The sequence below is a fragment of the Amblyomma maculatum genome, chromosome 3 (assembly GCF_055883805.1).
Source record: "Amblyomma maculatum isolate TAMU_Amacu chromosome 3, ASM5588380v1, whole genome shotgun sequence".
Lineage (NCBI taxonomy): Eukaryota > Metazoa > Arthropoda > Arachnida > Ixodida > Ixodidae > Amblyomma > Amblyomma maculatum.
The window spans coordinates 38,496,263-38,568,351 of NC_139346.1; the positions used below are offsets into that span (position 1 = coordinate 38,496,263).

The following is a 72,089-nucleotide window of genomic DNA, read 5'->3' on the forward strand; positions in this document are numbered from 1 at the left end:
ACAATAGATTATGGCACCGACATAAAAAAAAAAAGAAAACGGGGCAGAACAAAAGTGCCTCCGCAAAGCAGCAGCGGAAGAGGACACCGAGCACACTACTTCGTTAGCAGACGACGCGCGCTCGGGGATCAGTCATGAAATATCCAGACAGCCTTTTTTCACGTGTCCGACTTTTTTTTAAATGCGTGATAAGTTTTCCCGAGCTACGGGCACACACATACGGCGAAAGCGAGACAAGCAACTCAAATCATCACCGCTCTACAGCGCGAGAATGCGCAGCTAGGCAGCGCTGGCGCGTCATGTTTTCCAACCAAAACCAAATCGCCCACAGAGGGCGCTAGTTGCGCCTTTGTCGCGCATGCGCAGGAGCTTTTCCGCAAATGGTCCATTTCGACCACCTGGGGTTCTTTAACGTGCGCTGACATTGTACAGCCCTCGAACACCTCTTCGTTTCGCCTCCATCGAAACGCAGCCGCCGAGGTCGGGTTCGAGCCCGGGTACTCCGGCACAGTAGTCGGGTGTCTTATCACTGCACCACCCCGGCGGGGCAACCTCCACTGCCTCGTGCGGACTGAGGATAAAATAGAGAAGAAAAAGAAGAAGGGGAGAGAGACGCGCGTCGCAATAGCCGTCGTTCACCACCGAAAGAGTAGCGGGTGCAATGACGGCTTACAACAGATAAGAACATGATGACAGGTTGGCTCCTGCCGCAAGTGGCGTTGACCTGCCAGTCCGTAGGGCCAGGGACAGCTATCCTAGCCCACCCGCAGTCGCTAAAAGGGGTTGCGTCCTAAGGCGTCACTAACCAGCGCCTCCTTTATTTACCTATGCCTGTCAGTTCCGGCGCAACACAATGGGACCGCCGCGGACGCCTCGTTTCATGCGCCGTTCACTGCGCGGCGCTCAGAACGCTGCTGGAAGAGACGCGCCGCGCACGATTAGCGCTCCTTATGTTGATAGTTGAGTACGATGCGCAACATTTTATATAGTTTGCCAAATAATCTAACGAAGAACTGCTAAAGTGCTCATATCGAGTATATTTCAAGTGATATAGCAATATTATTGCGTGCCATAGCCGCCGCGTCAGTAGCAAGCAGTTTCGTTTGCTCATTCAGGTGTTCTGTTGCCGACTCACTGGGAGAGGCCGAAACGTAAGGCCACGGCCTCCTCTGTTGTAAGGCGCAATAATTGCCATTAACGGTACTCCTCCTCGATTTTGTGATTTGCCACGCTTTTGTAAAAGCTGAGCATGCTGTCCACCTAGGGCGAATATTTCACGACTATTCTAAATAAAAGTTTCTCTCCCAGGGCCTAAATTTTCTGACAAGTCAACCACATGGGGCAATTAACAATCACTATTTATTGCCATCTCAACATGTCAAGAATGTAACAATTCACATGATTTGCTACAATTTTAGCAGCTTCCGTGACAACGGCTTCTTTGCATAACATCTTGGCAACTGAATTCTTGTCAGTAATATTGAAAGCATGATTAGTCAGCAGCGGCTTGATGAATTTGCGGAACAAAATTTCAAGAAACATCATCCTGTGGCCTGGTTCTTCATTCGTGCACATCAAGATGGGGACATCCATAAGCACGTCAACAGCATGTTGCACAATTGTTTCCAGAGGTTTGGATATAGACTTCCTGTAGAACAACATAATGTCTACAAACCGCTTGAGACCTATTAACACAGAAACCAACTCTTTGGTTGGATACTTCAGTCCGCCACGGTCTTGGTAAGCAATCAGCCCATCAACAGGGGCGTTGCCCTTTGTTTTTTCCACGAGCTGAATGCAGCTCTCTCAGCTTAGCCTTTCTGACAGGACTCTGGCCAGATATCCGCCAATCAGGGCAATACTAGTCACTTCGGGGCTGGGGAGCCATGGTGTAGTACAAACGTCCCGCAATCTGTTTTTTGCTGCTGATGGGAAAAAAATCCTTGCTTGTAGAGCTGCCTTTCTGAGTGTCTGCACTGGAAAGTGCTGCATCAGTACAGAACGAGTTCGAGCTGTTGTCGTTGCTTCGAACTGATGCAGATACAACGCCAGTCTTCAACATCTTCTCAAGTCCACAGAGTACACTCTTCACATCCATGGCATCATTACAACCTGCTGCCCTTCGAAGAAATCCGAAGAGTGTTTCAATAGGATCACTCGAGAACTTCCGAGTCAAAACAAAGATGAACTTCTTTTCCTTTAGAAGAAAACGAATGCACTCTACATTCGAGTTTGTTGTCAGGACCAGTGCCCGGTACGTCTCATTGGTAAAAATTGTCAGGTCGGCTGTTTTTTCTCAGCGTTTCAACGTAGTAAAGGAAATCGGCTTCTAGCCACTGCAACCTCACGTCGTCAACATCACTGAAATGCCGGCTGTCAGGGTCGTTCCTGTGGAGGTGCTGCTGTGTGTTGCTGACATCCATCAGTGCAAACCATTTGTGCATCATACAAATAAATTCCACAGTTGGGCCCACTGACCTGAGCTCCAAATCACAGGTGTGGCCAGCTTGGTCTTTCAGATACTGCAGCGCAGCTGTAACTGGCGGAGAGATTTGCACTGCGTGTCTCACACTCATCTTCTCAATATTTGTTGGATAGAGATGTTTCCGTGTTAAGTATCTTATTGGCTTCGATCCTCGCTGCATCCTGTACAATTCTTTCAAAGGTGCTGCCGAAATTTCCTTTTCACCACCTATGTCCTTTGCAAAAAATTGTGATCTGACATTCTTAATAATATGGGATTGATCAAAGGCAAGGTAAAGGCGTCTTGAAGGATCCACTGGATGTGGAGCAGAGATATTTTGGCTGTTCCCTTGCTTAGAACGTCCATGGCGGCGACGTTTGTTTTATGGTTGTCGGTGACAAGACGAACTATTACAAAACCGAGTTCCTCTGTCTTCCTGATGACGTGAACAATGGTCTGCGCCAACTCTGGTCCCGTGCAAGCTTTAGTAAAAAAGTACCCAATAGGTATCTTGAAGCGTGTTGACAGGCCACAGAGCAAGAAACAAAGCAATGAATTTGCTAACTGGTCACTGTTATCTGGTATCAGATGCTCCAGATCAACGCTCATATTGTCATCGCCAACAAAAGCATCTCGTTGTTTATTATATTCAAGCTTTTGCTTGATGTGCATTTCATCAACCACCAAACTGCACACTTTTGCTTGTGGTGTTGTTAGGCTCTGAAGCTCTGTCTTGAGCCGGCAGCGAACCAGAGGGCTGAAGCCAATTTCTCCAGTAGCCGACCCAATATACTTTTGCAAGGTGTTTCTGCAAGGCAGACGCAGAAGATGTTCAGACCGCACATACTCATAAGCTTTAGTATAGAGATTCCTCAGAATCACGCAGTATCTCACGGTAGTCTCAGACCATGTTGGCCTCTTCCTACCGTAGATGGAAACCTGATCCACAATGAATACAGCCTCTTATTTTGGTGCGCATCGGCGACATCAACAAAGGCACTCACATTACAGTCCTCCTTCAGCTTGCGGAGTTCTTCTTTGTACCTATCAACCGTCTGTTGCAACCTGACGATCTGTAACCGAAGGGCTCTGTCTTTGGCTCTCTGTTTTCGGCGATCTACGAAGCTGCTTGAACTTGTGGCCCTGTCTGTCTGCGTTGAAAATGTTCGTTTTGCAAATGCCGCTGTTTTGTCAGTTAACGCTTCGATGCGCACTGCCGTCGCTACCGCGCATACTGTGTCACTCAAAGTTGTAGTGGTTGTAGCTGCGTTCGAACATGTTGGGCTGTTGATTGGCGACGGTACAAAGGCTGGTCGCGGAACAGCAACTGATGCGGCGCCAGGGCAGCTAGGATCTTCATTATCGTCGATGGGCCGTGTGTCATTGAAGCTGGCAGCAGTTGCTCCTTTCCGTACTTTGCAAGCTTTCCCATGGCCGCATTCAAGCTGTAGAGCGCGCTTTCGACTACTTGCATTACTGCGTACCTTGGCAAGTGCAGGCTTCATGTGCGAGGGATAGCACGGGAACACGCTGGGCACGGCTCTCTTGTTCAGTTGCCAAATTTTAGTATTCTCCCTGAAATCGGAGGCAAGGAAATGCTTACTGCACACGACGGAGTAATTCGACGTGGTTTTGGGCTCCCAGTTCTTTCGCGAGATCACCTTTAACCACCGTTGACGCAGCTCAAGGTCCGCAGGAATCTCGTGGAAAGATACACCCGCGTCTTTCTTTCTTGCGCTTGAAGTGCACATTGGCACGCAACAGTACCTCATGATGGACGCTTTCCGTACACAAAATAGAAGCAAATAAAACTTCACGGCATCCTCCTGCGCACGTTGACACCTGCGAATAAAAAATTACCGACGATTACGTTACTTCCTAATGCGAAATTTGAGCGCAGCAAATAAGCTGTTTCACCTTTTCGATAGATTGAGGCAAAGAAATCGAGAACACATGTATGCGCTTTCACAGAATTTTTTTCTCTGGCAGCTCGTTTAGCAGCAGCAGCAGCAGCAGCAGCAGCAGCAGCAGACGGAGGACTTCCACCGGTCGTCTCGCTCATGGCTCAGAAAGAACTGGCAGATAATTTCGCAGTGGCGAACGGCAGCGGCAATTTCGGCTCGGGCGGTGCACATATACAGATCCGCCGCCACCGATCTGGCTCTCTGATCGCCACCGCACAGGGGTTGCATTGGAGGAGGAGCGAAGAAAGGAATTAAGTTCGAGCCGGCGCTTTGACAACCGGAGACTCGCAGGAAGAGGGGGGAGGGGGGCGGCGTGTACACCCAGCGGCAAACGATGGGGGCAGAAGCGCGCGCAGCAAGCGGACAACGCGATAAAAGGGAGGAGGGAAGAGATAGCAGCGACTGACTGATGCTGCTGACGCCGATAGTGAGTCAACCCCAGCTGCGGAGTTGGTTTCAGGGACAACGCCGCCGATGCCGACGCAAACAATATGATACCCTCGCTTCCGCAGCGCCAAGAACCAGGTCTAGTCGTGGGAAGGTGGTCACGTATTCGTCGACGTGCCGGGGCCTACGTGAAATAACCGGCGCGTCGGCAACTGAAGAGCACCCTATCCGCCACACAGGAACAGGGGGAGGGGGGACCCTCCCCTCCTCTTTCTGCATGGCGGCGACGGTGTTCTATGCAGTCACGTTATCTAGCGGCGTCAGCGGCATCCAGCGGTATCAGTCGGTCACTGCTAGCGCTGGGGGGATAAAAGGGGGCTGAGCTGGTTACGAGGCTGACGCCGACGCGAAACCCAGGAACGGACGCCAAAGAGCTGCGCTCTAAAAACTGCTTTGTTTACCTCGCGCGAACGCGTCTCGCATGCCAATTCACACCCGGGCCGGACGGGACGCTAGTGTCCGCCGGCAGCGCCACGAGTGGCAAGCGCTTGCAAATAGGAAAGAGGGGTAGGAAAGGGTGTGATTTGGCGCGAGGGGCTCTTTTGACAGGCATAGTTAAATAAAGGGAACCTGCACGTGGCACCAGATTTATCGTAATATTTATCAATCTTGCGGCGCAGCCTTTTTTCTGCCGCGTTCGCATTTGCGTCAAACCGTTTCGCTTGCCATATCGCATGCATATGCTAGTCAAGTTGGTGGTTAGATTGCGATGCAAATTCGAAGTGACGACAAATGTACTTATTAATACTTCTTTTCATCTCGTGAACTTTGCCTTCTTACACGCAGGTGCCCCTAAATGTCGTTGCTAAGATTTTAAACGATTTGACGTCTGAAGGCGGCTCAGGCTATGAGCAAAGCTGTAATGGAAGGCTCCGAAAAATCGGTCGCCTAGCGTTCTTTACAAAGCACTGGAATGGAGGAGGCCAATAGCTTGCTAATTGGTTCACTTGCTTAAAAAGGTGGAAGCAGCGAAGACAGAGGCAGATCAGGAAAGGCGAGGCGGGCAAAAAACATTGAGGGCTTACACGTGATCTGTTTCGAAGAAAAAAGAGAACAGAAATTCCTCCTCGGAAAAAAGAAAAAGAAGGCATTCAAGATAGAAAAATTCTGAGGACGAGAGCTAAACTAATGCGAAATTTGAGCGCTGACATTTCAGCACTTTTGCGATATACAGGCGCGACGAAACTGAGAGATGTTTGTATGAATGAATGTTCTGTTACAAAGCACTTCCTGTTTTTGTCGAGTCAAAGAATTTCTCCAAAGAGAAAGAACAGCCACGACCGAACCAGAACAAATGACGCACAGCTCGTTCCTCATGACTTGATTGACACTACTCGCACGGAGCACCCTATTCGCGTCACAGGTTTCATGAAGGCAGACCAAATATAAATGAAGTACAACCATTTAATAGGAACCGAAATAAAGCACGATTATAGTACAAACATGGATTTCACCTGGCTTCCGAGCCAGCGAGCCGGTTATGTCGCGTGCAGCGCGCAGCACGCATGTGCTTTTGAGACTGCTAGCGTGCGTGCCTTTGAAGACATACCTCCTTCAGCACTTTTTATTTATTCCAGCGGATGAAGAGGCTCCGGCCCTCCGTTACTTGGGGTGGATGGCGGGTGCCCCGCCTCAGAGGCAGGCCGGCAGACGTTGGCAGGCGGCGTCCCAAGCCAGCTGGACGGCGGCTAGCTGGAGCCCATGGTCCGAGCAGCGCAGCATGGTCTCCCAGAGTTGCGGCGTCAGATTTAGACCCCTCCCGAGAGAAAAGGGGCAGTCCCAGGGGATGTGTTCGAGGGTCCCTCTCGAGTCACAGTCTGCACAGAATTCTGATCTTTTTCCTGGGAGCATATGGCTCACCAGGAGCGGGTGTGGGAATGTCCCAGTCTGAAGGCGACGCCAGGCGACGGCCTGCCTGGAATTTAACTTATTCTTTTACTGGAATAGAGAAGGCGCTGCGAGCTGCCAAGAAGTGTGGACGTGCGTCGCGTCGGCTCTGGGAAATTTCATGTTTTCAACCGGCCACGTTATCTGCAGCGTCTGAAAGTTATCTGGCCAACATTCGTGAAATCATCTGGTACCCGTGGATATCATCCCTAACCAGGGGGGCCAATGTTAGGCACTTTGCGGGGCTTTTCTTTTCCATCACATGCTACGGCCGAGCTAGGCCTTTTAGGCCTAGCCAACAGTAAGGCCGGATGTAAGCCAACTCATAGACGCAAATGGTTACTGCAAGGGGCTACGACTCGGAATCCATGCAAGTCGTGGAAATCCAGTCTGCGTAGCAAAAACAGGCCGTTTTTGACGATTTCACCGAATACAACATCAAGAAGAAGTTGGAGAAAAAGATAGAAGCCACGAACCGAGAGTTGCTGGCCATGTCGGCGGGAACGGAACGCTGGCAGCTGTCTCGCCGAGCCCGTGCAGCAGCAACCGGCGTCGCCACCTTGCCAGCAATGGAAGCCAGTGGTAGTTTCAAAGTTTTGGGAGAGAGGACTCCGTGATTATACTCAAGCCTAGAGAGACGCTCAACTTAGACAGCGCCTCCTTTACTTAGAAGACTACAAAGGAAGCAACAAAATCGGAGAAGCCGTCTATGCAGCAACAGGGATCCCTCAAGCTGCGAAGGAGCTATCCATCTGGCCTGCCTGGGATCAAAACATCGTAATAATAGGCGTCCAGAACCCTCTTTACATAAGGCAAGTTCTCGCTATTGAAAGCTTGACCATTGACAGCAAGAAATGTATACTGTTTAAATTCATCTCAAACCATCCGAAGACTGTTACCGTGGGGTTATCCAGGTGGACCCCAGTGTTGCAGACAAAGATATTTCCGAAGCCATTCACTCGCCTGAGGTCAACGTTGTCGGCCTGCGTAAACTAGGCAAGTCCTACGCAGCAGTGCTTACGTTCGAGGGGCGCACAGTGCCCTTCCACGTGTTCTACTGGGGCGCAGCCATTCCGGTGCGTCTCTACCGGAAAACTACCCCGGCCTGCGCCCAATGCGGCGTCGTCGGACACAGGAGAGACGTTTGCACGAAATCAGAAACAAACCGCTGTCATGCCTGCGGCAAGACAACCTCAGTGCCTAATCTGCGGAGAGTCCCACCTCACGGGCTCCAAGGAGTGTGCCAGAAAATGCAGATATCCTAACCGCAACGCTACTGGCGGTGCTGCTAGAGAAGGGCGTAAGTTCAACCGAGACAACAGCGGAAACCAACTCAGAAATACTCCCCCGCCTGCCGGAGGGAAAGGAGGAGAAGGCAAGCGTCCAGCAACCATGAACAGAAACAGCCAGGGACGCCGGCTGCCGTAGCCAATGCCACCGCCAATGACAAGGTGAGCTGGGCTAGAGTCGCTATTTCCCCCCTGCCTTGTTGGCTGATCAAATACTTAGGGCCGAAAATGGGAGATTAAAACAGAAATTAGAAAAGTTAAATGAAACGCTGAACGCCATGAGTAACCAGTGTAGCAAACCCATTGCGACTATCGTCCCTTCTTCGGAAGAGGAGATGGAAAAGGAATGTTCGAACCTTTACACCTCACCAGCGCAAAATAAGGTGAACGACAACAACCTTGGTTTTCTAACTGAACAGGAGGTTAGAGAAATCGTTAGAGAGCAAAATAAGGAACTAGAAGCGAGACTGGAGCAGACATATGAAGAGAGGTTGGCTCAAATTGAGAAAAGCTTAGAACAGAAGGTCGAAGCGGAGATAATTCAGATCGAACAAAATCTGGAACAAACGATCGAGCGCAAATTGGAAGAGAAATTTGGGGAAATTAAATTAAATATAGAACAAAACATTCAGGAGGCAGTCGCCAAGAGCATTCAAGCCTCGGTTGAACCTATTCTCTACAAGCTCCAGTCGAACGAAACCAAAATCGACAGGCGGTTGCAGGAAATGGCGGAAGGTCCTGGCGCAAAAATGTTTAAAATATCCGGGAAAAAGAGGAGCAAACGCATAATAGAGGAGGAACCTCAAGAAGGGGACGGCCACAAAGCACCGTCCACCGAGTACTCATTCAACATGGTTAAACGCGACAAAAAAAAATTATATATCATGCAATGGAATTGCAGGGGATTTAAGAGAAAAATGAAACGTTACAACCATACATAAAATCGTTAGACATAACTCCAGAAATATTTCCTTTGCAAGATGTAGGTACAGAAGCCAAACTCAAGTCATACAGTACCCACCAAACGAATCCGTCCACCTGCATTTTCGTGCACAAAGAGTGCACCGCCGTGACAATAAATTTGGCGTTAAGAGAAGAAATTCATCATACATTTATTCAAGTCCTACCGAACAAATGGTCCAGCAAAAGTACGTTTATTCTAAACATTTATCGCAGGCCGCAACAACGCCAAGCCACTTTTGAAGAAATCTTCCTCAAGGCGATGTGTATAGCCAGCGGATCGCCTTTAGTGGTGGTTGGGGACTTTAACGCGCACTGCTACCTATGGAGATACCATAAGGAGGACGCAAAAGTCAAGAAACTAGCCGCAGCCATAGCCAACGCGGCACTAACCACCCTCACTGGCCCGCTATACCCTACTAGAATAGGAAATAACGTATCCCGAGACACGTGCCTGGACCATTCGCTAGTCCGGAATGCTAAAAATTACGAATGACACAATACTGAAAAAATTCTCAGGGACGATCCCTGCATCCTAAAACTCGAATTCGACTCAAACTAAATTCACAAAAAAAGGGGATCAGCTTGCGTCGTCGATTGGACAAAGTTCAGGGGAGTGGCAACCCCGGCACTCGGTGCCGATGCATGAAAATATGAGGATTGGGCCAAATCGCAAATTCAAATTAAGAGCTGTTTCACGCGCAAACTCAAGACCACCGAAGACACCCCGGCAGTAGACAACCATCTCCTACACTTGTGGGAAGCCAGGAGATCTCTTACTAAGAGATGGAAAAAACAGAAACCAAACCTGGTAAACTGGTCCAAGTTCCTGGGACTCTGGCATGGTAGATGGCAAAGTGGTCCTGATAATTTTGCAAACGTGTCCTGGGTGACGACTCCGCCAAAATACCTTAGTGTGCTACTAGAATGCTATCGTGATAGCGAGACATATTGGAGAACATGCACAGATGACATACGGGAAAGGGTAGATAAGTGGAAAGGAACTGGTTAATCAATTTTTTGCCAGAGCCACAGTGTGCAACCCCTTCTTCATTTCTAGGCTGTGGTATGTGATGCAAGTTTTACACTGTGCAAGATTGAGTGTGCAGAAGCTGCATAGGATATTCGCGGTTTTTATGCTGGCTTCAAAATGGGAAAGACGCATCCACACGAATTTATTCAGTCGTGTCAAGGATGGCGGCGTGGGCTTAGGGAATCTGTTTTTGCGGGAGATTGTCAGCAGATTTCTGTTCCTGCGTGATGCTCAGGATCCATTTTTGTTCACTCTCTGCCAAACTAGGCTTGGACGTGCACTGCCAGATTTTGTTGTGCCAACCGAATGGTACACGGGAGGTAGTTTGGTTACTTTAGAGAAGTTGTTCAAAGTGTGCGATTTCTTTCTGCAAGATTTTGAAAAGAATATTTATTGACTGTGAAAAAGAAAAGTTGTACAAAGATGTACAAAGATTTGTACGACGTTGTTCTTCCGGAGCCCATCTATAGGGCCATATACAGAAGAGGTCCTGGCAGGAATGTACTGAAGGGGGTTGAAAGTGCCGGCAGCGGCTGAAACTTTCTTTTTTAAGTTGCACGCTGGAACTTTGCCAGTAAACGTGTTTTTGCAAGAAAAAGGGTTATTTCTTCCGTGGGGTGCATATTGCTTAATTTGTAAACAGCCAGAAACGATAGATCATGTGTTTCTTCACTGTTGGGAAGGAGTTTATTTTTGAGACGTACTTCAAAGAACCATGAAGAAAGATTTATCTATTAATCCTTACGGAATACTGTGCTTACCCACGCAAAATGAGGAGAGGGTTTCATATGATTCAATCATGCTAATAGGCCTCCACAGTATATGGCGTTCACGCATGGCAGGATATCACTGGGATCCTGATGCGCGTCCTGCACGAATTTGTTTCCTCGAGGCTCTTCATTGGTTTATCGATACTGTGAAGTTTGACGATGATAATCCTGAGTGATTGCCAAAGGTAGAACATTTGATGGATCTAAAGGAATTTTAGAACGACGAAGCCAGCCCCTGGCAGGCTTATTATATCAATGTCCTTTGTGTGTTTGTGTTGTCTTGCAAAAGTCAGGCAATGAAGAAAAAAAAAGCGGGCGTGGCGGAGGGGTTAGCGTGCTTGTCTCGCACCCCGGAGGCCCACGTTTGATTCTTCAGGTCGGCGATATTTCACGCTCGTTTTTATTTATTAATGCTTCTGGGATTTTTCGCTCACGGCAAACGCCGGACGAAGCGGGAGGGCGGCCGCCGACGACGACACCGACTTTTCTGCGACCCGGGGCCCTTAACGGTTTCGCGTTAAAAATACGCGTTCGGGAAACCAGGTTACTGGAAAACTTTGCAACAAGGAACACGTGAACGTTAACCCATTCCTGCACTGCATCAATTTTGTCAAAACGAGTTGTGAGACTTATCTCCGTAGGTAGTGCGATCACTTTAGCACTGCATTGAAGGCTGACAAGGCGCTCATTTGACACTTTTAGTCAAGCGTGTGCACAGCGTCAATTTTGAGGCCATGTCAGCCGCGTGCATCTCTAGCTCAGTTTATATATTCTCGTAACTCTTCATCCGAGCATGCATACATTATGTGTAAGTGAAATAGCCTAACTGCATCTGGTTTAACTGGTCGAAAAGGAACTGGAAAGCAAACTTTAATGCATGCCTCGTACATAACGCTACTGCCCTTCATAATTTGCTTGGGTGCTCGCATGATTTTCTTCTTTACTTTGATTTCTTTTTTGAATTTGGATACAAAAACCAAGTTGCACAGAAAGATCTATATTACTTACTTGTAGCTTGAAGTCCGGTAACGTCGAGAGCTGAAACCTGTAAGCAGGGTCAGCATTGTTTCAAGTTTCCTCTCCAGAGCAGATACTATTGAAATCGTAATAACTGCATCAGCGTTCAAGCATTGCTTTACCTGGATACCCAGGCAGCACTGGAGGGGGCGACTTCGAAATCTCAGAGCAAGAATCACGCATATCAGAGCCCACAACAGAGCCTTCAGATAAGCCCACAACAGAGCTCTTGGTAGAGCCTTCGCAGAACCTGCAGCAAAGCCTACAGCAGAGTGCAACCCTGGTCCACAGCAGCGATGCGGTTGTGCCACTATGATGCGTAAGCTCATGTACAGGAACATCTTTAAGCAAAAGTAAAATATTCTGGAGTGGTTCCCCACTTCCCCTAGAATTCTTTTTTGACATTTGCAATGCATGTAGATGTATCTCAAGGTTAAACTTGGCATGCATCAACGTTTAGAAAGGCAGACATTAGTGCTACAGCAGATATCATTTGCATGGCAATTGTTTATAAAAACAAAATGATAAAATAACAGGAAAGAGAATAAGAATAACCTTCAAGCTGTGCTTTATAACTTTCTTTGGATTGGACAAAAGCCAACCTCTTTGAAACAGCTTGTGCAATGCGTACTTGTTACCCTGTGTAGAGCAGGGGGTGACCTCGGTTTTACAGGCACGAGTTGAGGTGTATATTTAATGGAGAACTGGTAGTGCTGCCATAAAATTGGATCGCCGAATGGAGTAGGTGCATGAGACCTCTTTCTAAATAGAGAGTACAGGATAGGGTAAAGAGTTTCCGCTATGTGTAGTGCCAAGCATGACTGCTTTTTCATTAAATATAGCACTTCATAAAATATGTGTTTTGGAATGATAACTGTGATACTGATTTCCAGTAAAATTATTGGTCTAGTTATGCCTTGCAAGTTTGCCTCGTCACTGTTCAATAAGTTAATATTTATCTGCTTACCTTTATTCGCAGTACCTTGGACACCTGGAGAGACCAAGCTGCTCCTACACTACTATGCTAGATACACACATTTAGCTGGTCCTATGAAAAAAATTTAGGACAAAGAAGGCAATGTATGACCAAATTGCTGTCGATTTTTATGAAATCCTGGAAATATTTCGCACTGGGATGTAGTATGAAACACGTTTCAAGACCATTGCAAAGCGTATAGAGGAACATTGAAAAAAAAACAAGACGTCAAGACAGTCACAGTGCAAACTTTTATATGAAGGAGAATTTGACACATTTGCAGCAATGAATGACAACATTTACCCAGAAGTTCTTCGATTAGTGAACAAGGTTACATATAAAATGCCGGCTTCTTCCACAGCAATTGAAGTGTAAAATCGTGAAGCGCTATCATCTGGAACCTCCAGCTTCACCCTGGAATCAAGCAGCCGTAGCATGCCATCTCCCGAGCCTCCTGACATCACTGGACCTCGACACAGCCAAGCCTCGAAAAGAAAAGGCGAGCGGCAGAGCACTGACAGAATGAAGCACATGCACTTATGTTTTGAAGAGATGCGTGAACTCAACCGTGAACGAGAAGCCAGAAGGGAAGAGCGTGAAAAGAAGCGAAACAACCGGCCCAAGCAACTCTTACAGGTACATGCCGAGTACATGAATGTGCTTAAGCTTCTGGCAGGAGGTGAAAGAGCTTGAGTCGTATTTTGTTTTGTTATTTTTTGAAAGCGCACAGGATGTGCGGCAGTGTTTCTAAAATTGTATTTTCTAACCTCCTTCCCGGCTCTTCACAGCTTCATCCAAGCTGCAAAGAAGACAGTTTGCTTATGTGCAGTTCAAACTCCTGCTTTTTAACCATTCAGTAGGAACTACCTTAGTAGCCAGCCTCGCTAAGAACAAAGTTAGCGGAATTGATGGCATTCCAGCTGAGTTGCTTCAAAACCTCAACCATGACGCTGTTAACATTCTGCATACATTATGTCAGGAGATTTGGACAACCCTGCAGTGGCCACAGGATTGGAGGAGGTCAGTTTACATCCCCATTCCACAGAAAGGCGGTGCCAAAGATTGTTCCAACTACCGCACGATCGCGCTTATTTCGCATGCTAGCAAGGTGATGTTGAAAATCCTCCAAGGCAGGCTGCAGCAGTATGTGGATCGGGAGCTTCCCGAAGTGCAAGCTGGGTTTCGCAAGGGCAGAGGAACTAGAGACCAAATTGCCAACCTTCGCTGGATCATGGAAAAAGCAAGATAGTTCCACAAACCCATCTACTTCTGCTTTATTGATTATGCGAAAGCGTTTGACTGCGCAGATCACAGCAGATTGTGGCAAGCTCTCCAAGAGATGGGAGTTCCAATTCACCTCATCTGCCTCCTCAGGAACCTGTATGAAAGGCAAGAGGCCACAGTCAAAACTGGGCATGGTCTTACTGATTGGTTTCCGATTTATAAAGGAGTGAGGCAAAGCTGCATATTGTCGCCCTGCCTATTTAACCTATATGCAGAGCGCATCATGAGGAAGGCCGGTCTGGACGAGTATTCAGCTGGAGTGAAGATTACTGGAAAACGTATCAACAACCTTAGATATGCGGATGATACCACTTTAATGGCAGAAAGTGAGGTGGAACTCAAGAGACTTCTGATGCGCGTACAAGAAGAGAGTGATAAGTTTGGGCTTAAACTGAACAATTAAAAGACAAAGATCATGGCGTCTTGCCCTATCAAGTCCTGGAGCATCAATGGACAAGAAGTGGAAGCTGTGACAGATTTTTTCTTCTTGGGCTCCAAGATTACCTCGGAAGGAGACTGCAGCCATGAAATTAGAAGACGCCTGCTTCTGGGAAAGAGAGCAATAGTTAGCCTTGACCGCCTGGTAAAGAGCAGAGACATTAGTCTGCCAACCAAGATCCGTATAACTCGTGCTATGGTCTTTCCAGTTCTGATGTATGGATGCGACTGTGAAAAAGGCTGACCGCCGAAGAATTGACGCGCTTGAATTGTGGTGCTGGCGAAGACTCTTGAGAGTTCCTTGGACTGCCAGAAGATCAAATCAGTCGATATTGTCGACCATAAACCCTGACTGCTCATTGGAGGGTCAAATTCTAAAGTTAAAGCTCAGCTACTTTGGTCATCTGATGAGAAGAGAGGAGTCGCTTGAGAAAGATCTGATGATGGGAAAGGTTGAGGGTCGCCGGAGAAGGGGTAGGCAGCGAACGCGATGGTTAGATGGCATTCTCTAGGCACTGCAGATGAAGTTATGTGATGTTAGGAAGATAGTGAGAGACCGGAAAGCGTGGCGTGACTTGGTCCATAGGGTCACGAAGAGCCGGACACAACTGAACGACTGAACTGAACTGAGGACTATTCAGCGCAACCAAGCAGTGTGCTAATTTGTCTAGTATTTTTACTTCACTGTACTGTTTCATTGTAGGCTGTATTGTTGTTCACTACAACCTGCATTCAAGAGCGCTAAATTACGCTATTGTTCAGATGTTTTCATGTTTATGTTTTTATGCGGTTTCATATTCATATTTAAAGTTAACATGCAAGCAAAAGAGCTTGCGTGTTTTATTCTTCAAATGTTTTTAGTAAATATATCGTTTCCTGCTTTGCAAGAGTTGTCTTTAGTCAGTCCACAGTCTCTAAATAGGAATGTGCTGCTGGGACTCGAAACCGTTGTGCTAGACAGCTTCTCGTTAGTTCCCCCGGGCAATGCAACGCTGACTCACGCAATTTTAAATGGTCTGGCTTGCATCATTGAGCTCATCTTTAATGATGTTATGCTCTTGTATGTCTTGTTAGCTTTCTTGCCTTTCGTCTTCAGTCAAAATGTCAGCACCATAGTGCCCATTATCTAAGGGAATGTTGTGCTACACACAACAACCAGTCATGGATTTTGTGATCTCGTCCACTGTTGTAAATTTAACAGACCTCAGTTGTCGAAACCTCTGCTTGAGATGTCCGAATGCATTTTCTTTTATGACTCTTGTTGAGTGACGGTTGTACGTTACGGGGCTCCGGTCATATTTCCATAGTTTTTTAATGGTGTCAGCAGGTGTTCTCTGATAGGGTATGCCACACCCCTTAAAATAGGGTACTTGCTAACTTGGCAAATGGCGGGCAAGTCCTCGTTCATGCCAAATAGTCACAGCACCCGGGCGTCTTGTATTGTGCTTGGTGTGCTTCTAAAAACATCTTGAACCTGGCCGTTGGAATCACATATGCCTTGCATGGTCAGTGAGACTTGATAATGCTGATTTATATGTGTTGAGCTGATGTTGTTAAGGCAGCAGATCTATGCACCCAATAACATTACGTAATCCAGCAATGTGAAAAAGAGAATGTACACATGTACCCATAATTTACAGCTGATTTCAAATGCGGCCATCTTTTGGCGAAACCTATAAAATAGTAAATTACCATTGCTTTCAGTTTAGTTCTTGTGATGATTTACTGATAACATCTAAAACAAGAAAGTGGTTTTCAGTCTTCAAATGTTTGGTGTGCTCTTGGAACGCTATATTCAATTGCTCGCCTTTTTCTAGAGTTGATCCCACAGTAGCCAAAGTTATGTGGAGCTCGATATACTGCATCTGAGGTTTTGTCAGCTGAGGATCTGTCTCAAAGTCTTTTAGTAGAACTAGCTACAGTCACCCCGTGGCAAAACTGCAAAGCAGATAGACGCATGCGAGCACGTACAACCTTTATCAAAAGTTTACAGCCCATAGGGTTTGCTTTTCAGCCATATAATATGACTTCTGCAATAATCGTGGAAGTCCTACCATCAGGGAGGATAGGACGAAAGCTCTTCTTTCCTTCAGCAAGTATGTAAACCTGGGAATGCATTACGAGCCACATAGTATCGCTCAGAAGTAGACCCACTGGGCTGTAAACTTTTGATCACGAGCAAAGCATATTGATTTCTAATTTGAGATAGTGAGAGGTCGTCCAAGAAAGAAAAGCCGAAAAGGAAGGACTAGAGAAGGACATCAGGAATTTCTTAGGGCACATGCAGAGCGCATGAAAACTTGTAGGAAAAATTTGCACAATGAATACTGAGAAGACGTTGTATCTTGGCAATGTTTGCACTAATATTTTACTTTTGTGGTTATTATCAATATTTCAGTTATTCATACAAAGCTGCAGCTGTATTATCTCAACATATTTTCACGCAATATTCCCTGATAGCTTTGGAGTGCTTCATAGCTGTTTTGAACTTTTTCAACCATAACAATATGTTATCAATTTTTAGTTGTTTTTTTTTTGCTTCTTGTTTCCTTTTTCGTTTGGAGTAGATGCATCATTGCCAATAGCTTACTGTTGATGCTATTTCACATCTGTGCAATAAGTATTGTGCAGCAAAAAATGAGTTATTTTGAGAACAGTCGCAAATAATAGACATTATAACTGCATTGCTTAGAATGGATCAGCCAGGTGTAATTTATTGAGCAGAATTTGTAAAGAACATTGTGAAGACAAATATAAAGAGTGGAACATAACAGCTTGGAAAAAACTGCTTTAGACTAAAACAATAAAAGCAATAAAGTTATGTTGAATGATTGGGAAATAAAAATGCAGTTGTTACAAAGTAATCTAAGCCGTAGTTTGCAGTACAGCTGCAAACAGGGAAAGCATTGCTTAGTTTTCATTGTTGTGCTGCACCCTCCTTCTACCACATCTTATGAAAAGGTCGGCTACCTTTCCTCGTTTCAGCTCCCCCTAGGTGACGCAGCACGCTTTCACATATAGTACGACCTGCACTACATGAATCAGGGTCCACTTTATTTTGCCTTGAAAGCTGGGCAAAAACTAACGATTTTGCTACCATCTCTTTCTCTGTCAGCAGGTCATCTACAGAGTCTCTTGCATCAATGCAAACATTGTGAAGGACACAGCATAAGTTGCGTTATCTTGTCCACAGTGCTTAACTTAATGTATCTAAGTTCCCGAAACCTCTGTTTTTGCAGCCCAAATGCATTTTCTATTTTCACTCTTGTGGCTGTTGTTATCAGCGGTGGTTATACGCAATTTTTGCTGCAGTCAGATTACCATAGTGAGTATATCGGGTGAGCAGATTCTCCCTGACAGGGTAAGCCGCATCGCCTAGCATATGGTATTTGTTTACTTCACAAATCTTTGGAAGATCATTATTGATTTAGGATAATATGAGCATTTGCACCTTGCATTTGCACCACATATGCCTTGCATTGTGAGAGACACCTGGGCATGCCGATTTCCATATGTCGACCGCTATTTCTTGTTTGGGCAGCGCATGGGTATGTAGGTGCCATCCACATATCCTGTTACATTGGGGAAGCTAGCAACCTGCAAAAGAAAGAAGACAAAACTATACTCTCTGCAACCGCATGTGCAAATATTTTTCATACATAATGTTATTGCTGAGTTCACAAGAAGTTTATATAAAGCGCAACAGAGACACCACAATCAGACAAGAAAGACAGGATAGGCCCTTACAGGGCGCGAGACAGGAAGCGCCCGGACCTGTCTCTCTTGTCTGATTGGGGTGCCTCTGTTGCGCTTCACATAAGTTTACGACAAGAACCAACTAGCCCCGCAACGCATATTACTGAAATTCACAAGAAGCATTGTACAGTAGTGTCCCATCAATGGTGGTCTAGAAAATGCTTATGTTGAGCTAGAAAGTTGGGTATTTAATCAGTTAATCAAGTATGAGAAGACTGAACCATGCACTAAAGAAAACTATGGAAGATTTTGAGCTACTTCAACCATCATCAGCTGTGAAGTCGGTACTGTTCCCAGTTTGCACGGTGATACTGAATAGAACAAGGTACATCCTTTTTAAAATCCTTGACGATGACATTCGTGTCAGTTTTGAAATTAATGAATTCTGGTGCTATATGGGCCCAACAATTGTAGAACTCTATATGTGTTGATTCTGCCATATTGAAGAGCACAGCAACCTCTCTCATGGAATTTGTTGCATACCTTAAAAAAACAGTAAAGCCATTTTTATATCACTTTCTCGAGTAAGCTGATGCATTACAAGCGCTGCATAGAATTAAGATGGCTTTGATGCGATTGCAATTATAAAGCAGTGGCACTAGTATATTGCATGTTTTATAGTTATAAACACAAAACTAACTCCTAGAGGCCAGAGTGTGGGCTGTTTACCTGAGCTGGATTTAGAAAGCATTGCCAACAGCTTAAAATACTAGCCACAGCAGTAATTTTAAACGTAAAAATCCCAAAACAATAATGCAGCCAGGAAAGTCAGCTACAGGCAAATATTGCTATAACGATGGTTTCGGGCGGTAATTCAGCTCAAATACGATTTGAATGCCTAGTAGTGCATTCAAATTGCACAGAGCAAGAGCGTAATTGCATGACGTTTCTCATGCAGGCGATAATTCAGAAATCTTACCAAAAAAAAAGGAAGAAAATGATCCTCTGTCGTCTTGTCGGGCGAGCCACACTAATTTCTGCTTGAAGATTACAATCTGGAGTTCTCAAACTTGTTGACAAGCTCGTAGCAAGCCCTATGCGGAAGGCGAAAATTTCTGCGGAACTGAAAACGATGTAAATTAGGATAAGCAATGTTTATGGCACTATTGGAGCTTACCTCAGGTTCGGAATAATTCCGCACTGTCATGTCCACATACCTTGTCACTTTGGGTATTCTTGCCGGCACAGGGAATAATTCGGCGAACTTCGCTGTATACGCATCGATGTCCTCTTCGTCGGAACTGCTATCGATGCTATCGTTTGCAGCTAACAAAACACTGATGGCTTTGCTAACACCTCTATGCTTACGCTTCGACATGATGAGGCGAAACTTCAACTCAGTAGAATCAAAAGCGATAGCCAGTAAACAATTTCTTTGCGAGGAGACAACACGATTTGTTCGCGCCAAATTTCACAGCTGTCTACAGCCGAAACTCGCCTTGGCTTGGCCTGGCTTGGCGTGGACCCCTACACTGGAAAATGTGGCTGTCACGTGATGAAATCTTCTGCCAAGGTTTCGCTGCTCCGTCGGGAAAGTGAGAGCGACTCGGAGGCCTCTGGGACTGAGCGCTGCGGCCAGAGGCGCTCGAATATAACCTGCCGAATGCACAATTGCTTTTTTTTTATACAAGCCGAATACTACCACCCGTTTCAGAGTGCTCTAGAGACCTCGAAAACGGCCAGTCGAAGATACCATAAAATCGTCTATACAAAGAGCGACTAAGGTGCATTTGGCCGGAGGTAAGCACGAACTAAAACTAAAACTAAACCAAATTACAACAGTGCGCAGGAAGACAATGCCGAATCGTTGCCATGGAGCACGCGCAATTTATTCTAGCAGATTAGTGTAGCAGCTGTTGGTTAGCATGGTAGTCCTGGCAGAGACGATAACTACAAGCACGGGTGAACATTACAGTCGCCGCCTAGTTAATACCTCTTCTCTGCAATACCTAATAATGGCGCTAGTGTTTTATTACCAGGAAAATTGAAGGGAATGTTGGATGTCGCCACTGTGACAGAGAAATCGGCTTTAGTTTTGACATGGAATGATTACTAAAGCAGTCAATAAACTATAGCGGAGACTGAACTCCTCTTCTGTGCGCGATTTCAAGATGAGCGCGTGTTTTATGCTGCAAGCGCTTTTCATAAAGCACTTATCACGTACTGCTCTTTACTCTGTGCTATTTATTCTAGAAGATTGCCGGACCGAGGGAGCTGCTGTTGGTTTATCGCACCGAGAAAAAAATGAAGCAAAATCAGTATGTAGTAGACGCCTTAAGTCCACTAGAGCGAAGCAGCAAACAGGAGCGGCAATGCAGCGCCTCCGGCGGTATCTCATCGGGCAGGATTTATCCCGTGTTAAGCACGTTCGACTTAGCTGCCTGCAAGTTGCGCCACACTGGCTCTACTCGCGACAGGAGTTGATATCCTTTTGGTGTTCACCGCACGCTTTGCTTTTCTTCAGTGATTTCTTGCATTGAAAGCAAGAACACTTAATTACCTGAATAAAAAATTCGTAATATTACACGTTATCCTTTAAAGTTTTCAAAAGATGAGAAAGGCTTCTCGAGAGAATGCTCTTCATGTGCACTATTTGCGTTCGATAATGGATAGACGTTCGATGACCGAAAAAGATGACACGCCCACGACTTGCCTGAAACCGACAACCTGCCCGAAAGCGGCGGCTATCAAATGGGTAGACATATAGTAAATAATTAATAATATTTTAATTTTCGATGCGGTGCTGTTAGCTTTAAACCGCTCTGGCTCATTGTATTTCTCAGTCTGGTATGTTGTAGCACGTTGTGGCTATCGCGTAGCTTTGTCTTGGCTTTTTATAGCCTCTTCCTTTCGCGTTTCCTGCGTTCACTGACTGCGTCGTGAAACCATGGCTGATGTTTAACTCCGGTAGACCTACTTAGGCAAAGCGAAAGAGCGGTTTTGCTTGGTTTTTCTTTAGTTAGGATCACGTTTGGACATGGGCAGACATGGTTTTGCAGTGATTACATTGACGCAACTATCGAGTCCAGGACACCGTGAACTACAAGAAGGAACACGTGATGCTGTGTCTGCCGTTAAAGATCGATCTGCATCAGTGGCTCAGTGATTAAGATGGTCGACTACTGAACATGGGTATCAGGGTTGCGATTTGACCGCTGGATACAGTGTTTCGACGGAGGCGAAACAAAGAAGCGCATGTGTAGCTGTGCGATGTCAGCGCGCACTATCCCTAGTTGGCAGAACTTACTCTGGGGCATTCCACTACAGCACTTCTCTTTCTCTTTTTCTGCTTTCACTCCCACTTTCAAGGGTCAAGGGGAGGGGGTGGGGCTACACTGGTAGTACCATGGTCGACCTATATAGCCACACTGTGACCTCTGGTTCTTTGAAGGTCAAGCGGCCGCATAGACTTTGTATGTGTATTGCTTAGGGAAACTTTCGCTTCAAAATCTGCTAAACCTCGGGCAAGCGCAGAAATTGCACCATCCTGCATAGACTCACAAGCGATCCTTACAAAGCGCACAGAGGTCATGGTTTATTTTATCTTATTGTACTGTGGCAAAATATATAGATTGCCCAAAGCGGAAAATGCTTACATGAACTCCTGAAAAAACCCTAAAAACATTGATTTCTGGCACAAGAAGTCATTTAGCCTTGCAAGTGATAGATTGCCATTGTGTACCTGGGTTTAAACATGCCAGTATTATGCCAGGAATTTCATTTCAAACGTACAGTAGCCAGAATAAGTTTCTAAGTATAAGAGTTGTAGAAAAATGAAAATCAAATACTGGGCTGCTGTGGTTATGGGACCAGGTCGGAGCTGCTCCGGCAGGGACAGCAATAAAAACGTTTTGAAAGTATTTCCAGCTAAGTGCCGAATATAACGTTAGTGTAATGTAGCAGCAGATAATTTCATCAAAGTACTGAAGCGCAAGATTCACTACGCTAGGTAGAGCCACTCTTCGCGTGAGCTTCAATTCGACCTTCAAGGAGCAGGAGGACAAATTGATGTCATGTGGTTCAGGTGTCTACAGAGAAATATGACCGATACTCTATCCTTCCTTTACTATAAAACTTAAACACAATGTCACCATTGGCTAGTCACTGACCTTCAAGGAGCCAAAGGACGAAGTGTGGCTATAAAATACTATACCTTCGTTTTCCCAAAACACCCGACCGCTTGATGTGTAACCTTGTGGACCACCTTTATGTCGCACCACAATGTCATGACCTTGACATTTTACCTTGAGGCGTGCCTTTGGGTGGCCTTTCAACTTATCTTTTAGGCACCTTTTGACCTGTAGCCTTTCAGACTTCGAGCTGAGGGGAAAATGTAAGGGGTGGAGCACGTGATCAATTATGTGAGGGACGTCACGTCGCGCCATCGGGCGATGGAAACACCTATGACATCAGTCGATGGGTATAAAAACGAGGAACCACTGCACCTCGACTCAGAGCCAGCCATAGACGCCACTGGCGATGATGCTGCTCTTAGCGCGTCCCAGCGATGCCAGTTAAATCGGGCTTCGAAAGAGTTCTACCAAGCATAACCATGTTTGAAGTTGTCGCGGAATACCAAGTTTAACTATGCTAAACATCTATTAATTTTCGTTGGGAAGTTTAAAATTTATATATATATATATATATATATATATATATATATATATATAATGACTGCACCCAACCAATTTAGTGAGAAAAAAGAAACTGAAATCATTTGCGTTGTAAATTCCGGCATTTCGTCTCTGGCCTGAGCCTCTGTAAAACGCCAACTCCAGTTGGACTGGTTTGATGTTACACTCGTGTCATTCTAAGAATGAAATATTCCACAGGTCACTTTACATATGTCTGGGATTTATATTATGATAGATCTAAATCTACAGAACCCGAAAGAAATTTCTAATTTTCCTCCCAGCCATCTGTACAGCTGCCAGGCTAAAAAAGCGTACTACTTTACCAACCGCTAAATTCTAGTATTTTTATGTTTTAACTATAATTATCCGAGAATTCAGGCATGCGTTATTTATGATCTTGAGGCAGCCGAAGCGATTAAACAAAATTTTTCATCTTGTTTTCTTTGCGCAGAGGGAGAAAAACATAAAAAAAAAGAAAATCTTTTTAGCTCATCATTGAAATTCTGATTACTTGTTTAAAAATGTGTGCTTCTACATTATACAATGTAAGCGAACCGGCACATATGAAAACTTTGATAAACCATGTGGTAGGCCAGAGATATTAGTGAAGAAACGTATAATTCTGTTCCCATTTGGTCATAGTTCACGGTTGAAATTAAAATAGCAATCAAAAATTAGCATTTTCTTAGAATTGCAACTGATGTATTACAGAGGCAATATGGTGTGTATAAAACGCGCAGCTGCTGAGCATTCGTCAGTGACGCCTGTATGCCTTGAAGAATTATCGGCTCGCAAAACTTCATGGCCGCAACACTTTTGCGGCTTCATTTGCCCGTCACTCTTTTTTTGCTGTAAGTACAGTAGTCGGTTTTATTGTGTTAAACATCTTGAACAATATAGTTCGCCTCTTGGGGCATAAATTAAAATAGATATTGGTGAGAAGAGTGCAACCATGAATTCCAGCCCCCGCACTTAGCCATCCATGGTATCGGCGTATTCTAGTGGTTAATCTCACGCCGAAATGTTAATGCTTTTAAAGCCCCTTAGTGTAACACGAAACTCTGTCATCGGCTTCTCATAGACTGTGACTGTATGCTGACCTGTTTGGATGAGACTAGCAGCCACTTCTTCAGTCCTTCCCTCCACTTTTTTTTTCTTTTTCCTATCTTTTTTCTCAGAACTTTCTTGTCTTCCCTTAAATGCTCTTCATTTTGCATGGTGGCTTCGCCCTATCTTGAATATCTGAACACTCTGCGTTCCGCCAGAATATATAAAGCACCCACAATATTGTCACAAAGGTAAAAGTACGACCACGGCTCACAAAATAGCCGAGGCTAAGCGTGCTTCCCAAAGAACATCCAACATATAATGCGAGGTTCAACGACATGTATGTATAAGCTGTAAGAACCGCCATCTTCATTTTCTTACGCAGTTCCCCGACATACAAAAAATATATATATATAGAGTTTAATTTAAAGAAATCATAGCTTACAAGGAAACACGTAGAATCGCTTTCCCTGGCTCGAAATCTAAAATACTTTGTTGAGATAGAGCACGACATCTAAATGTTACTCTGCGCCTGCCCTGGCCACACGCATATTGAGCCTTCTTCTGGGGCGTCTCCCTCGAAGAGGGAAGAGGGAGGAACGTTGGCTAGGTGTGCGAACTAAGGATCCCCATCAACCCATGTTCACTTCTCTGTCATGTAGTCATAGAAAAGACACATTTATCATTGCATATTGTGTTATGCATACAAGAAACCAATCTTGGTGGTCCAGGAGAAGAATTCATTTGCTCAGAAAATATGAACTTTTCCCGTCATGGCCTGCGCGGGTATGTAGCAAGCTCACCAAGATTGAAATAGACGAAAAGGGCACTACAGTCTGGGACATGATCACAAACATTTCTTATCATTTAAAAAGCTTATCATTTGAGGCCCTCTTTAAGACACAAATGGGGGAAAGGCAAAAATAAAACGCGCAATTAAACGACAAACAAATCGCGCGTGTAGCAGCAAGTTTAGAGGAAGCACTCGGTTATAGTCAGGTGCAACTACTCATAAGTACTAAAATAAACGACGTACAAGTAGCAAACAGCTGGTCCGGAAAGAGCAAACCGCGACGTTGGTGTAATAAGGAAATTAGGATAAGGAGGTGGAAACATTTTTATTGCGTTTGTCTTCCTAAGTAGAGTCCTCTGTCGAGAACTCCATGTGCCGCCACTATCCTGCAGGCCCGTTGGTGTAGCTACCGCTGGTCTTGCGGATTGGTGACAGTGAGAGCGATCTCAGGAAAAGATATAAGGGTTCTCAATCTAGATTCCCGTTCGCCGCCGCTATTTGCTCGGCCCGCTTGATCAGTCGGCGCTGATTTGTTGGCTTGGTGCTGGCTAAGGCTTGTTCCCAGGAGAACAGTGTGGGGAGATTTCTTGCTGGAACGTTTCCGGGTGGTGTTGCACAGGCCCAAACCGAAATATATAATGAAGGTCTGTATTGTTGGAAGCTGGGACGTTTCTCTTAGTAGCGGGTGGGGAAGAAAACGCGTTTGTGATATTAGTTATGATATTTATGAGTTTGTAGCTGACGCGATGACACAACTTCGACCTTGATAAGTGGTGGATGTGGTGGTGGACATTGGGGAATGTAGCGGGTCATACTGGCGGCAGTATACACGCAGCCTGCAATGATATTGCGTTTTTCGTGAAGGTGCGGCCCACAACTTGGGAATCTGCAATTATTCTGTATATTTGACTAGTGTGGCATTCATCATGAGTGTCCATATGGTTTATAAAAACGAGTGCTACTTCTATGGCGGTCTCTTCAGCCATCTTGGTGGAACTTATTCCCCAAACGGAGGCCGTAATTCTAATTGAACCGTTGGTTTCTGTGACCGCTAGTCCCAAAGAGTATCTGCCAGTTGGATATTTTGTAGCGTCGACATATGAGAACTTTTTTTCATGGCTGTATTGGTGCAGGATTGCCTTCACTCTCGCCTTCCGACCTGTAGTTTTGAGCCATCGAAAAACGATGGGGTGTTTAAAAAACACCCAGAGGCAAAGAAGGCGCAGCTATCTCCAGAGGAAGAATACTAAGAATTGTAATCGTATCGGCAAATGAAATTGGTTGTACAATCACTTGTCCAAAGTAAAATAAGCAGTCCACCGATCGCTAGATGGCTGAAATCCACGATGAAACTAAAATGCGGACTAAGACATTTCTGGAACCATACAACCTTGTTAGATAAAATAATCAGAAAAATCAGGAACGGATTCTAGATACAAAGGGAAATATTTAGAGGGAGATGACTCTGTAAACTGCACTATGCCTGTTAAAGTTGAGTCATTTAGGAGTGACGATAGTGTAATCTCCCCATAGGAAGAAGCCAAATAGGACAGGTAGATAGAAAGCATCTTAGAACTTACCAATCTGTAGTGGAAAAAGGCAGAAGCACATATTCCTAAATGCACAACCTCTAGCATTGACGAAGCCCCAATTAAGCTGATGCACTTGGTCCAAGGAGCAAGGAAGAGTTCTTAAAGGCTTTGGAAACCGCCATAACGAGTAAGCAAATTCCAGACAGCTGGCAGCAGAGTAACGTTTGAGTTATAAAGGTCAAAGAGATAGGTTGCAAGTTAAATCCTGCAGGCCGATTACAATAACATCTGTTATACACCGCCTGGCAATGCAAGCGGTGAAATTAAAAATGCAGCCACAAGTAGGACGTAATAAGATATTCGGAGAACTTCAGAACGGGTGCTTACCCTACATGCGCATAAAAATAGTTGGGAAGGAAAAGAAACCTTTGCATTTGTCCTTCCTAGAGATAAACGAGACATGCGACCAACGTAAGCGAAGAACTCTTCTAGAACCACGGCCGGTCTCGAGGGAGAGAGCGCTTCTCTTCTCTTACGGCCTCTCCAATGGAGTCTGTTTCAACCGCCCGCCGCGCCTCGGTGGGGTCGCCACCGCCCCACTGCTGCTCCTCCGCTACAGCCGTTCACGCGCAAGGGAAACGCGCGTTCGCTTTTAGCTTCGCCCACGTCAGTTGCAACTGGCAGGTACTGACATTTCGCCCCTTATGGTTTATACAAAGTCCGTCATCAACATCGAACATTTATCGTGTACGAGGAATAAAATACAGTCAACAATCCGTCACGCGCGCGCTCCTTCGTCAGTGCGGCCGTGCACGGTCGAATGAAGCTTCGGGTACACTTCAACATTTTTTACCTCTAAGTTTTGTACAAAATTAATTTACCAGGCTATGCAATCTGTCTTTGAATGTTTTAAGCAGGTGTAGCGCAACCTCACGTGAGTGCATGGTGAACTGTTGGGTGGAGATTCTGTCAACCGCTACCGTTTTTGTTTAGATCAGAAGAGGCACCGGCAAAAATTCATGGCGCGTCTCAGATTCAGAGTAAATAACAAAAATTTACTCATATAGTAAAAATTTCACTTGTCTAGTGGAGTGGGCTGTTCTAGCTTCGTTCAAAACGTATCAGTCGGTTGAAAGACCGAAGATGTATATGTAGTCTCGCGACTACTTTTAATCAATGAAATGGGCATAAACAGTTAAGCAGAATCGAAAAGAGCAGCAAACAATAAAAAAAATTTCCTTCAAAGTTACACATTGCACTATATATTCATCAATTCATCAAAATGCGACCTGCGTCTAGAAAATTCAGGCTCAAAATCTTCCTGCATGGCTTGTGCACATAAGGAGTTGGCCTTTCGGTCTTCTTTGTCACTTTCCTGGTATAATTAATTGAGAAGAAGAATTCTGAGAAATTTTTCAAGTATCAAAGAAACGGACCTAATAACGTAGCTGTTGTCAATTCCTTTCTGGCAACTCAGTGTTGAGTTCTGAAATGCTGACTGAATCAGGATCTTAAGTACTTCGAGAACATTTGTGTGTTGTAGGCAGCTTTTTCGAAAAAGAAAAGGTTTGTCCAATAGGGCAACAAGCTCTGGTTTCGGATGATGCAGTCCACTAGGACATTGTCCTCGTAGAAGAGCGTACTACATGGGGCTGCTTCTTTCGCTAGTTTCAAGAAGAATAGCGCAAGCGTAAGACCCGAAGTTGATTAACTAAACGATATATCCAGCGACATGAGGTGAACCGGAATATGGGACAGTGGAAAATGGGATGGTAGGAGATGCCATCACTTCCTTCCGTGCCTTGATTTTGCTCTCAGATGAAACGTCCGTCTTGACAATGTAGTCATGTAGTCATGTGCCGCTAGCTGTTACGGCCCTCGCATCTGGCATATGTCATTCCCTTCCGCACATTAACCTTACTTTCCCGAAGAGAGCCTCAATGGGTCGCTATATAAGGCTTGAAATGAGTCTTCAGTGAGAGTGTTCTTCTTTAACGCTTTAGAAGTTTCTTGCATACTTTCGATATAACAGGTGAACTCATTTGTAAGTCACTGCATCGAGTATCACCTTCACCATTTATTGGCCTTTTTTTACCACTTCGAGCACAAGTGGTGTCATGAATATCAACCATTTTTTGTTTTCATATTAAGCATAATATCATGTAAAAAGTTCATTAAAATTTGCAAAATTAAAATAATGTTTATAATGCCACACATTGCCAAGTATATGAAATGTAATAACACTTAAAATTCAACCCTACCACGTTTACTTTGACTGTTATACTAATACTTTATATCATGCAAGCATTTTGCAATTTACATTACATTTTTATGAAATTATTTTCATCTTCGGTGCTACATGAATGGTTTCGCATCTAGCGTTGAAAGACGGTTTTGCTGTTGCAGACGAGTTGCTGTCATGTTAGCCTTGAAGAAGCTTCGTTGTGATCACTGCTCATTCAGTTTTCTTTTTGTTCCCATTCGTGTACAGGCTTGGGAAAAATTCGGATTAAAATGAACAAAAGTAGCTACCGTGCCGCAATGTATGCCATGCTTGTCGAACGTTTGCTGAACGACAGTGTTTTTTATATCCGTTCACGTGTGGTACGTTGACGACATGCCGCTGCCGCATCTACCTTCTGTGCTCTTTAATTTCGGGGCTGCACTCACCACGAAACTCGCGAGCGACAACACGAAACCAGGCAAAAACCACCCGCCGCCGCTGAAGCAGACGCGGAGCGAACAGTGAGCAGGTCGCGCCTCTTGCGGTGGCGGAGAGCGTAGCTCAAGGAGAAAAGTCCCATTGTTCCCGCAGCGATTGAGAAGGCCGTAAGAAAGAGCGCGCGCCCTCTCCCTCGAGACCGGCCGTGCTAGAACATACTAAGAGATGAAAGGATATGTAATGGGTTAACAGAGTTTCTGCAGGAAATATACCGGGATAATAAAGCATAAATTATATGGGAAGCTGTAAAAAGTACGGAAGCTGTCGAGATATTCAAAGGATTAAGACAGGGTTGTCCGCTATCGCCACTACTGTTCATGCTTTATGTGTTAAATATGGAAAGAAAGCTACAGCAGCAACTTAAAATAAAAGCCATGAAATATCCGGAGTGACAGCCTATAAATATCTTGTAGTATGGATAAACGAAATACCGACACAAATGGAGAAGCACGAACAGCATGTTACACAAATTGGCGAAGAGTTACGTGGATAATGAAACATAGGGCATTGTGGGAATACAACAGGTATCAGGTGCTGAGGGGTATTTGGGAAGTAATTCTGGTGCCAGGGCTCACTTTCGGGCATTGTAGTTTGGGGCATAAAGATAGAGGTAGAGTCGAGATTAAACTAAATGAGAGCTTTCTTATACTTGAATGCGATGCATCCATCCGGATCTCGATGTAGGGACAGCCACTCTCCCAAAGGCCAAAGGGTTTGGAGACACCACTGGTTGAGTGAATAACCTGCAGGGCAAGTTAAAAAAAAAACAATCAGAAGGGTTCCAGCTGGGAATCCGGAAGATGACTTAAGTGTAGAAATAAAAACAAAATAACAAAATCAACAAATAGTGGAGAACGTATAACAGCATGAAAGGTATAGGAGAAAAACCTTCCATGGTGTTAACTCCCACCACCCCGTTTCAAAGGGGCGCTCTTATAAATCATGCCCCCCCCCCCCCCCCCACCATCCACGGTTTATACTGATCTTAAATATCCCTACACTAATCTGTACTTGTAATATAATCTTTATGTGCTTATAACGTGAACATTCCCATAATTCTATAACATTGCAGAACACAATCTGGGCCATTTCTGAAGGGACTATGTTTTGCTGCGCAGTGACCTGATGCATTCCGGCTCTCTAGCTTTGGCTCCATAGTCACAAAAAGTGGTCCGGGAGTACAGGGCACTATCATCCGATCATCCCGTGTTCTTAACTGCCACTCTCTTACGCCTTCCATTTCAGGTCGTCGCCTTCGTACTCATGCAAGGAATACAAACACACCGTTATCGCATTGCCAACTCAAGGAGCACTACACTGTCCTAAAAATCTGCTCTGCCAATAAAGTCTTCAGTCACTAATTTCCCTTTCCCATACTCTAATGTTTTGAAACTCAAGCCCCGAACCCAAAACGAAATGAAACCTTATTGCTTGCGCACATATTTGTATTTCGCCGCCTTAGTTAACGCGGCTACGCTACTTTTACGCCCACGGCGTAGTGTATTTAGAGAGCAGGAGACGAGAACGAGGGATAGATAATGATATCATCATCATCATCATCATCATCATTTGTTATACCCTTAAAGGCCCCGGGGGGGGGGGGTATTACATAAGGGGGGGGGGAGGTAACACATAAAGATAACATCGTTCATGGTCAGAATGTCAGAATGCTCAAATACAACAATTCAAATGAAGGAGGCACTGCAAATAAAAAGGAAGAGGAAACAATCGGTTATGAAGCGAAATGACATGCCAAGCGTTCTTTAAATCTAGTAGGGTCACGTTCAGTTACAATGTGTTCGGGAAGTTGGTTCCATTCTTAAATTGCGGCTGGTAGAAAAGACTTATTAAAGGCGTTAATAGATCCATGTAAGCGCTGCATGCTCATGAAGTTGAACAGACGAGATGATGTGCGCAATGGTAGAACCAACAGAGAATCACGGAGATGGTGGAAGTTGTGGTACAGATTATGAAACAGGCATAGGCGAGAAATGTTGCGTCTTAGGGCTAAAGGGCTGATACCGAGAGATGTCTTAATACTGCTGATGCTGAAACGAAAGTCATAATTTGAAGATATAAAACGGGCAGCGCGATTCTGGATTGATTCAATTTCGTTAATTAAGTACATTGGTGAGGGGACCAAATTGCAGATGCGTATTCGAGCTTCGGGCGAATGAAAGTTTCGTACGCAAGTTTGCGACTGGATGGCGGTGATAGTGAAAGTGACCTTCTAATAAAGCCCAGAGTTCTCGAAGTGTTAGCAGCTAGTTTAGTGATATGCTCATTCCATGTTAGTTTACTGCTGATTAGGACGCCGAGATACCTGTAAGTTTCAACCTGTGATATGATAGTTGCCTTTAGTGGATATGTATAGGAAATATTAGAAATTTTACGTGACACCTGCATGAATTTGCATTTGGTTACGTTCAGTTCCATCATCCAGTCTGAGCCCTAGGTATCAATTTTACGTAAGTCGTTTTGAAGGGTTACTTGGTCATCGTGAGAAGAAATGCGACGGTATAAGACGCAGTCGTCGGCGAACAGGCGAATGGATGATGCTATGTCAGAGGGGAGGTCACTTATAAAGACAAGGAACAGCAATGGCCCAAGCACGGATCATTGCGGCACGCCCGAGATTACTTCGTGTGTGGCGGAATTATGCCCTCCGATGACGGTGTATTGAACGGGGTTCGTGAGGAAGCAGTTAATCCAGGATAAAGTTAATGGATCAATACAAAGGCGTGAAAGTTTAAACATCAGTCTTTTGTGAGGGACGCGATCGAATGCTTTGGAAAAGTCCAGGAATATGACATCGGTTTGGAAAGATGAGTCAAGGTTAAAGTGAAGGTCAGTAGTGAATTCAAAGAGCTGAGTCTCACAGGAAAGACCGGGGCGGAAGCCATGCTGGTTCTTAAAGAAAAATGAGTTATTATCGAGGTGGCTTGCAACTTGGGAGTAGATGATGTGTTCCATTATTTTACAGGCTATGCAAGTTAACGAAATAGGGCGATAATTGGATGAATTGGAGTGGTTTCCTGATTTGAACACTGGGGATACTCTACTTAGTTTCCAGTCATCCGGAATCGAACTGCTAACTAAGGACTGGGTGAATATAATCTAAAGATAAGGCTGGAAATAACTTTGGTGGACTTAAGCACCTTCGCAGGTATATTGTCAGGGCCAGGCCTACTTGACAGCTTTAAGCTGTCGATCAATTTTTCAATTCCTTCAGAATTGATGTGAATGGGGGGCATCCGAGCAAAGTTTAAAGGAGGTAGGTTGGGTGTGTTCAGGGCAGGTTCTGGAGTGAAAATAGAAGAGAAGTATGAATTCATGACATCGGAACGCAGATCAATCGGCACTGGGGAGTTGTCGTGATTACGTAAGGAAATGTTATGGCTTTTACTACGCGTAGGTGTAAGAATATTCCAGAATTTTCGGGAGTTTGGTACGAAGAATGCAGAGTAGGTCCTGGTGATGAAACTTTTTTTTAATTGTCTCAAAAGCTGTATGTATTCCTTCAGGCAAGTAAAATATTTTTCCCATTTAAGTTCAGAATGTGATGTCTTCGCTGCACGAAAAAGGCGTTTTTTCTTTCGGGATAGCTTTCTCAAAGCGTTCGAATACCACGGGTTTTCTGTATTACCGCGAATAGAAACGAGAGAAACGTACTTATGAATGAGTGATAAAAGTTTGTGCTTAAATAACAGCCAGTTTTCGTTCACAGATTTTAGAAAGGCAATTTCACGGAAGGAATGGTAAAATATTTCTAACTCTTCGTTAACACCAGACACGTCTGCCCGCCTGTAGCCACGTATGTGTTTTATGGATTTCTGTCGAACAGGGGCTGGGAAAGATAAGTCAAATAGCAGCAATTTGTGATCGCCCACACCATTGGCACATTGCATTGACCGTATCAAATCGGGATTGGTGGAAAGAACTAGATGCAGTGTGTTATTATTGCGAGTTAGCATGCTTACAGTTTGGGCAAGATTAAACATAAGAGCGAGATCAATAAAATCTTTGGAACAGCGGGAGGATGCGGATAAACTCATCCAATCAATATCTGGAAAGTTAAAATCGCCAAAAAGAATATAATTGGCGTTAGGAAAGCTAAAATTCAAATAAAGAAGGACCAAGTGCAGATCGTTAGTAAAAGAGGTATCACAATCCGGTGGGCGATAACAGGCAATCCGTATATTTGTGCTTCCGGGAGGTGAAACGTTTACACAGGTAATTTCATGGTGACATGTAACATCAATAGTGAAGGAATTTATAACCGATTTTATCAGTACAAGAGCGCCACCGCCCCTACGACTGGCCCTGTCGAGCCTATAAAAGGTAAAAGATGACATGTCGTCAAGCCGTTCATCATTACTGATGTCCGGAGTCAACAATGTTTCGGTGAATACCGCAATATTGCTTTGATTGTCTTTTAAGATAGTTTCCACAGTTTCCTTCTTCGGTATGAAACTACGAACGTTTGCGAGCACGACAGACATAGTTCGACACGCGGGCGCACTGGTGGGAGTCTGTACAGGCTGATGTGGCGGCGAGAACGGGTGCCGGTGTTTTCGCGGTGACTGTTATGTTTTTAGTTCATGCACGGAGTCGGAGTCATCGTCATACATGTACACTTTATTGCCAATGATCAGCTTGTCAAGGCGCATCTTGAAATTAGAAGAGCGCTTATCAAGAGTTTATGCAAGCATAAATTCGCTTCTGCGGCTTCGAGATTTCGGGAGTTTAGTTTGGTTAGTTGCCACTAGCTTCTTAAAATCAATTTTCTTAAAAAATGACACACGACAGAATCGACATAACTGCTTTTGTCGATCTTTTTTTAGTCTGTATTTTATTCGTAGGCATGTGTTTAGATTCCTAGATTAGTAAATGCTACGCAATGCACGTTCCATCAAGTTTATTTTTCGCTATGTAAAGATATATAAAAAGGTGATTGAACGTTTTAAATTAACTTCCTGTTGACATTGCTTGTACCTCTTGATTAATCGCAGCGCCGTGCCAGATCACGTGGAAAATGTTTATTTGTTTCTACCTGCTCAATATTGTCAAACGAATAATTCTTAAGGATTTTTTATTAAAGGCTTTAAGAAATAGCACACAAAAAAAGGTTTTCGTATTGAACTAACTCAGCCATAAGCAGTATCATCGTGAACCGGAAGGTCCCATGATGTCATAGGTAGAGTTGGCTACATTTTGAAGAAGAGAAACTGCTCATCGTTTGCAGGAGTAGCGTAATGGAACTTCGACCATCGTGTTGTCAACGATTAGCGATTTATTTTTTTTCTTAAACATTTTCTCTTTCACTCTCCACTTAAGTGTAGTTTGATTTACTTTGTTTTACGGTGTTTGGTTTACGGCAAAGCGACTTGCGCTATGAGAGACGCCATTCTAGAAGGTCCCGGAAATTTCGACCACCTGGGGTTCTTTATCATGCACTGACATCCCACAGCACATGAACGCCTTGCTTTTCGCCACCATCGAAAAGTGGCCGCTGCGGCAGGGATTCGATCCCACATCCTTGGGAACAGTAGTCGAGCGCCGTAACCACTGCGGCACTCCAGCGGGGCTTTTTTTTTTTTTTTTCATGTGTCTTTTTCTGCAAACGTAACCGATCACGGCTGCTTTGGAGCCCATTAAAAGGCACGTAAACTTCCTTGTTTATACTGCGTTGAGTTTAAATTAAATCGGCACGCCCTTGCGCTTCTCACTTCTTCATTGGCCCTAACCAAAGGCAATATTTGGTGAAGCCGCCACACGTTTATTCGCCGCAGCGCAAACTATTGAGCTGAGCTGGCCCCACAAGCAGTTATGAAGAAATCATAAAGAGCTCCTTCCCCTCTTCATGCGACTGCGTCTTACAACACAAATATATTGTCTCCATAGGCATCATTTGCTGCCATCATAAAAGAAATTATACACCGGTGTCTTGAGCAGCTATATGTCCATTCCCGACCATACATTCAGTGACTCTGCCACAATATCGGGAGATTCCGTTTTTTCTTAGGAGATTAGCCAGCCCGAAAATCTACGCTTGCGACTAAGGAACCTGAATACCTACGTTAGGAAAAGATTTATTATTATTTCTATTACTATTGCTATTTTATTCCTGTATAAACCTCCTTGCCCCAGTTGATATTTAAATACACGTGTTCAATAGACTGAATTGTTCCTTGATTTTTTCTCAATACCTTCATTTCCTTGCACGCGCTAAGAAATAAAATACTTATTTTGTGTTGTACCATTTACAGACAGCAGATGTGTATGTGCATATAAATATTGACTCTTCTTTTTTTTCAAAGTGACGACTCACATTTACAAATAGTAGTTATGTGCATGCCCCTCCTTATATCCACGCCTCATGTTTTCTGCTCCTGTCGTGTTGCAGAAGGGCTAAAAATCTCTTTTTCTTTTTAACATTGCAGTCTCAGTGCTTGGCCCCCTATTGAAGCGAACGACCATATTTGCCCCAGAAAGGTATATATGTGACGGAGAGTTTAAATATTTCAAATATTAACATGAAGAACTATGTTAAGTTACTGTAAGCTGCCGATGGGCTAGCCATGCAGTTAATTTTGTGGCTTATCTCCACAGTTACTAAAAAGACTGCATATGATTGTCATGATGATTTTCGTTTGTGATGTACTACCATGTGTTTTTGATTTCTGAAAGCGTACTAAAGATGAATCAGCCGACATTTTACCAAACCTAATACTGGTTAAAAATTATTTCAATGCCATTCAAGTTCCTTCCTGACTGGAGTTCACGATATTTAGGAAGTGAAAGAGGGTACATATATTTAACAACAAACCAAAGTACCGCTCTAATCCTCGCTTCCTCGAGAATCACAATATTACATACATGTTTGACGAATATTCATCTAGAGCTCGAGAGGCGGAAAATGGGCAGCCTTGTTCGGTGGCTATCGTTTAATATTGGGGATGCTTACAAAAATGGTTTTTAAAAACCTTTATTTGCGGTGTCATGTTCAACACTGTGCGAAATTTGGACCTATCTCAAAGTTTTAGAGATCAACCTAGTTTCAACTGCCGAAAAAAATATTTTCGGCTTCGTATGGCTGATAGCCAAGGTCCTCAGACTGGAAGTTCCGTGTTAGGCATGTTTTGTATCTTCTTGAAAGCATTTTTCTAAGAATTTATTTTATAGTATGACTTGATTTCATTTTGAATGCCTTTTGTTTTTATTTTCTACCTAATCCGGGTCAAATATCTTATCTAATATACTACATATAGTGAACTGAAATAGGTTTGTCTTGTAGAGTAAATATTAGCGTAGAGCAAATGTGCTGGACAAAATTCACGTAATATTATTTCAGATTTTTAGAATAAGGTTTTTCTTTGGTGGTGGAAAATGCACTTGCTATGAACTAGTGGAACGTTTAAGGAATCATTGCACCTTAGCAATATAAGCTGTGAAATTATATGAATGAACAATATGGATCACTTTTAAAGATATGTAAGAATTAGATCCCTTTATTTTAATGCTGCTGAGAGGCATTTGCTATATCAGTAAACCTCGGCAAATGTGGAAAGCTTCGGTAACAAAAAATCAATTATTTATTTTTGGAGGCTTTATGCCTCAAATTACATGATGTAAGCATGATTGACTCCTAAATGAAAATAAGTGCTACCCAATTTGCCAAATCTGTCGAAGCTATAAAATATTTCCTCCTTTCAAAGAACTATAACCTCCTCGAAAATGATAAGGCAACGTACAAATCTCGAGCGAATGTTACGAACATATGAACATAAGCAGGAAGCTCTTTCATTAATATAGATGTCATCTTTCCTCTCTGTATGATGCAACTTTTCGTTCTGCGCATCTCAAAAGAGTTTCGGTGCTCTATGAAGCAGATAACATGATTGTAAAGATTGTAATATGATTGTAAAGTAGTCTGCGTCTAACCGGTGTCTTTCAGTTACAATAGGCAATAATAACTACAGTTTAGGAGCTCCCTTATAAACAGTTAAACCTCTAACACAAATCAAATTTCACCCCTTGAGCTCCCTTTCCACTAGCTTTCCCTTTTTCTATGAAATATTTTAAGAGTGCATGAACGCACAGGGATCAATAAATATATCCACTTTCGTATAATCCTCCGAAACAAATTAATCTTTGTTTTGGTTTCTTTTTTAAAGGTATGCAACAGGATTGGAGAAGTCGAGGAGTGCGGAGGGCAATGTGTTTGCTATTATAGTAACCCTGAAAGACCAGAAGAATCCCAACAGGGAGTGTGCACAGCAAATTACTATAACCAGTATGATTATGACCAAAACTATCATCAGAATTCGCAGAATTCACAGCCTGCTCAGCTTGCCCAAACTTCTGGGCTTACCCAGCACGGCCAGAACCCTCAACGCGGCAGCGCACTTCAGCAGCAAGTTTACGGAAGTGGTGCGCAAGGAACATACCCAGGAGCCTATCAACAACACTCACAATTTGGACAAATGGGAGGAGGTGGTGGATACGGTACATATTCACCTGGCCATCAACAATATCCATCATATGGACAAATGGGAGGATCCGGTGGATACGGTGCGTATTCAGCCGGCTATCAGCAATATTCGCCATATGGACAGTCGCCAGGAAGTGCAGCTTTGCAAGGAGTAGCGCTCGGTGTGCAGAACCTCGCTCAGACTATGTATTTCCGACATCAGATGGCAGGGACAGTGCAGCCAAATATTAATCACCCTGGGAACGCACCTGCTGCACCCACCCTACCGGACAAGGCGATTGCGCCTGAGACACCTCCAGTTCCACCAGCAGGAACCACAAGTTCCTTAACAGAAACCAAGGCGACAGCATCCGTCGCTTCAGATAAGCCTCTTGCACCCATGTCTCCTCTAAAAAACCTACCACCTCCGACTCGTCCAAAAGAACCACCACCCCCGCCCCCAACAAAAGGTCCGTTACCCCCGCCTGCTTCGAAAATCCCGCCACCCCCGTCATCTCCAAAACTCCCTCCACCCCCATCACGTCCAAAAGTCCCGCCACCACCACCTCCTAACCGCCAACCAACCCAGCCTTCATCCAACCGCCCGTCACCCCTGCCTCGTCCGAACCACCCACCGCCCCCTCCTCCCACTCGCCCTCTCGTTCCTCCACTAAAGCGTCCTCCTTCCCCGGTCTCGTCACACGATAGTTCTCTGCTTCCAATAAAACGCCCTACAAAGCCAAACTTTCCAAGCAGCAAGCCGTTACGGAAGCCTCCAAAAGTAGGGTTCCCGAATATCCGGTTCCCAAAGCTCAAACGTATTAAAGGTTGAATTTGCAAATATATCCGGATGGACATGTGCTGATCGAAATAAAGAAGCCCGACCATTTGTGTTTTATGTGGAAGCATCAGGAGGGTCATGAAAGCGAATGCTATACCATCTGTCTTGCGCCTTTCCACCTCCTATCCCGGCATGGAAATACGCTGCTTTGCCACAGCCATGCCATACCTCTCAGATGCACGTGTATTTTGGTTGCATCAGAGCAATTAACATGCTTGCTCTCCCATGTCCCATAAAGTAAACTAGTCCGAGGATGTTACAAAAGTCAGAGATACTGTTGCGTTATTGCTTGATCTTTTGCTTCTATGAACATTCAGCAAAAAAAGAAAAAAAAAATTACTTTTAGCGTTGTGTAAGCTACACAAATGGGCTCTTGTTTGCTTCAATTCCAATTCCGCGTTTCGTTTCAATATATCCTTATTAAAAACCTATATATGCTGTTTTTTGTTTGCTATGTAAGTTTTTTATGCTAAATAATTCCTGCTACCTATAGTTTAAGGTTTTTATTTATTCGTTTGTCGTTCATACATTTTAAATATCATTTATATGTCCCAGTCACACATTACTCTTACGTGAAAGAGGACTGCAAGTTCTTTTGTAACTAAATAAATAGACGTCAGAGCCTACCGCTACCTACAATAGCTGGCACCACCTGCGTGGTTGACAGTTGTTACAATGAAGAAAGGGAAAGCTCTATTTTCCTCCTTTGGGAAATATCTATGTAAGACGAATAACAATACGCGGATACAAGCAAACAATCAAACATAAAGAAACACTTGGATATGACACGAACTTTGATGTGTTGTTTTGTATTTCACAAAAAGCTATTGCGCTCCGTGACACACACAAACGCAGTCAAATAACCACAGAGAACTGCGAAAAACTCATGATATATGAGAAATCGAAAGTAACTTTTTTTAGCTAAATTTCGTCTAAATGTTTACAGCATATAAGGTTGTAATCAGCATTCATCGTCTCACTTTTACGCAAGATTTTACCACAATCAAGATATTGAAGGACCCCGTGCCCATTACGCAAAGAACGCAGCGTTATCAGTATTTTCTAAGCAAAACATTTTTCTTGATTGGTGCTTGGCACTTGGAGGAAGACAGTCTGAAATGGCGCGAATGACCGCGTGGTCAGTTGCCTCGCATTTCAAGCAGATGGCCACAATTATGTACCGCTCCCCTTTTCATTGTTGGAACAAAGTCGAAAACATATTCGAAGATGACAGCCAATCGGCTTGAGAACTAGAGGAAGTACGCTACAGTCTGTTCAACCAAAGCTTCCTTAGTCCATAAAAGCGTTTTAGGTCACCACATTTTTTTTATCATGTATTCTAATCCCAAATTTTGCAGTCCATGTGGAGGGAAAACATTCTTTAAGACCTCCTAGACAATCAAGTTTACTCCCAAAGCCTTAAATTCGAGGAAGAAGGCCGATTACTCGCCAAGAGTACCATCCCTCTACATTATAGCCCAAAAGGTTAATTTTGAAAGCATACATTTAATTACAAGGTACACATCAAGTGTGTTTCAGGTGAAGTAGTACGTAATGAGCCTTATCAGATCCATACGGTAAGATCGACTCTTCAAAACAATTTCTTTAAGTCGAAAGCTTCACAGCCTTATGTATCAGCAAATGTCAGCCTAGCAGGCCGCTTGACCTTCAACGAGCCAGAGGTCGTAGTGTAGCAATATAGATTAAGCATGGTGCCACCTATTCGCAAATTTCACGTACAGTGCCGCCATCACGCGTCCGCTTCTGTCACCGCCCTCGAGGGGATACCCGGTGAACGGCTCGAGCTTCACGAGCTTGGCGCTGCGCCTCCCGCGCAACTTCTTTACTTGTAGTTCGGTCGAGCAGCGCTTATAGTGTGTGTAACGAAATCGGCGCACATTTTTATCAAGCCGGCATGGTGCGAGGCCCGCGTGGATCCGCATCGAAGGATCTAGGATGATTGAGAAAAGTCTTCTTCCCCGCGCGAGGGAGCGCGTACTTTGTAGGCGTCGCCGTCGCCCTCTTTCTCATCAACCGGCGACGACGTGATTCATCCTACCGGAAAATGCCAGCAGTCTCCAGAATTTTAGGCGGCGCCTTACCAATGACGCCGCGCGGCTCGAAGGGTGGAAAAGGGAACGCTTCAACACCCTATTTAAGGGAACGCGTAGCCTATTTAAAGGGGGCATGAAACGGCTAGAAAGGTCACTGACAAACGTTTTCAATGCGCAGAACAAATGCTTCCGAGCATTCGTTCAAAGTAAAACTCATCGGAAAAAATCCAGCGATTTGTTATTAATTTTTAAAAACAGCGTTTTTTGAAATTCGCGGGCTGCGCCATTTCCGCGTGCCGGCGAAATTTGGGGCTATTCTGCCGTGATTTCCTACGTCACCAGTCCCAGAGTGACAGGCCACGACAGGCTGCCATTGGCTGCAGCCGCGACGCCCACTACGTCACTGACACACTTCCGGTAGCTGCGAAAGTCGTCTGCTCGAGTGCTGCAATGCATGAGTGAACCCGAGCTTGGCGCTTCGGTTCGCGATGTTAACCGAAAAGGTGGTGGCATCCGACTGAAAGTGCGCGTCGGTGCAGGAGTGCGAAAAGAGCACTAGCTGGTCCGATTTAACACCGTACCGATTAAATAGGCAGCATCAACCTTTATGTACCGACCGACGGCGCAGCAACGTACTGTAGTCCCTCCCGTCTCGTCTTTGCCGCATCGACCATTTGTGCGGCGTGTTAATAATTAAATGGAACATGCGTCAAAAAAAGGTGTACCCTCAGCTTCATCGCGAAAGTACACAAATTCGCACCGCTTAAGTGCAGCACCCGATGCCGCCAGGCGCGGGCGCTGCGGCCGACGGCACTCCGGTCGTGCGCTGCTCCCTGCTCGTCGATAAGCCTTGTTTCTTTTGCATCGCAGCCACGGCGGACGGCATTTTAGAATCGTCCGCTTCGCTGCGTCTCTAGTGTAGTCGCTCGCGTGCTCCTGTGCACGATTCTTGCGTGTAGCTTCGGTATAGTGCTCTAGAATATTGGGCAGTGTGACGACCGGCGCCGGAGAGCGGGCCGCTTTTGCGATGACAGGAACCGACTCCCGCGAGAGGGCGCGACGTGCAACAGGGGTGCCACGTTCGCCGCTCGGCGCGTAGCGGCCGCGGGGATAGCGGGGGTACAGAGGAGGGGCGCGGTTCTCTTTGGAGCTATTTTGACACGCTACGCAAATGGTGCGATATTTAATAAAGGGGCTACTTATTACAAGTGCTTAAACTCATCCCTGTCATTCCATTACGTTAATCTGGAGACGCCGTGCTCGCTTGGGCAGTCCTACGGAGCAGCGCGCGATGTTTGAATCGCTATTTCAAACTCTTTCAACATTTCTTCCTGCGGACAGCCATAAATCGTCCAGATGAGCTTGTACTTAATGTTTTCAACGAAGCGTGGTGTTTTGAATTCGTTCTTCCAGTAAGGGAATAAAGGCTACTGCTGAGGAGCGCTATTAACACGCGGAGAAAAACAGTATACATGCGAATCAAAGCTTGTGCTTCGTAAGATCTCTTAGGAACAGCTTATTTTTTACGAACCTTATTTACGAACACCTGCTTACATTTTGCAGCTTGTGCTTATTAATACATAACAACGTTTATCTTAAATCGTCAGAAATCTGTAATATATCTCTTTAATAGGTGTTCTTTATGTGCCCTAATCACCGCTTAGAGAAATTACAAATACAGTGTGCGAGCAAAACACATTTATTTATTACCGTTCTAATATAAAGAAATGTGGTATTTAGCGGCAAAAAGAAAAAAAGGAAGATATACGCGACTCAAGCATTTATTCTCTGTTCGTAATTAACAAATACATATATCGCGGACATTTGTTTACGAGCCGCTGACCAAAGGGTGAACCAGCTGTTTAGATTTAAAAATGTCAAGTACAGCTAGGGCAATACTTCAGATAAAATATGAAAAATTAGACCTGTCACATACGTATACGAGGGAATACGTTCATAGTGGGCACATGAGAGCGGACGCTTTGCTGACATCAAATGGTACAGAGCAAAAAAAAAACACTTATAATTGCGCGTCGTATTGGCGATATGATGCAGTTCTTGGCGCGCACCGCAAGAAAACGAAAAATGCGAAAACGGTGACGGGCACCAAATGCACATGCAATTAATATAAGGCCGAATTCAGATGCGGACACTAATGCGTGTTTTTTCTTCGAGTGTGTGGTATGAACTGTGAGTAGTCGACTGGATATACTCGCCAACTACTGCTTGCCGGACTATAATCGGGCTACTTGGCGCAGGTACTCTTTGCAGAACTAATCAGGCTATAATTGTTAACAAGGTTGCTATTACGCGTGGAATACTTCCAAGGGAATTCAATTATTTTCCCTTTGAGAACTCTTGTCGTGGTTCGCTTACTTAGCAAAGAGCGAAGCCGCAAAAACACATGAAATTTCATTACTGCAAGTGTGAGCTTTCTGGTGCTCTAAGTAGGTAAAATTTTTGAACCTCCACATTTTAGATGAAGGTTGCAAAATCTGAAGTGCAAAGGCGTCCAAAAGGATCGCACACCCGAGCCAAATTTTTGGGTAAATTGCGACTATAGCTTGGAGCCTATGGCGCAGTTTTTGTTCGTGGCGAAAAACCGTGCCGGCCTCACAACCTCTCTTTCGCTGAAGGATTATGTAGCGGAAGCGAATTAGGCGCACACCTCTGCGTCCTCTATTTTCCATCGTTCTTTCTTTTTCAAAGCTTTTTTTTTTTTTTCATTTTATATATGCACCAAAACAGGACTAGAGCGATCTTCTGGGGTCAATGACTTACATATTACTGGTTGCTTGAGCATGCAGAATAAAAACTACCTAGAATTTAAACATTTTCTGGAACAATTAAGTCATTGTCAAACTATTATGCATTGAGATTAAATGCCGTGTGTATTGCGCGCATCTCCGGGTACTTAAAGCTACCCGTTACAACAATGTTCCAACTTATGGAAAGAAAATAAAATGGTTTGTTCTTATATTATTGTACAGTTTTACAAAGTTGTTGACTTAAATTTCGACGCTTATATGTACGCGTTCGATTGCAGCGTTTTGTGTGCTTTCTTCTTAATTCCCAGGCCTCCATTTGGTTCTCAGACTCGATTGTTTCCCCCCTTTTTTTTATTGCCTGTCATATTTCTCCACATTTCTTCGTCTTTAGCAGCCTGCTTTCTTCTCCGTCGTGCGTTTGCCGTGCCGCACAATTCCAAACATTTGTTCACATTCGCGGTCGCTCTTTTCACGTCGCTGCGTGCCTCCTTTCTCCCTCCCTGGTGGGCGACACGTTTCTTTTCTTTTTTTCTGTGCATCCTTTACTTCCCACTTCTTCCACCTTTCCTGACCCACTGTGTTTAGTTATTTAGTATCCGTTTACCTGGTGTAGTGTACGTTGTTCGTTCGTAATGTAGTCTCTACCTCTATGCGGGGTAGTTCATATTTAATTCATTCGAACTGAATGCCAACTTTTCTTGTGGCTTCAGGTGACTCACTGTAGTCGGCATAATCTGCGCGTGAAATAACGGAATATACCATTTTTGACTGTTTTGATAATGGGGTTACTGTGGCCAGCTTTAGTCAGCGCTCGAACGCACATGTTACATGTTTGACTTCTTCATACATCTGTCTCCACACTGCCCTCTTTTCAAAACGAGCGCATTTCTGGACGTCAATTAGGTGCTTCAGGAATGCTAAAGCAAGCTGTACGGCGAGTGAAGCGTGGTGTGCGAGTCTGAATTTGTACGCCCTCTCCAAGCTGTTTTCTTCGGAGCCCAGCTCCTGTCATGTTGCTTCCGCGAGGTGTTGTCGACGGCCAAAAGGGAAAATAAATTAGGTGATTGCTAACAGTACTGAGCCCCATTAACCGGCATATTTATAAAATCTTATCGCGAACAGCTCGAGACGACGCACAAGCAAACAAGAACGTACAGTGCGCGCGGTATCCACTCTGCTGCACAACGCGCATACGCGGGCGCCCGGACGGCTGACACACCAGTTGCTGGTGGCGCCCTCTGCGCTGCGGCGCCTCCGTCATCGCAAAAGCGGCCCCCCGCTCCCATGCATTTCGCGGCGCGGTCGACACACTGCCCAATCTTCTAGAACACTATAGCTTCGGAAAACAGTGACAACCTGCGCTGCCGAACTGCATGTGGCGAACTGCTTTGCTCATGTTTTGCGCCGTTGTTTCTGGATCGGCCGATGCGTACACATGAGATAAAACACGCGTGCACGTTACGCACTGGCACTTCCTAAACTATGTGCGTCCGACTGAAAGTGCGCGTCGGTGCAGCAGTGCGAAAAGAGCACGCAGGTCCGATTCAACACCGTACCGATTAAAAAGGCAGCATCAACCTTCGTGTAAATGAAACGTGCGTCAAAACAGGTCTGTCCTCTGCTTCATCGCGAAAGTACACAAATTCGCACCGCTTTTGTGCAGCACCGGATGTCGCCAGGTTACCGCAGAGATGCCGTCCGCGGGCGCTGCGACCGACGGCACTCCGATCGTGCGCTGCTCCCTGGTCGTCGCTAGGCCTTATTTGCGTCGAAGCCACGGCGGACGGCGTTTTGGAATCACCCGCTTCGCTGCGTCTCTAGCGTAGCCGCTCGCATGCTCATGTGCGCGATTCTTGCGTGTCGGTGCGAAAATCAGTGACAACCTGCGCTTCCGAACTGAATGTGCCGAGCTGCTTTGCTGATGTTTTGCGCCGTCGATTCTGGATCGGACGATGCGTACACATGAGATAAACACGCGTACACGCTGCGCATTGCCACTTCCTAAACGATGTGCGAAAGGACGTCAAAAAAAAAAACACTACACTATCCTTTTTGTTAACCTCAATTTTAAGATTCGCGGACGAATAATTCGTGCTCACCTGTCATCCGATATCAACTGTGTAGCGATCATCAGTCCGTGCTCTCGTCGGTGATACGTACGCGTATACATTCCATTCGTTATGCACAAGAGATGCCTCTCGCCGACCATAATGAAAGCAGCTCCGGTCTAAAAGTGACGACGACATATGTTTGCACTCGGGCAACTCGCACGCTCGATCGTCTGCCAGCATCCATGCTGAGTCGATGCTATCGCGTCAACTCGGCGAGGGGTCACCGGCCGCTGTTGGTCAAACTGACGGTACCAAAGATATAGTGCTTTAGAATATTGGGCAGTGTGACGACCGGCGCCGGAGAGCGGGCCGCTTTTGCGATGACAAGAACCGACTCCCGCGAGAGGGCGCGACGTGCAACAGGGGTGCCACGTTCGCCGCTCGGCGCGTAGCGGCCGCAGAATAGCGGAGGTACAGAGGAGGGGTGCGGTTCTCTGAAGCGAGTTTCAGACGCTACGCAATTAGTGTGATAATTAATAAAGAGGCTACTTATTCCAGGTGCTTAAACTGATCCCTGCCGTTCTTTTACGCCTATCTGGAGACATTGTGCACGCTTGGGTAGTCCTTCGGAGCAGCGCGCTATGTTTGAATCGCTATCTGAAACTCTCAACATTTCTTCCTGCGGACAGTTACAAATCGTCCAGATGAGCAATTTGTACTTAATGTTTGCAACGAAGCGTGGTGTTTTGCATTCGTTTTCCCCGTAAGGGAATATAGGCTACTGCCCAGGAGCGCTGTTAACACGCGGAGAAAAACAGTGTACATGCGAATCAAAGGTTGTGCTTCGTAAGGCCTCCTTAGGAACACTTATTTTTTATAAACCTTATTTACGAACACCTGCTTACATTTTGCAGCTTGCGCTTATTAATACATAACAACGTTTATCTTAAATCGTCAGTAATCTGTAATATATCTCTTTAATCGGTGTTCTTTATGTGCCCTAATTACCGCTTACATAAATTACAAATACAGTGTACGAGCAAAACACATTTATTCACTACCCTACTAATTTAAAGCACTGTGGTATTTACCGGCAAAAAAAAAAATAAACAAGGTATACGCGAATCAAGCATTTATTCTTTGTTCGTGATTAGCATATACGTATATCACGGACATTTGCTTGCGTGCCACTAACCAAAGGGTGAACCAGTTGTTTAGATAAAAAAAGTCGAGTACAGCTACGGCATTACTTCAAATAAAATGTCAAAAATTAAACCTGTCACATACGTAATACGTTCATAGTGGGCACGAGTGCGGACGCTTTACTGGCATCAAATGGTACAGAGCAAACAAACAAAAATAAAAGCACTGATAATTACGCGTCGAATTGGCAGGTATGATGCAGTTCTTGGCGCGCACCGAGAGAAAGCGGAAAAATGCGAAAAAGATGACGAACACCAAATACGCAAGCAAATAAAATAATGCCGAAATCAAATGCGGACATAATACGTGTTTATACTTTGAGTGTGTGGTATGCAATATGAGTAATCGACTGGATATACTTGCAACTACTGCTTACCGGACTATATATAATCGGGCTACTTGCCGCGGGTGCTCTTTGCAGTACTAACCAGACTATAATTGTTAACAAGGTTGATATTACACGTGAAATACTTCCAAGGGAATTTAATTATTTTTCCTTTGGGAACCCTTGTGATTCGCTTACTTCGCAAAGAGCGAAGCCGCAAATACACTATAAATTTCATTGCTTCAAGCGGGAGCTTTTCTGGTGCTCGTAGGTAAACTTTTTGAACCCTTCACATTTTACAGGAAGTTTGCAAAATCTGAAGCGCAAAGCAGTCGAAAAGGACCGTGCATAGAGCCAAATTTTTGAGTAAATTGTGACCTAGCTTCGAACCTATAGCGCTATTTTTGTTCGTGGTGAGAAACCGTGCCGGCCTCACAACCTCTCTTTCGCAGAAGGATGATCTAGCGGAAGCGAATAAGCGTATACCCTATAGCCTGTGCGTCCTCTATTTCCCGTCGTTATTTCTTTTTCAAAGGTATTCATTTTTTTTGTTTTGTATGTACATAAAACAGGACTGGAGTGATCTTCTGGAGGCAATGACTTGCATATTACCGGTGGCTTGCGTACCCTAGAACGGAAACATTTTCTTGAACAATTAGGTCATCTCTACCTCCATGCGGGGTAGTCCACATTTAATTCATTCCAACTGAATGCCGACTTCTCTTGTGGCTTCAATGACGTACTGTAGTCGGCATAGTTGGCGTGGGAAACAACGGAATATACCATTTTGGACTGTTTTGATAATAGGGTGACTGTGACCAGTTTTAGTCAGCGCTCGAACGCACGTGTTGTATGTTTCACTTCTTCATACATCCTGCCTCCAAACTGCCCTCTTTTCAGAACGACTACATTTCGTGACGTGAATTAGGTGCTTTAGGAATGCTCAAGCAAGCTGTACGGCGAGTGAAGCGTGCTGTGCGAGTCGTACGCTGGCCCTCTCCAAGCTGTTTTCTTCGGAGCCAACTCCTGTCATGTTACTTCCCCGAGGTGTTGCCGACGGCCAAAATGAAAAATAAATTAGGTGATTGCTAACAGTACTGAGCGCCGTTAACCGGCATATTTGTAAAATCTTGTCGCGAATAGCTAGGGACGACACACAAGCAAACAAGAACCACGGAAGCTCGATAGAAGCGCACTGGGTGCGGCCTGCTGCGTCGCGCCGCCGTCAATGGGCAAGCGCGTCCTTGGGGAGTTTACAGTTGCGCCCGCTATTTCTGCTGAGGGCGCCACTGTTCGGGGACACGTCGCCGCCGGGGTCGCCGGCTCTGAGCGCGCGGTTTGCTTCCTTTCTGGGCGCGTTCGCCTCGCGTCTGCGTGGTAAACGCAAACTTTTTTGTGCGCGCGTGTGCAAGCACGTTAACGTTGATACTGGATGCGTTTGTTTTTTAAGGCGAAAGCCGTTCTATGCCCATGGAACGAAAATCTATGCGTAGAAGCTGTGCCTATTATCTGTGCGCCGCATCTGTGCACTGGTGTGCCAGTCGCAAAGCGGACGTGCAAGGAGGCAGATTAATAATGAAACTGATTGATGGTGATAGGTAATCAATAAACGTTATAGACATTGATAGAGATAATGACTAATGCTGATAACTAATAATGGTTAATAATGACTAAAATGATTTGTAATAACCAGTATATCAAACTACGACATGTAATGACCGCAATTGATTAGAAATGAGTAAAAGTGCTTAGCAATGTGTGATAATGACTGTAATAGCTAGGCATGACTCATCATTACCGTTAATGACAACGAAATGATCAATATGTGAAACGACATGTAATGACCACTGCTGATTCTAAATGAGTAACCTGCTAAGTTATGAGTGATAAGGGCTCAATGACTACGCAGGCAGACTCATCATAACTGAGAAACGACCAATATATCAAACGACGACTTGAAATAACGAACTGTGGCAAACGATGAGAGGCAAATGATAGGAGAAGGGTAGGCTTTCGCCGTCCTGCGCTTAAGAGACATCTAAGAGACCCTGTAATTTTATCTGCTGAGCTCGCTTCAGGCAGACAGCAGCGAGGAGTGGAAATGCACTCGCTTCCTTTGAAAAGCGGCGCTGCGGTTAAAAAGTCCAGATGCTGAAGCATAATGCCCTATCAGCTGCCATTGAATTTGCTACAAGGAACAGCAGGTTGGACTTATTGGGGATTAATTATAGGTTAATCGTGCAAACAACGCGACGGGAACACAGGAGAAGACGGCATAACCGCGCTAGTTGTGTCGTCCTCTTTTCCTGTGTTCCCGTCACGTTGTTTAACCTATTTAGTTACCAGGGAGCTGGCCAGTGATCTAGGATTTTTAACTATGTGTTGTGAAGCAGATGAACACGATGAGGCAGCACCAGAAGCTTTTCTCGCAGGTTATGTTGCGAGGACATATCAGAAAAAGCTACGAAGGTTTTTTTATATATAAGCATACAATTTGTTCTAAATTTTGCCGCGCTAGTCTGAGTGGCCTTGCAAGTAAAGGAGCCTGTGCATAAAACATTTGTTTATACTGTTGAGACTGTTTGAGCCGATGCGCTAAAACGAAAAGCCACGTTCCACAGAAAATCCCGCGCCCGCTCTGTCGGCGGACAGTCGGAAAAAAACCTCTGTGGTAAGAGGCACTTTAGTTGGTGATATGGCCAGACACCTTTGGCGCAATGAGAACACATGACATGTTCAATGTGGCAGGAGCTGCCAAACCAGAGAGAGTCAATAAGATGTAAGGGTGAAATGGGAATTATTGAAAGCGGGACCCTTAGATCCCAAGTCAGGCACACTATACTCTTATTGGGCACGTTCGTACGGCTGCGGTAAAGAGGGGCTTTATATAGCTATGTGTAGGGTGCTATTTCACATAATGCGGTGGCTTAAGGCTACATTCTAATGATATGAGACAGAGGCAGCAATTACGGGATACGGTGAATAAGCAGGTAGCAAAGTGCGGGCACTCTAACGAGGCTCCTCAAGGAGACTTAAGAACCCCAAGATTTGTTTATCACTACCAGGTTGTTGCCTAATTTATGCGATATTTGGTAATGATTTTGAGGCGACATGTCAGTCGAGCAAGAGCCTGTTGCAGGAAATATAGTCAACTGGACCAGTACAGGTTAATGAAAACCAAGGACAATGGAGTCTTGATATACCCCGCCAAGGAAGTAATCAAGCTTTGTCAGCTTACGCGCACCTTCATTAACAGGATGATGAAGTCTGAAGAGGTCCGGTGAAGTAGCAAGCTGTGTAAACTTTTGGTTTCATCATTGTTATCTCACTGTACACAGTACCTGCAGCTAATCTGTAAAAACAATGATCGTGCCCATGCTAAGGCGCTATGCAAGATATCTTTAAGTTGCTGCCCCCACTGATAGCGAGCTGGGCTGGAAACGTCAACTCAACAGTGGAGCGATGTGTATGGCTGTGGCATAAACCTCTCTCAAGAAAGGTTTTCCGTCTGCGATAGGTAATTTTCTTCCTTTTTTTGCGTGGCCATCAAATAAGCATACTTGGCTGCTTGCTGAATCTCGGCTGCAGTTGCGCTCTGACGCGTGAACATTCTTGTGATCACAGCTAATAGTTTCACAACAGCAACACTCGATGCGCGTTCTTCCATTGAAAATTACGAACCAGCAAAATTGTATGGGTTTGCGAGCAGCCAATAAAAATAATATTAAAAACTTTCGGCGCATATATGTACCACCTTGAGACTGACCAGCTCTATCAAGCGCGCTTACTTTGTCCGGTCATTCAAAATGCGGGAAGCCATGACGGATAGCGTTCTAGCGTACAAAGTTTAAGGTCTCCAACTGAGTAGAAGATCCCAGGTTATCATCTAGATTTAACTTAATAAACATCTTCATATTTTCACCGTAAAATTTGTCACAATGAGATAGAAAGGTTGGTTACATGCCGCATTTTCACAGAGGTTGCTCATAGTAGGACATTTTTTTTATTGGATAGCGCTGGCAGCTTAGAACAGGTTGACATCAATTTGTGTATAAAAGCTGTATGCAGGAATGAGTAAATGGTATGAAAATGACACACGGAATTCGCGACACAGTTAAGTGGTTATGCATTAGGCTACCATGGCAGCTGAACAGCTTCGAATTGTTCACAGCCGGGTCACATTTTAATGTGACGAACAACTGGATCCGATGAAACATCATTGTAATGCCAGCTCTCCATTCGAGTGGTCTTCAACCACCGTGACTAAGTTTTTCGGGGTACAATCCAGTGTACATCCTTGCCGAGCAAGCGCAAAGTGCTGACATGGTCACACTAGACATGACAGTATATACTAATTCTTGTTGCCAAATTGTGTGAAGCGGAGTTCTTAGATCCTTAAAATAAAGCGCTTCTACCACGCCTACGCCTCCCTCAAAGCGCAGCCAGGCGCAGCTGTCCGCGCGCGGCTGTTCCCGAACGGTGGCGCCACGGCGGTGGCGACTGGAAGTAGGCCGAGCGCGCATACGCGGGCGCTCGGACGGCCGACACACCAGTTGCTGGTGGCGCCCTCTGCGCTGCGGCGCCTCCGTCATCGCAAAAGCGGCCCCTCGCTCCCATGCATTTCGCGGCGCGGTCGACACACTACCCAATCTTCTAGAGCACTATACCAAAGAGACTCACCCAGGCAGCGCGAGAGAAGAAAGCGGTCTTGTAGAAAGCCGTGCTCGGCAGGAGTGCACGCTAATTTGCGCTGAATGGGACAGGGATATGAAGGAAAGTGCTCCCTCCGCGGCGGCCGCCGGTATGTGTGGACTCCCACCTGCAGGTATGCGCTCGCGAACGACCCGAGTCGTTCGGGCTGCTGTCGCACACAATTCCGAGAGGTCAAGAAACTGAAGACACCGGCGACCGAGGAAGACAGCAGACAAGGTTGAAAGCTATGCAAACGCAGACGGGACGGGAAAGGCAGAGACCGTGAATGCATGGGCGACGCTCAGGGGAAAACAGGCGCGACGACCGGAAGTCTGAGAACTGAGCTTCGCCCGATGAAGCTTCGTGGGCGGGGCTAGCGGGGCGGAGTTCCCGAGCTGTTTTCTTCGTTTTTTTCTGGTGTCTCGGAGTGTTGAGTTGAGGGGAGCGAGGAGGAGCGCCATTTTTAATCGCCGATATCTCTGGTGTTAATGAAGCTAGCTAAAAAATTCTCACGGTGAATTGACCTGTGAGGGAGTACCTATCTCTCGACCAATTTGCTTTACCCTGTTTTAGGCATTGCATAACCCCTTTAAGGAGAGCGCGGCGCAGTTATGAGTCAGTCAGTCAGTCAGTCAGTGATTGCGGCAAGTTCGCAAGTGCTTCGGCTGGACTCCTTGGGATCCCCCGCTGCTGACAAGCCCACGGACCTGCGAGGGAGCGGCGCTCGTCTTGTATGGCGGCCACATCGTGACTCTCGAGGCGTCGGACTGCAACAGTGCCCGGTGAACAATTTGGTGTTTGTTTATGTTACTCTCTCGTGTATTGTTCTGTATTGTAAGCCTCTGTGTTATTGAATACCTCTTTATTTGCATGCTTAGCGTTGTTTTCTGTGAACCTCTCGTCTGTACATTTTAAGTGGACGTGTGTGTTCTGTATCGTCTCTTGCTGTGTATGAAGTGTGTTTTGTATGTTACATGACTCCGACCCTTACTCTGGCTTGAACCGGCGATAGCTGAGCACCAAACGGCCACCCCCCTTCTGACATTACAAGGTAGCTGAATTCCAGCTCAGCTTGCCACGCAGGTCGAGGTCATCACCTTTGCGACCGGAACAGCTACCCCCCTCACTCTAAGTGTGTCTGGGAGTGCGCGCACCATTATGGGCGCATCGCTATTTATTAACGGTGTGTAATTGCTTTTTTAGTTGGCAACAGAATAATAATACAACTTCTATTTGGGTCTGTGGGGCCCGCAGTATGAGGGGGAACACAAAAGCAGTCGAATCTTCTATACATCGATGTGTCCTGACTGTGGGGTCAAAGGCGGAATAAACTTGAACATGTTACCTCTAGATTGTATGGCCAGGAAGAAACCGATAATAAAATAAATATCTCGGTAAGATAAAGTCGGTTACATTACCACGAAAAGCATCGTGATATTACTGGTCGCCGAAGAAACACCCCCTCAATGACAGTACGAGCGGCGTAGCTGTCATATTTCTGAGGTTATGCATGGGTATCGTTTTTCTTTGCTGCTCTAAATTTTCAGAGGGATCAAGTTTCGAAAAGGAAAGACTGCAACAAAGCTATGCTGGTTTTCAGTGCGCATTTCTGATATGAGAAGTTTGACTGACGTACGTTGCGAGCCATACGAGATGGTACATTTTTTATTGCCGACCAATTCACGGCCCACACATTTTGAGAAATTTAGGACATTTGTTTTCTGTCTTGTTCAGTGAATGCAGTGCTTTCAGTCAGCAGCTGTCAGATGAACGCTATATTCGGAGCGTGTATTGAACGTTACGGAGCATACGCTTAGACTTCATATGCGGCTTGTTCTCAAAGCCGAAACTTTAGCTGTCTTGCTAGTCAAGTAACTGTTCCCAAAGAAATGTTTCTGTCAGCGCTAGATCATTGGCTATCAGAGGTGCTGAAAAAAAAAACACAGGTTCGTTAAAGGTTTAACAGTACACCATCATTATTATCTTGCAGTGATTTTATCTTGTTGTGCCCAAACTAGGTAGTGGGTACTTCGATGCGAAGGCGTATATGTTGAAGTGAAGGAAAACATTAGGCCAGAGGAATGCGGGGTTGGCCCACTCGGCATGCCTGGAGGAGGCGATAGCCTGTAGTATGCGCGTGAATGTACAGTGCGACATATCGAAATGCTGCAGTTCACGAGTGCCCTAATTCCTGGATAAAAGTTGAAACTTTTACCTATATTCATGTTTATTCTGTCTGCGTCGAATGTTTCTCCTTAGCTCTTTAGTGGCGAGCTTAGAGTCGCCCGGGAACCCACTTGCGCACAACACAGCAGCAGAATGTTTCACATACCTGACCAGCCACACTCGAGGGGTCCTATGTATCGCACCCCTGCAGTACCTGCTCCCAAAGGGTTTGTGCGCTGACTGACAATACCGTGCTTACATTCGCACTACAGAACACTCGCACGAATATTTTAATGCAGCTTCAGGAAACATACCCCAGCACAACGCACTTGAAGCGTGACTGCCGGATCACCTAAATGGCAGCCATATTGGATTTCCAGTGGCGCTGCCTATAGCCCGTGTCTTGCCACTTGACCTTTGAAGGCAGATACAATATCGCATGTTCCCTCTTCTAGTTGACGGCGTCCTCGACTCCATGGCCTCAGCAATTTAATCGCGGCAATGTGATGTCTGCCCATTTTTGCATATAAGCCTAAATAAAGCAGACCAAATAAAACCACGCTTTTGCACCCACAAACTAGGTTTAGCAAGGTTAAACCCCAGCTATTCTTCTAGTCGTTTATCTATTGCGAGCGTTAAGGTGCCTAATTCTGTTCTCTGACTTACTTGTCCATAGCAGAGCTGAGGTCTTAAAGAAGTATAGATACCAATTTTCGAAGCGCCGGTAGGAATACGATTGTCTTACTCGTTGTCCTCGTGTCGTTACACACGTCGGTTTCTTGTGTCGTTACAGATGTTCCCCAAGCCATCCCAGCATCTTACGTTGCCGCTAAGTTATTTAAATTTGGTTTAGTTACAAGCCCGATAAAGACTCAATTTTTTGGAGAGAGCTACATTGGTCACAGTCTCACCATTTCGCCGTGCCTGTCCGAAGGAAAAGAAGAAGAAAAAGAAGACAGCCCGGTAGACCTTGGTACAGGCGAACGAGAACAGCGAGTTGCTAGGACAGAAAGGTCGAATGTTGTGATGGCGGTGTACCCTGGAGTTCGACGTGGAGACGATGTCATACATCACTAGAAGTCTTCTAAGCCCGAATGAGAATGGTCAACGACGAGAGGCGAGGGGTGCTCATACGCGAAGTGATTCCCCTATGGCATAAATAAAGCTGAAACCATAGAGTAAACTACTATGTTCAAAAGCCATGTCCTTATCTCCAAGCCGAACCTATAGCGTATACCCATACAGATTGCTCTCGCGTAACTGCAGGTTTAACCACAAGCTAAAGCACAGACTTTTTTTCAAAAGCTATCAACAGTGAATCTCTGTAACGAAAACGTGCACATATGTAAACAACATGACGCAATCAAACTACTCTGACGTAGAGTCATCAGAGCAAAACGTTGTGACGACACGGGGTAGCTCGCCATGTCTGTGTGTATTGTGCACCTTGGGAAAGATCTGCGCTTCTACTCGATTGACTCGGTCGCCTTTTACGCTACCAGCATTGTTGCATGTTACTTTTAGTTCGCCTGGCGTCGATTCTGCGATCGAGATGTTTTACGAACGCAGATTAGGCATTTGTGTGCGCGCACGTATACATATATATATATATATATATATATATATATATATATATATATATATATATATATATATATATATATATATATATATATATATATATATATATATCGGGAATTAGAATTTGGAGTTTACTGGTGTAGTTTTCCGCCAGACTCGTACAACTTGAACCAGACACCAATGGCGTGCCTGCACAAGTGCGGAGCTTTCGGCAACGGTGTCTCCCGCGGGCGCGCCGAGTGTCGAGCTGCGCTGCGCCCCGCCTACCCTCGACGTTGCTAGGCCTAGCCGGTTTCGCATCAAAGCTGCCGCATAACGCACTTCGGAGCAGCCTAGCGCATCCAAGGGCTTCATCCTAACGCTGTAAAAAGCGGTGGACTTTCGCACAGCTTTACTAGCCAGCATATCTCACACTAAAATATAATCTTGATCTGCACGACGTACTCAGTATCGGAGCTAGCAGACGCCAGGCACGTCGCATCGGGAACGAGCAACAGTTAAATTGGCCGAGAGAAAAAAGCTAACTGGTTTCTTTGTAATCACTTCTGCCAGCACCTCAGTATTGGTTAAACAATCCTCCCAGTTTTTGTCATCATAGAAAATCTTCTAGATAGAGTTGTTATGTAGGCGATAAATTTTGCGACAGCGAAGATCGGATCGAAGGCGCCAGATGGAACCTCTTGGTTCGACGGCGGGACCAATCCGCGTTTGGACCAATCAGCGCGTGAGCAAAGGAGCCGCGCACTGTAGCTGCGCGGTGTAGCAGGTAACTGTGGCTGATCGCTGGCGGATCGCGCTATGCTGTACCTATCTACTAACGCACTTTTTCGTATGCCGGCTTGGCTGACAGTGCTGGAAACATGGCTGAGACAGCAGCATCTTCCTTTGTTCAACGTGTCTTAGCTGACATTCCCACATGCTAACCGACCAAGCTTTCGTCGCTGCTGCTTCGTGCTTCGTCGATTGAGTCGCTGGCAAGCGGGTCGAAATCAGGGCACCTAGCAATGTCGGCAACATCCGCGTCATCGGCGAAATAACGTAGATGTTCGAAGCGGCGCTGAAGCACCACATGACGACGATATTTTCTTGCAAGTGCAATCGCAAGCAGACTACAAACGTTATCTGCATGCGTCATTGTATTCCGTGTCCACGTCGTCACCAGTCTTGCCAGTAGGGGCGCTCGTGTGACGCTCTCGCATCTATGACGTCATACTGTGCTCATGCTCGGAGAAATCAAAACCGGAAATGGTCCTGATAAATGCCCCGGGCGTTTCGGATTGCAGTCCCTCTGTTTTGGACCATGAAAGATGGATTAAAGCAAAACTATCGAAACAAAATGCATGTGCATATATACTTTTTTAAACCGTGCAGAATGCATACTCCGATTCATTCTACAAAGTCAGTCGGGGGCCTGATACACGGGTGACATCTTTGAAAGTCATGATGAAAGGCTGTCAAAGCTTGCGCTAAAATGTTCATATCAAGAATTTAATTGGTGAGTTCGAGTCGTCCTGGTGGACATAAAAAAGAATCTACTGAATACACTCCCTTCAAAACTTGACATATCATGAATGCTACTGTTCAATGCAAAGAAGCCTTTCCCTGCTTGATTCTCGTGTTGAAGCTGTGGGAAAATGTTATTTAGCAGTCTTGGCGACGTTTGCGGTATCTCGCACATCGCCTATTTCCAGTAAAATGCCCAGTAACCTCATAACAAAAACCACACACTTGCCAAAATTGAAAAAGAAAGAAAAGATTGACATTTCGGGGTCCGTACTGGTGCCTGGATCACGATGTTACGACGCCATGACATGCCCTCGCCAGACGGGATTCCGTCGAACTTTGAACTTGAAAATGTGCAGTAACTGTCGTAACCATGAACTGTTTCCCCTGATACTGTTAGCTTGTTAACATAATGCAAACACTCGAGGACAAATTGGTACCAAGCTACAACGAATCTGATTGGGGGGGGGGGGGGGGTAAAGACTGGGAGAAATTAGTCAAACCACCTGTCAGATTGGACTGCACAGTTGCAGCACTTCCCTTATTCACAACAGTGTAGGTCGAGTGTTCGAGCTTTTTTTTTTTTTTGTCACCATCGCCGTGGTACGGTTTTCATACTCGGTGAACAGTTGCATCGCATGTGTTCGTCATAGACACCGATAAAACTGACTATCACGCTGAATGTGTCATTCGCAGATGATAGTGCTGAAAGATACTGATTGAGTGCGGCTCTGGCTTGGAAGAAAACAGCAGCTAAATATAGATAGATGGATTTATTGAAAGAAAAAGCAGAGAGGTTGGCCGGAATAATTCAAATCTGGCCTCCTGCTCTGCACTGGGGAGGGGGAGAAGGAAGAAGATCATGATGGGTGACGATGTGGGAGAAGGCATAATATATATATATATATATATATATATATATATATATATATATACAGTCACAGTAGCTTGCCTCACAAGCACGAATCAAGCCCGCTAGCGCACAAAAATGGCAAAGAGCACGCACTGCCTGGACACCCTTCCCCTTGTCCTGCCAAGCGCCCAGCAGCAGTTCTTCCGACAAAGGCCTCTTGTCCAAATGCTTCAAGGAAGCAGCTAGCACACTTATTTCGCCCACATACACTGGGCATACCAATAATATATGGCCCACACTCTCTGATATGCTGCAAGTTGAACATTCCGGCGAGTCCCCCTGTCCAAATAAATGCAAGTACTTGCGCCTGAAATCCACGTTTAAACGAAGTTTATGTAGCAAGGATGCCTGATGACGCAGAACATAAAATTTCAATGTTCGATCGAGCCTTTTTAGACGAATGTCTCGGGCTTCTGGCTGGGCCCAGTAAGCTGCTGTACCATTCTTCATACAACTAGTAAGAAGGCATGTGGTATCCGTTCTTGAAAAAGGCACAGCTGTTTGGAGGCCATTGCTGAGTGCGCCTTTCGCTTCAACATCGGCTTCTTCATTCCCATGGAGCCCGCAGTGGGCAGCGATCCACTGAAACATTATCATGTGACCTTGGAGTTGGGCAGATGTGAGGAGGTCCATAATGTTTAGTGCCAGAGACTGGTAGGCAGTGTGGCGTAAGAAGATTTCCAAAATTTGCAATGCAGTCTTTGAGTTTGTGAATAAACACCATTTTTGAGGTGGTTCCCCACATATGTAGCGAATGGATTCCCGAATGCTACAAGTTCAGCAGCGGTTGATGTTGAAGTATGTCCCAAAAGGAAATGTCGAGTTGTTTTCTGAGCTGGTATATGACCACAGCTGCAGCGGATGCCTGTGCTGATACAGATCCATCGGTGTATAAGTGAATATAATTAGGATATTCTGATCAGATGTGAGCCAGAGTAAGTTGTTTGAGTCTAATAAGTGGAACCATTGATTTCTTTAGTATTCCGGGAGCACGAAGGTTCACCAAAGGTTTATCCATCGTCCATGGTGGTTGGGCGGGATGATATGGGAGGGCATATCCTGTCGGTACTTGCGACTGATGGCAGCGCAGTGCACTTGTAAAATTGCAGTCCGGCCGCTGATCTAGAATCTTGCTGAGTGGGTGAAAACAGTGTCTCGTTGGTGCTCGCAAATATACACGAAGTGGTTCGTGTGACAAGTATATTGATATCAAATAACCATGTGCCTCTTCAATTGTGCCTTTGTTAGAGGTGCATCTGGGCAGTCCAAGGCATATTTTCAGTGCCTGCGCTTGCACGCTCTCTAAAGTCGAGACGCCGTAAATGCTCGTACTAGAGAGTACTGGGAAACTATACCGGATGTAGCCAACAGAGTCTCGTAAAGCCGTATTAAGGAGCGCTCAGTTGGTCCCCATTTGATGCCAGCTATGAAACGAAGTACATGGCAAAAATTAATTAGCCTTTTCTTCACCATAGTAATATGTTTCGACCAAGATAGTCGGTGGTCAATAATTACCCCAAGAATCTGTGCCTGGATACGTACGGTATTACGACTCCATGAATGGTAATCGGGTAGCGTCTGAAACATTTTCCCGTAAATGCGATCGCTGCACACTTTTCTGCCTTGACGACGTAGGTATATCGATGTCGATGACACAGCCTGCTGCAATCTCGCACGTAGTTGTGGGCGCGTCGAACCAGAAGCACAGATGCAGATGTCGTCTACATATGCACTGGTGTGAATGTTAGTTGGCAGCTCACTCACCAGGCCACTTGCGCAACGTTAAATAAAGTTAGGCTGAAGACACCTCCCTGTGGAACTCCACGACCGACCTGATGGTGGGTAGTGTCTCCTTCTGGCGTAGTCATGTAAACAGACCGGCCACTGAGATAGCTCACAATCCAAAAGTACAGCCGGCCACCAACTCCCACGTCGTCAAGTCCATCAAGAATAGCATAATGGAGGACGTTGTCATAAGCCCCCTTTATATCTAAAAAGACAGCAGCTACTTGTCGACGGTGACGCTTTTCATGTTCTACTGTCACCACAAGGTTGATGACGCTGTCGATGGAAGATCGTCTCCTTGCGAAATCCAGTCATCATATTCGGATAAAGATCATTACTCTCCAGAAACCCCTCAAGTCTTTCCAGCACCATTCGCAACATAACTTTTCCAACACAGCTTGCCAGGGCAACTGGCCGGTATGAGGTAAGTTCGAGAGGGGGCTTTCCAGGTTTCAAAAGAGCGACCAGGCGGCTAATCTTCCAGCGTTCAGGAACAGTACTAGAAGCCTATATATTATTGAAATAATTAATTGGTGCAGTTATACCGTCCTTGTCTAGGTTTGATAATGTTAAATAAGTAATCCCGTCAGGACCAGGTGCAGATGAATGCCAACAAGAAGCAAGAGCGGCGTCTAATTCAGCTATTGAAAAGGGCAAGTCGTATTGATCATTCGGCGAATGTGGCGCAAAAACCTCAGAAATTGGTAACTCTGGCTGGTTTGTGCCCACAACCATTTTACAAAAATCTTCAGCTACATCTATTTCATTGCGGCGTTGATAAAGGGTCAGGGCACGAAAAGGGTGCCTTTCTTGCGGAGGTGTGCGCAAGCTTCTCGCAACATGCCAGATACGCGACAGGCTTAATGGGGATCCAGTGATGAGCAGAACTGCCTCCAGCGCTGTCGTTCTAACCTCTCCAGGTGGCGTAAAACTTGTCGTTTAGCTTTGCGAGTGAGTGCGATACCTTGCGCGCATTTAGTTCTTCTATACTTTCTTTCAGCCTGCCAACGGACCGCTCGAAGCCGATCGAATTCCACGTCGATTCTAGACACCGACGCCGGTACAGAAACATATCGAGTGTTCTCACTAAGAAAGGAAGTAATGATGTCCTCTATTTGAGATGGTGACTGGATGTCTCCACCGATGCCCTAAAGGCGGGCCAGTCTGTGTACTGCACACGAGGTGAAGTGGCAGGTGCGAACCACTTGATGTATACGTACGTTGGTATGTGATCCCTCCCATGCGTTTCCACATCACTACACAAAGAAACAGAGGGATGGAGGTTTCTGGAAACAAGCGCCACATCCAAGCAGCTGCTGTAGGTTGTTCCGCGTAGAAACGTCGGTGAGCCGTCGTTTATATTGACGAGATTTTGCCTATGCATAAAGTCTGCCAGGTCTCTTCTTCAATTGCTCATTATGGCACTACCCCACTGAGGGTGGTGAGCATTAAAGTCACCCGCAAAAATATGAGGAGCTGCACAACACTGGACTGTTGAAAATAGATATGACTTGTCTAAGCGATCCCTCGGCGGATATCAGCGCCAATTACAGAACATACTCGTCCTTTCAAGGTTAATGTCAAACAGGTGTAGTGATTCGAGTTATGGGGTTGTAGAGCATGGCGTACGTGTGCAATCTCTTGGCGTACACACACCAGCAATTTGCTTGTTTCGTCTGCTTCTCGAGACCATAGCAGAGCATATCCAGAAAGACGGAAAGGAGCCGGCATATTGGGCCCACAGATCACAATCACAGGAAAGCGGTACTTCTCTACCCGCTGTCGAAGTCACTCAGACGATCACACAGGCCTCGGGCATTCCGTTGCATCACGACACTGCGGCGCAAGTGCATCGTCAAAGAGGTGGCGTTAGTTTGTTGCGCCATTGTGAATTATTGCAATGCTGCCAAAAGCGGCTCAAATGCATCCAAAAACTGAACAGCAAACTTTGCTGTTTGCGTGTTGATGCTACAGAGCAGCACCCGCATTGAATGAACAAGCTTTTTTGGCATTTCTTTCACCTGCTGACTGTTGGAGTTGTCGGAATTTTCAGCACGTGTGGCAACCAAACGAATGAGGCCTGGCGGTGGCCTTTGATGGTAGAGCAGGCCACTCAACATCGAGGCGGCAGGTAATACAACAGCTTCTGTCAGAACCTTTGCCTGTGACATTGCATGTGACATTACAGCCAGTAGTGTAGTCTTACCGGGATTAGGCTCAATCTGTTGTAACTCCTGAGCTGACGTTAACTGTAAAGTTGGCTTATCAAGGCTATGCTTGTCTTCCGAATCCTTGTGTGGGCGTCGGGAACGGTGCTTGGGACTACGAATAGACGCAGCCGCTTCTTGATGAGTCGAATTATCTCGCACCATCTTCTTCAGTATACGTCTTTCGTTGCCAATTTTAGGACACTCCTTAGCCGTCGCTTCATGGGCACCCGAGCAGTTATACTTGACAGTCTCCGTCTGGCATATGTCATGAGGATGCGTACCGCCGCCTCGATGGTAAGTTTCGACAAACGGCACTCACATGCCCGATCTTGTTGCATTTGTGGCACTGAACAGGTCTTGGAACATACTTCCGAACTGGATGTCTCACATAGCCCACTTTAACGGGGGATGGGAGGGATTCAGTTTCAAAGACTAATTCGCACTTCGAGAGGCCGAAACGATGAACATCCACAATGCGCGCCGTAGATTTGATCAGCGGTTCAATTCTATCTGATTGTAGTTCACGGCCCTCTAGTTTTTAAAGGTGACATGACAGCTTCGTTTTATGGTTGAGACGAAAATCCTTTTGGTTTAGGACGTTCGACCAAGATGGTACCTTTTTATCTGTTCCCGACCGCACACTCCTGGATCTCACAACTTCAGTAGGCTAGTTTTCCTGCCAATATACTGTCTGTGAGAACATCAGTAACCATCCTCAGACACTCTGGTGCCATTTTACAGACTTTTATAAACTGCATAATAATCTCGTCTGAAGAGAATAACCCGACGACAGGCTTGCAGCATATTATTGTAGCCAACCGCCCATGGACACTACCGTCACCTTACTCCCGGCATCTATCTCCTTTGTGTGTATTACTTGGAACAAAAGTGATCACACCGCGACCACACGTCAGTACGTCGGTGTCTTTGGGGGAGCCAAACCAAAAGTAATAAAATCAACTATGTTCACAAGAATGAGTGAAAATATATTTCGATTCTGAAACTTCTGGCGTATATAGATATAAAGTATCGACATCCTATTTTCTTCGGTGTACCATCCTAATTGTTGTGTACGCGAACCGACGCAACGTTCGAGGCCTAATGTTTTCTCGAAAAGGAACGTGGTCGCCTATAGTGGAAAATGCTTTTCAGCAGGCGCTCATAAAATGTAATGAAATTGGAATCGCATTTCAGAGGCGTATCAGGTCAAGGAAGAGGGTGAACAAGCCAGAGATTCGAGAATTTCTTTGCAGGAAGAAAATAAGAGGGAAATGCTGGAGTGCATTGAGAGACTATATGCCGAGCTCTTCAAAAGCAAATCCAAAAGCAATTCGAGATGTGGCAACTCTGTTTGAAGCAAACCTTCTTGATTCAACTGAGGAAGAGCTCAAAGTTTCTATTCCGAAACTTATCGAATTTTATGACGGACTGTGTGACACTGCTCTCCTTATCGAAATTCCTAGGATGAGGAGACACCTCAAAGCAGCCGGAATTGCCCTCGAAGTCGCCAACTGTTCGGCAGCATTCCACTTCTTGACATTTACTATGGAGTGGGATTTTGTAGATTCCCTTCCCAACCTGTCACTAGGGTTGTAGCTATTTCTCACGGTACGTGTTTCTGTGGCATCGTGTGAGAGAAGTTTTTCTAAGCTGAAATAATAAAAAAACTACTTGAAATCTACAATAGATCAGTTTAGGCTACCAGAGCTGGCATTATCGACTGAAAGTGAGCTGGCAAAAAGCACCGATTTTGATCAAGTGATCAGCAAATTCGCAGTCCTGGAAGCCAAGAAAGCAAAATTCTGATTTGAGTTTCAATTTTTTCGTACACTCCGTGAATATCTGCTTTTATATATAACCGTGCTTTTTTTTGTCTTACAACTACCATTAATAAAAGCGGTTTTTAAAGGCTAAAACATTTTAATAGTAGAACCTCGGTTATACGAATCTCACGGGGTTGCAAACAATTCCTATCGACCGAACATTGGTATCATCAAAACTAAAGAGAATAAGTTTTCAGAATCATGGGAAAGACAGTTGTTGCACAGAGCTGTTTACGTCCGAGAAGAGTTATTACGGTCACGCGGTCACAGCCCGCCACTCGCGGCGCACACAGCGCGACAGGCAATGACAGTTGACAGCCGTGTGGTGCGGACGCGTGTTCCATCGCTCCTCCGATTGCACGTGGCTACCGGAAACGGACGGACTGGCGACAGCGGGAGCTTCCGAAGCGTCAAACAGATAGGTTCTTTCTTTTATTAACTTTATTTCGTTTTCACCTAGTTAGGTTAGGTCGACAAAAGCATTTGTTGGGCGAGTTGGTGTTTTTGATGATCCATAACTACAGCGGAAACGACACGACAGAGATGAAGGAGGGACGCCACACAGCGCCACACAGCGTTGGCATCCCTCCTTCATCTCTGTCCTGTCGTTTGCGCTGTAGTTATGGATTAGGTTAGGTGCAGCCTAAAGAATAGATTTTAGCTCTTTGTACTAGCGGCCTGGTTTTTCGTGCCGGCAGCAAGGTTTTCTCGGCGTTCCTTCTTTAACTATTTTGTGTAGATAAATACTTTTTTTTTCTAGGCTATTAGCGTTCGCAGAATTGATTTTAACACGTGTTTGCTAGTCGTTTCTTGTGTCTTCTTTTGCCAGTTTGTATATTCTGAGAATTCGTAATAGATATAGTTCCGTCGATACATGCTTAAGATGTGCAATCAAAAAAAGGTAAAGTGTACTCAGTGTGAGGCGCAGGTTAATCTCAAGGAAACGCGTTTTGACTCTGTAGATGAAGCGGAAGGCAGCGACTTTTTTGTGTCGGTGTTGCGTGCTGAGTGCCCGCCTAGATAGATTTGATCGATAAATTAGAAAATGAAGTACGTTTGTTAAGGGTTGAAAATCAGAACCTGGTAGGACAGCTTCCTCAAATGGAAAAACCAACGATGACGGACATTCCAGTGCGGGCCACGTGAATGGGACCAGCACAGGCATGGAAGGCATAAGCAAATTAGGCCAGGCGGATCCGAACCGACAGAGTTAATTAGAAGCAGCTACTAAGGAGTTGGAAAAAAAAGGAAGAAATAAGGAAGAATAAAAATCCCAGAGAGAAGGACACAGATAACCGAAAGCAGGAGTCAACAGTTGGGAGAGGGAGAGAGAAGGCCCAGGTGCTTATCGCTGGAGATTATACATGACCAGGTGCAAGCGAGATATCTTGGAACATGTAAAGGGTGATAAGCGAGTGTTAGTTGGCGCCTTGCCAGGGAGCACAATAAGGGCAATGCTGAAAGAGAGTAAAAATAGGCTGTTGAAAAATTCCGCAGAGCGCAGTATGGTAATAGTAGCCGCGGGGCTAAACGACGTCCTAAATGGTGACGCTGCAGAACTGGTAGAAAGTTTATCTAAGGGAGTTGACGATATCAGGGAGATAGCACAACAAGCGCACATAGTTGTATGCACAGTACTGGAGGTGCTAGGATTTAACGGAAAGATGGAAAAGGACGTGTTGACAGTTAACCAGGACATAAGAAAGTTAAGCCTGGAGAAGCGTTTTGAAGTGTTTGAGGTAAACAGGGAGGTGCATAAAGCAGGTTTTGGTAGGGCTTTTCAGCGAGATGGCATTCATTTTAACAAAAGGGTGGGAGCAGAGATCGGCTGGCGCCTAGCAGGAAGGGCTGCAGCTTCTTTAGGGGGTCCGCGAGGTCTCCGTTCACAGAGGCAGTTAGAAGTGAAGCAGAATAAAGTGTATTAACGGAGGCTGAGCCCCTAAAAATGGCAAGTAGTAGGTCGAGAAAGAAAAGTACAAAAAAAAGATTCAACGCTAGGATCAGCTACATAAATATGCACGGTGGTAGAAAAAGAGCGAAATGGCTACGGATAGAAGAGCCATTGAAGGATGACAAAATAGGTGTGTACGCTCTTTGCGAGACTCATCACAGGGATCTAGAAGATCCGCCGTTTATAGAAGGTTACGTCTGGGAAGGTTGTAACAGAACGAGAACGCAAAAAAGGGTGGAGGGGTAGGTATGTTGATAACCAGGGAACAAACTGGCAAAAAATAAAAATATCTTGTGAAGAACATATCTGGGTATCAAGAAAAGTTGCCGGCATAAGGACATGGCTAACGGGTAGTTTATTTAGGAACAGGACACCAATGCAGGCAAAAAATCAGGGATCTTGTTGAATGTCTCAGTGACGATATAAGCCAGTTTCGAACCGGGGCCAATATTATCCGTGTATCCATCCAGATCGACGATCTGGATGGATACACGGATTGTAACGGCAAGCTAATGATAGATTTCTGTGAGCGACACGATCTAGTTATAGTACATAGAGAAACAATATGTGAAGGCCAAATCACGTGAGAATTTTGCAACAGGCAGACGACCATCGACTACTATCTAATGTCGCAGGAAATTTATAGCAAGGTCACAAAAAAGGAAATAGACGAAGAAGGGGAGTGTAGGCTGGGAAGGGATCATAAACATATTAGTCTCCAGATGGGGCCCTTGATGAAAAGAAAAATGGAACTTAGACAAAAAGTTAACGCAAAAAAAATTAAACGACGATCAAATAGCGCAGATAGCAGCAGACATAGAGGAAGCAATAGAGAAAAACCCCATGAAAGACTGGGATTAGGAACAGGTAGAACTACTCATAAGGAGGAAAATTAAGGAGGTTAAAGTAGCAAACCGCTGGAATGAAAAGAGGAAGCCACGGAGCTGGTGGAATAAGGAAATCAGGGAAGCTATTGAACAACGACGGGCTACTTCAAGGGAACACCGAGTGGCAAAGAAAGCACAAGTATCTCAGGAGGAAATCGACCAAAAATGGGAATCATATCGACAAATAAAACTTGAGGTACAGGCCCTCGTCCAAAGTAAAATAAAGCAGTCCACCGATCGCTGGATGGCTGACATACTTGATGCCTCTAGAGGCGGAGCAGGAAAATTCTGGAACCATATAAGCTGGCTAGGGAAGAAGAATCAAAGAAAGCAGGATTGGATTCAAGATAATGAGGGAAATTGTTCAAAGGGAGACAACGCAGAGAACTACATTACATCAGTTATAGCCGAGTCATTTAAAAGCTACGATAGGGTAATCTCCGCAAATCAGGAAGCAGCACAAGGTAGTAGAATACAAAGCAGCTTAGAACTGACCAATCTAATCTGTAAAAAGGCAGAAAAAAATATTCCTAAAAACACATCTACAGGAATAGATGGACTTCCGATCAAGCTGATTAATGAACTTGGTCCAAAAAGTAAGGAAACGTCGTTAAAAGCTCTGAAAACAGTCATAATAAATAAGCAAATTCCGGACAGCTGGCGGCAGAGTAAAATTAATTTCATTTATAAAGGAAAAGGAGAAAGGATGCACATGAAATCCTATAGGCCGATTACCATAGCATCTGTTATGTACAGGTAGGCCATGCAGGCGGTGAAATTAAATGTGCAAGCATGGGTATAAAGTAACAAGATACGCGGAGAACTTCATAACGGCTTTGGAAATGGTAGGCGCTTAGATGATAGCCTGTTCGTGCTTACCCGATGGATCGACATATCTAGAGTGGAAAATAAACCTTTGTATTTGGCCTTCCTGGATATAAACGGGACGTACGACAACGTAAACAGGGACCTCCTGTGGAACATATTAATAATGAAGGTATCGGTTATCAGATAATAAAGTTCCTGCAGCAAATATACCGGGATAACAAAGTAGAAATTACATGGGAAGGGATAAGAAGTACGGAAGATATCAAAGTATGCAAAGGATTAAGACAAGGATGTCCTCTATCACCACTGCTGTTCATGCCTTATATGATAAACCTGGAACGGAGGATACAGGGCAGTAACCTAGGTTTTAACCTGTCATATAGATTAGGAGGAAAGGCGGCAGAGCAGCGCTTTCCCGGTTTGATGTATGCAGACGATATTGTTCTGCTAGCTGTGAGTCGGGAAGAATTGCAAACTCTAGTTAAGTATTGCGGAGACGAAGGGGACGCTCGAGGCTTCAGCTTTTGTGCAGTTAAGTCGGGTCTGATGTTTTGCAACGGCTCGACTGATCAGGGTCTTAACATACAAGGCCATTAAATACCCAGAATACCAGAATATAAATATCTGGGGGTATGGGTAAATGAAGGATTGATATACATTGGAAAGCATGAGAAATCACATAAGGCCAAAGGGCGAAGAAATGCCGGGATAATGAAGCATAGGGCATTGTGGGGATACAACAGGTATTGTCACGGGTTCTATCGTTACCCGGACGGCAGTCCAGAAGGACAGGGTCAAAGGACGGGGTTGGGGAGCTGAGACACAGGAGGCAGAGAGCAGGCGCTCGACCAGGCAAAAGCAGCGGCGGCCCAGAACCACGCGCACTCCGCACGAACTTCTTTTCTTCCCTCTCCAGAACTGACACAGCGCGGATTACACTACTCCTCCCCCTGAAAGGCGCATCGTCCCGATGCGTGCTGCAGCGTAACTGAAACGTTAAATCGAGCAGAGCTCAGAGTCAGAATACGTGGTTCTAGCGCTCACAGTAAGTTTTGAGGCGAACCACATGCACCACTTCAGGATGAGGGGGCCGACGAGATGTGCTCGGAACAAACGGAATCACCTCGTAATTCACGTCGCTTATACGGCGAACGACCTCGTATGGGCCAAAGTAACGTTTTAGGAGCTTCTCGCAGAGACCGCGACGGTGAAAGGGAGTCCACACCCACACTTTATCACCAGGTGCAAAATGAACGTCACGATGCCGGAGGTTGTACCTGCGTGCATCGACGCGCTGACGGTCTTGGATGCGTAGTTGTGCCAACTGTCGGGCTTCTTCCACGTGCTGGGTTACCAGTTGGACATCGTCGTAAGAGTAGGCCTCCGGCTCATGGGGAAGCATGGCGTCAAGTATGATTATCACCTCTCAGCCATGCACCAGGCGGAACGGCGAAAACCCGGTTGTTTCCTGAGTTGTGGTGTTATAAGCGAAAGTTACGTAGGGAAGAATGTCGTCCCATGTACGGTGTTCGACATCCACATACATAAATATCATGTCGGCCATAGTCTTATTAAGGCGCTCAGTGAGCTTGGGGGTGGTATGCGGTAGTTTTGCGGTGGTGCGTGTTGCTTAAACGCAAGATCTCTGCCATTAGATGGGACACGAACGCGGCACCGCGATCTGTGATCAAGACTTCGGGAGCACCGTGACGGAAGACGATGGACTCGACGAAAAACTTCGCTACATCAGCCGCTGTTGCAGAAGGTAAAGCTCGCGATTCTGCATACCGCGTGAGGTAATCCGTAGCAACAGCAATCCAGCGGTGTCCCCAGTTGGACGTAGGAAAAGGTCCGAGCAGGTCCATGCCTACCTGCTGGAACGGAGTCATAGGCGGCGGAATGGGGTGAAGATGTCCTGCGGGTTGTACGGGCGGAGTATTACGTCTTTGACATTCGCGGCAGGTCCTGGCATAGTGACGGACAGTCTTGGCAAGTTGAGGCCAGTAATACTTAGAACGAATTCGTGCGAGTGTTCGGCTGTATCCCAAATGCCCGGAACTCGCGTCGTCATGACAAGCGTCCATAATTTCATTACGTAGGTCAGCCGGAACAACCAGTAGCCAAGACCTCGCACTCGCTGCGAAGCTCTTTTTGTATAGCACATTGTTGTGAAGACGTAATGCAGGTAGAACGCGCAAGAAGACGCGTGGAATGTGCGTCCTTGACCTTCCAGATGGGCGATTACTTCACGGAGTTCAGTGTCGTGTCGCTGCCGCGCTGCCATATCGACCGTGCTTATGGTACCTATAAAAGCGTCTTCATACTCGTCGTCTTGACCGCCAGATGCTGATTCTATAGGGGCTCTCGAGAGGCAGTCAGCATCTGTGTGCCTGTGACCGGACTTATAAACTATAGTAGTATCGAATTCTTGCAATCGAAGGGCCCACCGTGCAAGTCGCCATGAATGGTCTCTCAGCGTGCTGAGTCAACATAGAGTGTGATGGTCGGTAACCACCTGAAATGGGCGTCCGTACAAGTAGGGTCTGAACTTATTAATCGCCCAAACTACCGCGAGGCATTCTTTTTCAGTGGTCGAGTAGTTAGTCTCCGCCTTCGATAATGTTCGACTTGCGTAAGAGAATACACGCTCGATCCCGTTCTGTTTTTGAATGAGCACGACTCTGAGGCCCTTGTTGCTGGCGTCTGTATGAACTTCAGTCTCGGCGTCCTGGTCAAAGTGTCCGAGTACAGGGGAGGTCTGTAAGCTTTGTTTAGGGCAGTCGAATGCATGCTGCTGTTCATCCGACCACTGGAAGGCGACGTTCTCCTTCGTGAGATGAGTAAGTGGTGCAGCGACATGAGAAAAATTGGGAACAAAGCGCCTATAGTAAGCACAGAGGCCCAGAAACCTCCGTACGGCGTTCTTGTCCGATGGTGTAGGAAAGGAGGCGACGGCGGCTGTTTTATCGGGATCTGGACGAACACCCGCGCTACTGACGACGTGGCTAAGAAATTTTAGTTCATCGTAAGCAAACTTGCACTTTGTTGGCCTCAGAGTGAGGCCTGCGCTTCTTATAGCTTGTAGTACTGCTCTCAGGCAAAGAAGATGATCGGAGAACGTGCTTGAGAATATTACAACATCGTCAAGGTAGACCAGACATGTTTGCCACTTCAGTCCGGCCAAGATGGTGTCCATAACGCGCTGAAAGGTTGCTGGAGCGGTACAGAGGCCGAACGGCATCACTTTAAACTCATATAGACCATAAGGGATGATAAAAGCAGTCGTCTCTCGGCCGCGCTCATCAACTTCGATTTGCCAGTAACCACTTTTCAGATCTATGGATGAAAAGTAACGGGCATGTCGTAGATGATCAAGTGCGTCGATCATCGATGCGAGGAAGAGGATAAACATCCTTCTTGGTGACATTGTGTAGGCGGCGATAGCCAACACATAATCGAAGAATGCCATCATTTTTCTTTGCTAGTACCACTGGAGCTGCCCAGGGGCTGTACGAGGGTTGGATTATATCGTTGGCCAGCTTCTTGCACTTGGTTGTGAATAACTTCACGTTCTTTGAAAGAAACTCGGTAAGGCGACTGACGAACAGGGTGAGCAGCATCATCGGTAATTATTCTGTGTTTGGCAATGGCCGTCTGGCGAACGCCGGATGACGTAGAGAAGCAGTCTTGGAATTCTGCAAACAGCGCTATCAATTCGGCCTTCTCGATCACAGAGAGATTAGGTGCAATGCTCACACCCAAAGGTGCATCGTTCTGCTGCGAAGAGGAGGAGAAAGCACCTTCGGATAGGGCAACAACTTGAATAGGGGCGGTAATGCTCTCGATGGTACCAAGAGCCGTGCCTTTCGTAAGGCGCCGTGGTGTGCCACAAAAGTTGGTGACTAGGACGTGTACTCAGCCAGTATCCAGCTGCGCGAGGCCTCGAGCAATGCCTAGACCCCGTTCAAGAAGCAGCTGAGCACTTCCTTCCAGCAGAACTTCGCCAGAAGTAACGTGGTCGGACGTGACAGGATACGCTAAACTGGGGCGGTACGGTTACGTGCTCCGCCAAGACGCGTGCCGTGCAAACTTGGGGCTTGTTTGCGCCGAGGTATATCGAGGTTGACGAAGCGTGAGGCGGCGGTCGGTAAAGTCGATTACAGCGGTGCAATCACTCAAAACATCCATGCCGAGAATAATGCCTCTGGAATATTTCGATAGTACAACAAAGGTAACCGGGCACCTGAGACCGTTAATCTCAATACGAGCAGTGCATCTGCCGATTGGTCTCACGAAGTGGCCTCCAGCGGTTCTGATATCGGGGCCATCCCACTGCGTCGTTACCTTGCGAAGTCGGCGGCATAGCTCCCCACTCATAACAGAATAGTCTGCACCGGTGTCAACGAGTGCCGTCACGTCGTATCCGTCGATCACAACATCAAGGTTATTGTACACTGTGGCGCGACGGTCGTCGGAAGCTCCGTCGGGGAGTTCGTCGTGAAGTTCGTCAGAAAGCTCATCAGAAAGGTCGGCGGGAAGTTCGGCGAGAAGTTCGGCGCGAAGTTCGTCGGGAAGGTCGTCGGGTTGATCGTCGGTTCGCGTGGGGAAGCGGGGCGAAAAGCGTGGAGGCTCTTTGACAGGAACGGGTTCGGCAACGTCACCTCCAGACGTCGCCGGGCTTAGTTTTTCTGATGAGGGGACAGGCTTTCCTGTCGATTGCTGCGAAGGGGAGAATCGTACCGGCGAGACGGTGTCGAACGAAGGTCGCGACGTGAAGACTGGTCGGGCGGTGGTGAACGGCGCAGATAATCTGCGATGTCGCGGGGTTGCTCGCCGAACTCCGGGCGGGTAGCATTCCGCTGGAAGCCGCGAAGACCAAGCTCGCGGTAAGGGCAGCGACGGTAGACGTGGCCAGCTTCTCCGCAGTGCAAGCATAGCGGGCATTGGTCGGTTGTCCTCCCCGCGTCGGCCTTGCTCATCCATTGCTGCTGCGGACGAAGATCGTACACAGGGATACGGGGT

General features: G+C 45.6%; 1 protein-coding gene across 1 annotated transcript; it reads left to right on the forward strand.

Moving 5' to 3' along the window:
- Positions 1 to 23,681: 23,681 nt before the first annotated feature.
- Positions 23,682 to 38,008, forward strand: LOC146194586 (uncharacterized). Its single transcript, XM_084596084.1, has 3 exons — positions 23,682 to 23,770; positions 35,457 to 35,508; positions 37,191 to 38,008. The coding sequence occupies exon 3, from the start codon at positions 37,312 to 37,314 to the stop codon at positions 37,660 to 37,662; it is 351 nt and encodes a 116-aa protein (XP_084452210.1). The 5' UTR covers positions 23,682 to 23,770; positions 35,457 to 35,508; positions 37,191 to 37,311; the 3' UTR covers positions 37,663 to 38,008.
- Positions 38,009 to 72,089: the final 34,081 nt, after the last annotated feature.

What these genes read in the sequence shown, in the direction of transcription:
- LOC146194586 (XM_084596084.1), top strand. Translation starts at nt 37,312, where the DNA reads ATGATTATGACCAAAACTATCATCAGAATTCGCAGAATTCACAGCCTG.